The following is a 72,089-nucleotide window of genomic DNA, read 5'->3' as shown; positions in this document are numbered from 1 at the left end:
GGCAATGCAAACCAAGGTCCTGCTCCGGTCATACAGGGACCGGACCCCATACTCCCGGAGCACCCCCCCACATGAGGCCACGAGGGACACGGTCGAATGCCTTTTCCAAATCCACAAAACACATGTGGATTGGTTGGGCAAATTCCCATGAGCCCTCCAGCACCCCGGTGAGGGTATAAAGCTGGTCCAGTGTTCCAAGACCGGGACGAAAACCGCATTGTTCCTCCTGAATCCAAGGTTCAACTATCGGCCGAATTCTCCTCTCCAGTACTCTGGCATAGACTTTCCCAGGAAGGCTGAGAAGTGTGATCCCCTGTAGTTGGAACACACCCTCCGGAGTTGGAATTGCCCCATTTTATAGAAACAACCTTTGTGCACAGAAGCATTAGGCTACTTGTTCAGGAGCAGTCCTCGTCCACCGTAAAATGCGCTGCACACATCTGAATATTTGGGTTGAACTGTTCTGAAAGAGTGTTGTAAATACAACTTAACCACTGATTTCTAGTTGTGTCCTCTTTTGGAAGGACAATCAAAGTACTTTCACTTTCACAATGAAAAACACAGCATCTCCACAACATTTCGGCATGTGGGCGGCATTATGCAAATCTTTCCACATTGACATAGATGTGGGGGTGTGTTAAAATGAGCCATTTTAGGAGGGAGTGGTTGACTCTTAACTTTTATAAAGAATATCTCTTTGGATTTGAGACTTTAGTCTTTGCAACTTTACAGATCATATAGCAATGATCTGCTCTAGAAAACCTGAAATATATGCAGAATGTGGACTGTTTTTACTGTGCCTTTCAATTGCTTGACGAGTTTTTTTAATGATGAAGAATTTTATGATGATGAAAAATACAGTAAACTTTAATATGTGAAATATGTAAAGTTATAATTTAGAATAGCAGTTTTCTATGCAAATATATAGGCCTAGTAAAAAAGAATTTATTTTGGTGATGCAAAGCTGAATTTTCAGCATAATGGACCATTTGCACAACTTCTTCCGCGTTCTTCTTCTCATTATGGCTCAGTCATTTCTGGTTAAGCAATGGCTACCTTCTACACTTGCTGTCTGCAGGATCTCCTGAAGATCAGCGTCAAAGATGTGCATCATATTTGCAGGAAATCAATCAGAGCCCCATCGAGCAAGCTGAAGAAAGGTTTTAAATTATACGGAGCCTCGTATTTACACAGCTATGAAGGTAAGAAAATACTTAATGTTACACAACTTACAATGCTAATACTGTTAGCTAACTGCTAACAAACAGAAATACATTAATTTTTCAGCTAATGTTATGTGTTTTTGTTATCCAGTATCAAATAAAGACCAGTTGACAGGGGAAGTCAGTGTTAGAGCCTTGTGTTACAGATCAATGAAGAAAAATGAGCCACCATAGTCTAGCAGTATGCTAGAGAGTTAGGGTCAGGTCTCGAATTAAGGGGGGATGTGGGGGGATGACAAAAAAAATGACAAAAAGCATACCCTCTGTGAAACCACCATCCCCCCAACCATCCCCTTTAGATTAATAATGTTGTGTATGATTTAAAACTTTCTGTGAAAATTAAATGTTAAAATTCTCTACTTATGATCATTCAAGAACTATATAACGGTGATTGGCCAGTCAGAACTCGGTACTGTAATGAGCTGCACACAAGCTGAAGTAATTTTCCATCATTTTTCTCACAAAATGGTTTAAGTGCAACTTTCAAAGTTCTTAAAAAGAAGACAACAGAAGGTATGATTTTTCCTTGATTAGAATTTAAAGACATTCCCCTGACATAATATCATTGTGCTGTATGTGTATGAGGGACTGAGAGACGATATCGAGTATGTCACCGACTTTGCAAAAAAAAAAAAAAACAGACAAAAACATGTCTTGAGACTCCAAAAGCATTCACTGTGAGATGAAGCCCATTAGAATGCATTTTGAATGACCTTTTAATTCAAGCAATGAGAGAAAAAAAAAACATGTATGAGTTATCTTTTTATATATCAGCACATGTGCGTGAGCATAAATGTGCTAATAATTTAACAGTGCAGAGCAACACGGTGTTTCGTTCCTTGAATGAATCTGTTTTTGAACAAACTGAGTGAGCCAGTTATTCAATGGTCCATTCAGATGGACTCACTTGTTTAGTTTCTAATTTAATCAGCCAATTTGAACGATTCGTTTAAATCATATCGTATGAATTGAATGATTTAATAAATCATTTATTGAAACAGGGACTTGCTGCCACCTACCGGTGGTTTTATTGTCATCTTCATTTATCCATGACGGACCTAAACCAGTCAAGGTTGAACACATTCAGCAAAATATTGTTTAATTAGCAGTATTGACCAAGATTCTTTCATTTCAGGCCCCAGAAGGGGAAAAAAGCTTATAAATAATAGGTTGTTTAATAGGGATAATTTTTCATTAAATAAAAACCTTTTTAGACAAATTTTGTAATAGGCTAATTGTGTAAAATTAGCTACAGGACAGCCCCCCCTCCCCCAAAGAAATTGACCACACCCTGAAATTTATTTACAATTCGACCACTGGTTAGGGTTAACTGTTCTCCGAACAAAGTTCAGGTGTGTTTCCTGTTGTGAAATTATTAAATATGACAAGGAGGTTTTGCAGAAGAATCTGAATGTTGTCAATCTGAATCTGAAATCTGTAATTCTTAATATCCATATGATTTGAGTATAAACTTTATTACATAAACCCAAGTGGTTACAGTGTAATCTGCTCCTGCAAAGCCATCTTGTTTATTGTTCTACTAACATTAACATGCTACTACCTTTGACTTTATTGTCAGGAAGAATCAGTTTTGTTGGTTAATGATTGTATTTGAATTTTTTTAAGGTTGGACTTCACTAAGGATGCTTCACCATTATATAACTGACAGACTCCAACGGTTTGAGTTAAAAATCTTTGTATGTGTTCTACTGAAGAAACAAAGTCACCTATATCTCGGATGCCCTGGGGGTGAGCAGATAAACATCACATTTTCATTTTTGTGTGAACTATCCCTTCAAAGGAGTCATTCTCTGGGAAAGGATCTAATTGTGTTTTACCCTTAGTCCAACCTGTCAAACTCACCAGGTTTAGACCTGTCCTATACCCAAACTCATTTCTATACATCCAGTCTTTAGGAGTCTCATTTGGGTGTGGTCTATAATTTTATTTTGACCCATCCTTGACTTAATATTTAAAAGCAGCTCATTTTAGCAACTTTACACTGAAAGGGCTGCAAAAGGGCTACATCTGCTACTGGCTGATACTTAAGCAGAGCCTACTGCAGAGGTCAGGACAGGGGCCTTGTGCAGTCAGAAGTAGAATCTGTCAGCATGGTGTCTTCTCTGCCTGTGTCCATGGAAGGACTACAGTTATTAAAAAAATAATTAAAAAAAGAGATACTACCGGGTTGACTTGATGGCAAGGAACACCTGTCCACACAACAACAGAAAGAGAACTTGAAACCCCATGAAGAACTAACTCATCCGTAGCAAAAAACAGACCGGAACTGACCGGTTGAAACAAAATTGGAACAGCCAGAGCCAATCATGAACCACACTTCCTATTCATATAGTGGTAGGCCTGTTAGGATACCTACATGCCTAAAAGATTTTTGAATGTTCAATAAGAGTATCAGAAAGAAAGCAGGAAGTGGTCTTCACTTATTTTACAGAAGTGAAAGAAAATTCAGAGCTGCTGTTAAAAACAACAGTTCAGAGGAAGAAACAGAATATTGTTTGAGGTGAGTGTTTGATCTTTTTTTAGTTATTTTCATGTATGAGTGTTGTCTCATGATGTGTCACTTTTTGTGTTTCTGAGACTTTAATGCTGTGCTGAAGTCATTTTGATTATTTTATTTAAAGCTCTTCATGTTGTGATCAAACAGATGATCAAGTGTGTCTTTGTCAGTGAATAGGAATGTCTTCCTTCTCTGCAAACGTCTTCACTGCTAAAACATCATACTACCACGACAAAATTAACAACTGTTGTGGCACTCGGACACTCTTCAAAACCTTCTCTTCTCTTCTTAATCCGCCTCCACCTCCTCCTCCATCGACTCTTACAGCTGACGACTTTGCAGTTTTCTTCACAAATAAGACAAGAACCATCCGTGACCAATTCTCCACACCGCAGACTGAGGATAACTTCACAACGACTAATGCACACTCTCTCTCCTCCTTCTCTCCACTCTCAGAGACGGACGTTTCCAAACTTAACCTGTCCAGTCATCCTACTACTTGCCCACTTGATCTGATCCCCACTCACCTCCTTCAAGCGATTTCTTCTTCAGTCATACCTTCACTTACTCACATTATCAACTCCTCTCTTCACTCGGGAACATTTCCCTCAGCATTTAAGCAGGCTCGGGTAAGCCCACTGCTGAAGAAACCATCTCTAAATCCAGCACTTCTAGAAAACTACAGACCGGTATCCCTTCTTCCATTCATTGCAAAGACACTTGAACGAGCTGTGTTCAACCAGCTCTCTATGTTTCTTGTACAGAACAACCTCCTGGACAGCAACCAATCTGGCTTCAAAAGCGGCCACTCAACTGAGACTGTCCTGCTCTCTGTTACTGAAGCCCTGCGACTGGCAAGAGCAGCTTCAAAATCATCAGTATTCATTTTGCTGGACCTGTCTGCTTCTTTTGACACCGTTAATCACCAGATTCTCCTGTCCACCCTCAGAAAGATGAGCATCTCTGGAACCGCACTCCAGTGGCTTAACTCCTACCTTTCCGATAGATCCTTCATGGTGTCTTGGAGGGGTGAAGTTTCTAAGTCACAACAACTTGCTACTGGGGTTCCTCTAGGCTCAGTACTTGGACCACTTCTCTTCTCCATCTACATGACGTCATTAGGATCTGTCATTCAGAAGCATGGCTTTTCCTATCACTGCTACGCTGATGACACTCAACTCTACTTCTCATTCCAACCAGATGACCCGATGGTAGTTACTCGCATTTCAGCCTGTCTGAGTGACATTTCTAGCTGGATGAATGACCATCACCTTCAGCTCAACCTTACTAAGACTGAACTGCTGGTGGTTCCAGCTAACCCATCGTTTTATCACAACTTCTCTGTACAGCTGGGTTCGTCAACCATAACTCCTTCCAGGACAGCCAGAAACCTAGGAGTTGTGATGGATCATCAGTTAAGCTTCACAGACCATATTGCTACAACGACCCGGTCCTGCAGATTTGCCTTATACAACATTAGGAAGATTAGACCCTTCCTGTCAGAGCAAGCCACCCAACTTCTTGTCCAAGCTCTTTTTCTCTTCAGACTGGACTATTGTAATGCTCTCCTGGAGGGCCTTCCTGCATGTACTATCAAGCTTCTACAACTGATCCAGAATGCAGCAGCGAGGGTTGCCTTCAATGAGCCAAAAACAGCTCATGTTACTCCTCTCCTCATCAGGTTACACTGGCTACCAGTAGCCGCTCGCATCAAATTCAAGGTACTGATGCTTGCCTACAAGACGACCACTGGCATGGCGCCAACATACCTAAGCTCATTACTTCAATCTTATGCGCCCTCCAGAAGTTTGCGCTCTGCAAGTGAATGATGCCTTGTGGTGCCATCCCAAAGAGGTTCAAAATCACTCTCACAGACTTTTTCCTGGACTGCGCCCAGCTGGTGGAATGACCTCCCGATCTCAATTCAAACAGCTGAGTCTTTACTCATTTTCAAAAAACATCTAAAGACTCATCTTTTTCACCTGCACTTAACCAACTAATACTAGTACTTACCTTTTCTTTTTCTTGTCTATCATATTCTTAAAAAAAAAAACCCTGGCTACGTGTTCTGTACTAGACTAACTGAGACTTGTCATAGCACTTGTATACCGTTGTTGTTCTCTTGTTGATCTGATTGTTTCTACTGTTCTCATTTGTAAGTCGCTTTGGATAAAAGCGTCTGCTAAATAATTAAATGTAAATGTGAATAACACCGTGCTTGCCAAGATGAGGAAAGGAGTCTGGGTGAGTTCATTGATCTTGCCATCCAAATTGACAATCTGATCCGCTCTCGACACTCAACTCGAACCATGCCTCATTTCACAACTGAAACCACCTGCGGAGCCAAACCCATACAGTTGGGACTCACTCCCGGAGAACGGGAATGTCGCATGCAGAATCAGCTGTGTCTCTATTGTGGTCAGGCAACACACCTGAAGATTTCCTGCCCAGTCCGTCCATCATCCAGTACCAGACCAGTGAGTGTAAATACTCACATTGCAACCTGCGCATCAAGCATAAAATTACCAGTCAAAGTGCTTGTCAATAATGTTCCCATTACCACCACCACTCTCTTAAACTCTGGAGCAGTGGGTAACTTTGTCTCATATGAATTCGCTCAGCACCATAAACTAAAACTGACCCCTTGTAATTCTCCCCTGGCAGTGGAGGCGCTGGACGGACGCCCCCTTGGAGAAAAGAAAATTCAGTATCACAGAAGAAGTCAAGCTACATGTTGGAACCCTGCACTCTGAATTCATTCAGTTCTATGTCATCCACTCACCCAATCATACTATCATTCTTGGGCTAGCATGGTTACACACAAACAAATCTCTTGGAGGGAAGGACAAATTATTCAATGGGACGTCACGTCAAGATCATTGTCTGTCAAAGGTTACCCAAATCCCCAGTGATGTCACTTTCTCCCCTGCTCCAGACTGCTCTCTCAAGTACATGGTACGCCCAGCTCAGGTCATCCTGGAATCACTGCCACAGTACATCTGCTCAGAAATCAATTCTGGTGGCCCACTATGCTAACTGACACCACTAAATTCATCCAGGACTGTATCAAATGACATACCAAGACACCCAGACAGCTCCCAGCCGGCCTGCTAAACCCACTACCTATGCCACAATGACCTTGGTCTTACATTGACATTAACTTCATCACGACTTACCCAATTCCCAAGGAAACACCACCATACTCACGATCATAAAACGATTCTCCAAAGCAAGCTGTCTTATTCCTTTGCCCAAGCTCCCCACAACCTTTGAAACCACAGAGTTAATCTGTAACCCAAGCATTAACATCAGTCTTACATCAGGTTACCACCCTCAATCTAATGGATAAACAGAATCTCTGAATCAGGAAGTGATTCGATTCCTCAGGTCATACTGTCAGCAACATCAATCAGATTGGAGCAAATATCTATTATGGGCAGAATACGCACAAAACTCACTTGTGAAACCAGCCACCGGCATGACTCCATGCATTCTGGGTTTTCAACCACCATTGTTCCCCTGGTCTGGCGAACCCACCGACCTACCCTCAGTCACAGACTGGTTGCAACACAGCGAGGAGGTCTGGGATCAAGCTCACACTCATTTACTTCATGCTATCAGATGACAAGAGCAACAAGTTAATCAACTTAGATGTCCCAGTCCAGAGTACACCCCAGGCCAATGGGTGTGGCTTTTAACCAAAGATCGTCTCCTCCGACTAACATGTAAAAAGCTCAGTCCCAGGTATGTTGGCCCCTTCAAAATTTCTATACAAATAACTCCAGTATCATTCTGTTTAGAACTACGCTCTTATTAATCGCATCTCTCCCACTTTCCATGTATCACTGTTGAAACCCGCTGGTGGTCCGAGAGGAGAGACGGAGGAGGGAGCCAGGCTGCAGACCCCCCTGCCCTTCCTAGTTGACGGAGAGGAGGCGTATCAAGTGCACGAGTTGGTGAACTCCAGACGCCGGGGCGGCACCCTCCAGTTTCTTGTCGGCGAAGTCTTGATTTGCCCTGGCTGTCTTTTTTGAGCGTTACACCCGTGTTTTGTTTCTAGTGTTACTGACCTTGGACTGTTTCTTGATTCTCTGATTGTTCTCTGCCTGCCCCTACTTGGATTGCTTCTCCTGGACTCTGCTTGTTAGCTGCCTGCCCTGATCTCTCGCCTGGTTACAATTCTGTCTCAGCCTGGTCTTCACTGTCCTGCCTTGCTGGTATTTGACCCTCTATTGTCTGACTATTCTCAATAAATCTGCAAATGGATCGAACTCCTGATGTGTCGCAACATAATCAGTGCAGCGGAGAGAGCAAAACAAAACACTGGTAATGAATTAGAAGTACAAAAATGAAGATTCGTAAAGAAAGTCTTTTAGTCTAGTCTTTGTGTGATGCTGTCATTTTAAATTTTATTAGTTTTAGTCACGTTCATACTCTTTTTTTTTTTTTAGTCTAGTCTAGTTTTAGTCGATGAAAACAGTATTTTAGTCTCTTTTTAGTAATGCAATTCTATTTAGCCCAGTCAATATAGTACAAGTACCCAGAAGTATAGATGAAACCAAAATTTTATTTTAGCCAAACCCATTTCAAACATGGTTATCTTATTATATTATTGTTACCTTATAGACTTAAGAATACATCCATTCCAGACACAGAAGATGCTCTGATTTGAATTTACAACATTTATTTTACCAACCAAACATGTAAGAAGTACACACACATACATTTATAAAAAATAAATAAAAACAATAAATAAAATTTTAAAAAATCAGCAAATTTTTCTCCCAAAGACGAACCCCGGCTGGCCATTGGTCCCTTTCTCTGTGTCAAGACTGATTTATACTCGCCGCGTCCGCAATTTCGCTTGGGTGAGCGCGAAAAATATGATGTCATCGCGGTGTTTCTAGAAGTCCACTTTGAGTGTGCGCAAACTAATCTCACGAAGCGTTCACAGCATCTTTTGTAACTTTACGCATAGCTCCGCATCCGAACATGCACGTCTGTGCCAGCATTTGTGTCGGCTTTTGTGTGAAACAAAAGCAGTTTAATGTGAAGTTCAAACTCCATCAGGTGCTTTGGAAATAAAATGTTTGCATAGTTTGTCCAAGGCTTCTTATTTGAAGTATGTTTTATTTTTATTGTATAAAATTGAATTAGAATTAATTTAGATATTAATTATACACTATGTGCTTAAAGTGGTCTTGTGTTTGTTGTGAAATTCAGCCAATAGTTTAAGATTGTTTTACATTTGTACATAAAGAAATTATTAATTCATCAACTCATTCATTACAAGACTTGTACTGGCAAATGACAACTTCTCACCGGTGATTCCCGACTTTTGCTGTAGCTTCTATGACAAGTTTACTTTTAACACATTATACAGGTTTTGGTTTGAAGAAGAGCCAAAGAGTGTAGGCAGAAATCAGAACTGTATTGAACTGATGACCTCAAATATCATCCTGAACTGGAATGATCTCCCATGCTCTGATAAGAGAAAAGGGATTTGTGAGAAACAGTATCCATCCAATCTTCTTGTGTTTTTAATGGCATTATTTTAAGGAATCATTTGCGATTTTGATTGACTATTTTCTGATTGTTTCTTACAGTCTGCTACTTTAATTTTATAATTAATTTTTTTACATACAAGTGTAAAGTGTCCCAGATTGCCCTAATTCACCTTATTATGCTGATGCTGGTGTCTGAATAAAATGGTCAATAACCCATTAGTAAACCTACAGCATTTCCTTGGCCCAGAGAACAGATTTAGGTTACGTCATTCAGTTTCTGGAGGGCTGCAGCCTTGCAGAGTTTAGTTCTAAAACACATGCCATGTACTTTTCAAATAAGCCTGAAGGACATGATTAGTTGGATCAGGTACGTTTTATCAGATCTAAAGTGTTGGCTGATGTGTTTTTCTGAAGTCCTTTGATTCTTTAGAAATGGAATTAGCTAAATTATTGTCACTGTAATTTGTTTGTACTGTTTTTAGAGAACTGTGTGATCAATTACAAACTCTAATACAAGCACTATTAGAGAGAGAGAGAAGTGCTGGAGTTTTTAATATTTTTCTAAGAACATTTCAGAGTTTCTACTTTCTTATGAAGTGTACTGGCATGTGTAACCCCTCTGGTTCTATTCCCCTCATTTCTGCTATTTCACTTCTGCTTTAGCTTCTGATTAACTTACCTTTGCAGTGCTGACAATATTGCATTATACATTTAATTATAGTCATTGTCACATGACCAGCATTTACGTTGTGTCTCGTCTCATTTTCGTCACATGATAAAGGTTCATTGACTACAATATTTAGTCATAATTTTCGTTGACGAAAGCAACACTACTCGCAAGACTTACATATTCTCACTGGACCTTACGAGTTTCCAGGAAATAATGGGATCTGATAAACTTCTGCCATTCAGATCTCAACTTCAAGTTATTTATTTATACCATCTTAGTTAAAAGGGCAGAACAGTGACACCTTCTGAGAAAATGTGACGTTGTCACTCACTGGTATTTAATAGCTGTAAACAGGAAGTCATCATCCCACAATCTCTATTTTCTACCATCATCCTCTCTGTCTCTTAATGCCACAGTGGTGCAGATTAAAATATTAATTTTCATATTTATTCCAGTTCCAGTCACTTTTCATCAATACAAAGACCCAGTTAGGCTTGTTTCAGAGTGTTTGAGTCCACTTTGATGGTCACAGATTTCTCTTGTTGGATATTGTAGCTGCTAACATGATCAAAGGACAAACTACATATTCTTTGACAACGTAAGGTTGAATATGCAATATATATTCTGTCATACAGTGATATGAGTCTACAGAGAGTTTTAGAATGAGAATGAAAGTCTAGATTTTTCTGAGTCTAATCTAATGAAACCACTTCCTGTGTAGGGTTTGCACTATTTAAAAACACAGTACACATTATAAAGATCACATCTCATCTGTGCACACATACTGTACTCTACTGTAAGTAAGAGGAAATAATGGAATCGTGGACCTTTTATGTATGCAGAAATATTAATAACAGATCTGGACCTCGAACACAGAGCCGCTGCAAGGATGAAGGAAAAGCTCGAAAGCAAAGTAAGCAGAAATTTTAGTTTGAAGTAAAGGCGGTGTCTCAGATGTTATCGCTAATGTTTGAGGGGATGAGAAATGTTTAAAAAAAATCAATCATTGTTGTCTTAGAAACCATTATTTTCTGTTCACGTTTTCAGTATATATTCTTGTTTGCATATTTATTTTACAATATACAGTATGTTTTATGTTTACGATAATTCTAAATGTGTCATTCAACCAAGGTAATATACTTACAGGTTGATTTGAGATGTTATATCTAGTAATATTCAGTACATTTTCAATAATTAATATTTGTGTGTTTTGGTTGTGTTTCTTAGGAGGAAGTAGAAGTTTGGAGTTGATCACAGTGGGTCTCGGGCTCATTTGTGTTCTTCTGCTGGTCTTCATCATACTGCTGCATATCACCATCACTGCAAAGAAAAGCCAGTTACAGAGCAACTTCTCTGAGTTACGAACTTAAGAAAGAAGAATCTAAACAGAGTCCATACAAATTTGGTTTTTTGGTGTTTCTATACTTTTTGTTGTCTTTATGCATAAAGTTTATTGTTATTATTATCATTACTGTTGTTGAGTTTTGATTAGGAAATCTGTGTGGTCCAGTTTGTTTTTTCTTATCTAATTATGAGAAGAGCTGGTCTGACAGCAGACAGTACTGCATGGATCATGGTGCTGATCTGGTCATTATCAACACTGAAGAGAAGCAGATGAGTTTATGTGAGTGTCTTTTAATGAATGACAGCAATCACCTTGATTTCTGTTTTTATTCACACAGAGGTTCATATTTTCATTAGTCAGTGAGAGAGTGTGGATTGGTTTGTCTGACAGAGAGCAGGAGGACAACATGAAGTAGGTGGATAATTCACCACTGAAACAAGGGTAAGTGCACTACTGTACTTTGTACAACTTTTTGACTTTTTAGTTTTGTTGTTGATTAATAGAAAATCTGATACATGTTGTTCAGGTTTTGGCTCAGTGGTGAGCCGAATAACCAAGGCGGAAATGAGGACTGTATTTAACTGATGCCTTCAAATCCCGTCCTGAACAACTGGAATGATCTTCCATGCTCAGAGAAGAAAACAGGGTTTTGTGAGTAATAAGGTTTGTCCCACCTTTTTGTGGTTTTGCTTCAAAATAGTGGATATTCATAGGAAAGGAAAATGAAAAAATGAAAAAAATTTATTAAAACACAGTAGGAAACTACTGTGGATATATTTGAATGTTTTTCCTCATTTTCTCATTTTAAAAAAAGAGACCATCACAAGCTGAAGACACAACTCTTCCACACACACCACAATCAAAATAAAACTTTACTTTTCTGCACCTTCACTTTTGCTGTAGCTTCTATGACAAGTTTACTTTTAACACGTTATACAGGTTTTGGTTTGAAGAAGAGCCAAAGAGTGTAGGCAGAAATCAGAACTGATGACCTCAAATATCATCCTGAACTGGAATGATCTCCCATGCCCATACAGCATTTCCTCGGCCCAGAGAACAGATTTAGGTTACGTCATTCAGTTTCTGGAGGGCTGCAGCCTTGCAGAGTTTAGTTCTAAAACACATGCCATGTACTTTTCAAATAAGCCTGAAGGACATGATTAGTTGGATCAGGTACGTTTTATCAGATCTAAAGTGTTGGCTGATGTGTTTTTCTGAAGTCCTTTGACAATAATTTAGCTAATTCCATTTCTAAAGAATCACTGTAATTTGTTTGTACTGTTTTTAGAGAACTGTGTGATCGATTCCAAACTCTAATACAAGCACTATTGGAGAGAGAGAGAAGTGCTGGAGTTTTGAATATTATTCTAAGAACATTTCAGAGTTTCTACTTTCTTATGAAGTGTACTGGCATGTGTAACCCCTCCGGTTCTATTCCCCTCATTTCTGCTATTTCACTTCTGCTTTAGCTTCTGATTAACTTATATTTGCAGTGCTGACTGGGGCATTTTTCCTCTGAGAACTCAGGGGCTAAATCAGTGCTTCCTTAGAAATGGATGAGGAAAAAAACAGTACTGATATAAAACAATGCAAATATTACAAATGTTACAAATCATGATTAAACATCATGTCTGATGTGTACACATATATAACCACGTACCATCGCGTCACATATGCAAATATAGTCTCAAATACAGCAACTTTGTTGGCTGCTGTACGTGTTGTTGCATTAAGGTGGAAAACGTTGGGTATTGACAGTCGAATTTCACGCATTCCGTTTAAAGGCTTTTGGCCCTATCCGCCCTCCATACAAGTCAAACACCTAATATCTCCATCATGCTATGCTTGACCTATACCGTAAATCCCATCTCTCATTTGAGTGTGCATCTTGAATCCGCACATTGGTCTGAATGAATTTTATAGTAGTGAATTTAATTAGTGCCAATGACTAAGTAGCTCACCCAATTAGATATAAACGCTTTGTCGCGTCACACTAAAATGACTTGTAAACTTGATCTGCTGAAAAAATAATAGAAACCATCACAGAAATTCTAGTGGTTTCCACTACAAATAGCATTACAAACATTACAAACCATCACTTATTAACCATTAAAACCAGTGTTTCGGAACACATTCCATTAGGATTTATTGATTTTAACAAGCCACCAATAGAATGTGACCAATTACCGGTAGAGACCAACAGGAGACCATTACAGTTTCCATTAAATCCAATACAATTTCCATTATAACCAGTAACACCATTACAAATCTGTGATGGTTTCTATTGTTTGTTTGTTTGTTTTTTCAGCAAAAATGAAATGAAAGCTACATCTCCGTGTCAGTGACCATCATGATTCCTTGCGCTGTTTATAGAGCTTTGATGACTGATGATTTGAAAATAAGTTGACGCGTTAAAAAAAAAAAAGCCGAACATCAGAAATGAAATACACCTTATATTTGTTACTGCGTTCTTTGATAATTATTTTGAAATAAATGCAAAAGTGCTTAAAAAGCAAAAAACTGTTGAGCATACAAAAAAGTATTGAGCATTTGGGGTTTTGAATCATTTAAAATCTGGCACATTTTATTCTGGTTGTGAGTCTTCAGCAAGACACACATAGAATCAGATAACACCATAGTCAAGTTCTTCTGAAGAAAAAAAACTATTAAAATATTCTCAACAGCCAAAGAGCAACTGGTGCATAGATGTTTTTGTGATAAACTAAACATAAACTAAAGAAAAGATCTGTCACTTTTTCCGTTTCATTGCAACATTTTCTTACCATACCTATCATCATCCTCTGTCCCTAGCCATGTAAATTATTACTATCCCTATTATTATAATTATTATTATTATTATTATCAGAGTTTGGGTCTGAGGAGAGTTTTAAACTGGAAGTGTACATCCCCTTTAAAGGCCAGCGTCAAATGAAATCACTTCCTGTATAAATGTAGCACTATTATTAAAAAGGTAGTCATCATTCTAAAGACGACAACTCATCGGTGAAAATGTTCAGCAAGACACAGGAGCAAAACATGGAATTAGAGGCCATTTATGAAAGTGATGAAGACACCACTGGACCTCAAACACTGAGTCACAGCCAGGCTAAAGGAAAAGCTCGAGAGTGCAGTGAGTAGAGTTTAATTTGAAACAGTGTCAGTTATGTTTGAGGAAACGAGAACTGTTATATGTACAATTTCAATCACTGTTTTCCCAACAATATGTTGAAGTTTCTACTTTTGTAGAAATAAAATTAATTTTTTATTTTCTATTCAAATTTTTTCAACTGCATTAATATAATTATGCTGATATATCAAAATATCTCAATCATTGTGATTATAAAAGAACATAAAAAAGAACACAAAAAGCCGCGTCTATTGTCTAAAGCCCAAGGTAGATTACCTAAAAAGCTTGAATTTAAACTTAATTTCTAATGATGCAAAGTGTATTAATTGATATTCATGTGATTTGGTCGTGTTTGTCAGGAGGAAGTAGAAGTTTGGAGTTTATCACAGTGGGTCTCGGGCTCATTTGTGTTCTTCTGCTGGTCTTCATTATACTGCAGCACACCACCATCACAGCAGAGAGAGACCTGATAAAGAGTTACAAGAACACAGTTGAACAGTTCAATCAAACCATCAACAGCTTACAGGACAATCACACTGATTTAACACAGAACAACCTGGTACTGGAGACCAAAGTCAAAGATCTCACTGCTGAGAAAAAACAGTTACAGAGAGATTTTAATTCTTTGGGTCAGAAGAATCTGGAGTTAGGAAGCAAAGTCAGGTCTCTGAGTACTGAACTGAAGAGAAACGTTTGTAAAGGAGGTTAGTATGTGTCTGTTTCTGTATAAGTATTTTTTCCCCCATAGTTTTCATTATCTTTTTATAAGTAGAGTTTTTTTTTTTTTTTTTTAATGTTTGTTTCTATTAGGAAATCGGTCTAGTGTAGATGGCTTGTTCATTTCCAAAAAGGCGATGAGCTGGTCTGACAGCAGACAGTACTGCAGGGATCGTGCTGCTGATTTGGTCATAATCAACACTGAAGAGAAGCAGGTGAGTTGTGAGAGTGGTTTTATGTCTGTTAATGAATGAGAGAATCACACTTACTCTATCCCTGTTTTTATTCACACACAGATACTCATATCATCATTAGTCAATGAGAGACTGTGGATTGGTTTGTCTGACACAGAGAATGAGGGCAATTTGACATGGGTGGACAATTCACCACTGAATCAAGGGTAAGAGCTAAAACACACAGAAAACCACTGAAGATTTATTGTAGTCTTTTGTATTCTCATTATAAAAATGAGACAATCACAACATTCAGAAAACAGCTCAAGACATCTTTTCTAAACACATAATAATGGCAACAGCCACAATTAAATTAATGTCCTATATATAATTTATTTTTTGGAAAACTTATCTTCACTGTTTTAATTTTCTGCATTTTTCCGTCTGTACTACTTCAGCTTACTTGTGAAACTTGCCACTGTGGTACTATGAATATTGTTGACTCTTGTATAATAAATTCTTTGTGACTTTCCCATTTGTTAGTTACAAATAAAACAATCTGCTTATTTCCTGGTTCCTAAACAAGAAAACTCTGGGGCTGTAATTATAGAAAATTTGGGATTCTTAATAATTTAATATTTGATCCATGTTCAGGTTTTGGGACGAAGGTGAGCCGAATGATGAACATGGAATTGAGGACTGTGTTGAAATTAGGGCTGATGTTCCGTTCATCCTGAACAACTGGAATGATCTCCCATGTTCAGAGAAGAGAAAAGGGATTTGTGAGAAATAGGTTTCATCCTGTCTTGTCTCGGTTATACTTGTATTATATTATGTTATTATTCTTGTTGTGATTGCAAAATTTTCTGTAATATACAAAATCACCAGCTGATATTGAGTTGATCACTATTTTCTTAGCTATAATAAATAAAATATCCTGTTTCTCATGATTTCTTATGAATTATGGTGATGGGACACCAAACCTCTAATGTGTGCTTTGTTCAATCACAAGCAGCTCTGTATTAATATGATCTTATTCTACTGTTATAATGCACCTCGTTTGTCGGTCTGAAGTGTTGAGGAGACAGTCACAGTAAACTACAGAAATCTAAAGTGTCCAAATTGCTATAATTCACCACATTATTTTGATATTGAATGACTATGAAACTGTTTTTGAGCTAAAGGATTAGTTCACTTTCAAAAACCTTAATTTCTTTTAGACTGAAGAAAGAAATACATAAATAATAATAATAATAATAATGCATTTTATTTAATGGCGCCTTTCAGAACAGCCAAGGTCACCTTACAAGCAATATACAGGTCACTGCATAAGACAAAACACACAACAAACAAACAGCATATACATATAAAATGCATTTAAGTCTCAATAAAACATTTTATAAAAAGCCTGTATAAAAAGCTATGTCTTAAAATGCATTTTAAAAGTCAACAAGCACTCGCTATTGTGAACATCGAGGGGAAGAGAGTTCCATAGGCGGGGGGCAGCATAACTAAAAGATCTGGCACCCATGGTAGTAAGTCGAATCTGAGTTACAAGAGAAATTGAAGATAAAGATCTAAGTGCACGTGAAGGAGTGTGAACATGGAGAAGTTGAGTAAGGTATTGTGGTGCAAGATTATGTAGTGCCTTATAAGTGAGTAGCAAGATTTTGAATTCAACTCTATATTTTACTGGAAGCCAGTGCAATTGCTGGAGAACCGGAGAAATGTGATCAGTATGAGGTGTTCTCGAGAGAAAACAAGCTGCAGAAATCTGAACCAACTGAAGCTTATGCAGAAATTTGGAGGGAATACCTGTGAGAAGAGCATTGCAGTAGTCTATATGTGAAGTGACTAGTGCGTGAATGAGAACTGCAGTATTATTATTTGAAAGAAAGGGACAGAGACGGTTAATATTGCGCAAATGGAAGTACGGATCCGCGTGATATTATTCATTTGAGCTTTAAAGGATAGTGCGCTATCCATGATGACACCCAAACTTTTAACCTGAGAGGTAGGACAGATTGCAGTATTGTCAATGAAAATAAATTGTCAATAAACATCTTGTATGAAACGGGGGTGAGTAAATTATCAGGAAATTTTAATTTGAAAGTGAACTAATCCTTTAATTTGCCTTCTTTTTGAATAAAATTGTCAATTACCATAGTAAATGGCATTGTTATTTGTATTGCTCTGAGAGATTTCCTACAAGACTACAAACCTACAAGGTATTTTGCCTCAAATCAGCCATGTGGTTCAAAATCAAATAAAACAAAACATGACAAAAGCAATTTTATTAATCAGCTGAGACTGAAGAAAGAGACCAACGAGTTGTTTTGTGAAGTCAGTGAACTGGAGTTCTTCCCCTAAACAAAATGCTTATCAAATTAAATTTTAGTCCCCTTTGGTATATTTCCAGGTTTATGGCTGTTGTAAATTTCAGAAGACAGCAGATTATGCTGCTATTGATATGCTGAGGTTTTGAATCTTTTACCGGTAAAACCAGGAGAAACTTCAGAGCATCAGTGATCACGAGGCAGCATTTCTCCGTGCATTGAAGACATGAGAAAATTAAGTAAGGAAACAAAATGAGAAGCAGCTCAAATGTCAGTGTCAGATTAAAAACTAGCTTTCTGCTCACTGTTAGAAAGGTTCATACCACTTAAGGGGACTAAAAACATTTCTCACACTGGGATTAATACAGTTCAATAGAGAATTTGTACACTTGTAGGAAGTGATTACAGCATAAACTGTTTATAAACCTGCTTCACATCCTTCAATCAGTCATGATTTCTCATTGGAATGCCCATGATTCTCCACCAGAGGGCACTCCATCCATGACTTTTACTATTTACCCAGGACCCCAGCTAAGAATGTTATTGTTCTAAGAATGTTCCGAGAACATTATATGTTCTGGGAAAGTTTTCAGTGGCAAGTTTTATTTTAGTTTCCAGAATGTTCTCCCTAAAAGGTAGGATAACATTCTCTGAAAACATTCTAAAAATGTTTATTAGTAACTTTATTAGAACATTATCCCCATAACATTCAAATTAAGATTTAAGCAGGAATCTTTCCACTGGACATTGGATGTGGACTCAAATGTTGCTCAGATGTCAAATTTTGGTTGAAAGTAAAAACCCAAATTTTACAACTTCATTAAATAACTCCAAAAACAGTATTTACAACTTCACTTATTATAAACCTGGTTGACTTTATTTCTGTCTTACATTTACAAAAGTTCTTATTGAGATTTACAGAGGTTTAGATGTTGATGTCTGTTTAAAAGTAATAGTTTGGTTTGATGTCACCATAATGGCGATCAGTGTTAGCTTTAGTTGGGTAAATTGACACTTGATTTGTCAATGTCTTTGTCTAGCTATGTTTGTTATGGCAAAAACTGCAAGAGAACACATGGTCAGATGATGCTGGTTGTTTGCTGATGATTAAGACGTCTATTATAGTTTTTTATTTGTTTTGTGTGTATGAGGGTGCTACAGAGTTTAGGAGAAGGATCTGCCACCCGCAGCTGATTTTGACATTCTAGGTTTTGATCGTACAGATAAGAGCAATACATCAATCGAATCTGTAAAGGGTCTACTTTTTTTTGTATACAGACATAATAACAACAAAACTTTGTACACTTATAAAATAAAGATAACACACAAGGAGTGCTGTCTGCAGCCTTTGTCTGCGCTGATCTTCAGATACAAACGCGTCATTAAAATGAACTGTAACTCAGTGAATACTCAACACAGAGACATGAGAGAGATATCTATAGAAAGCCTGACATGTCTACTTTTAAACTAAACGAGTGCTGCCGAAAACAAATATTCTGTGATAAAGTAATCCATATGAAAACAACGCGATGTCTGTTTTTCACGTCTCCCTTCATTATCTTCTAATGCGGCCACGCCCCCGCGCCGAGCGCGCTATTGAGATTCAAATGTTTCACTGAAGCGCGCGGCTTTTGAATACGCCCACCCAACAGAAGACAACGCAGCGAGATTGTTCTTCAAGTTTTTTTTATTTTACTGTTTGCTTCGCAATGAGAGGAATAAGACATAATTCACCCCAAAAAGATGTGATATGGTTGAGGATTTGAGATTTGGATTTCCTCAGAAAAAAAGAATGAACCACTTTATTCAGCAGAGATTATAAACATGAGTAAGTCTCTTTTTATTTATATACTTGTACTAGTTTTCACATAACGTGTAAACATTTTACTGGTTAGACTTTTTCCAAAGACTTTTTCCAAACTATAATTCCTGACTAAATGTATAATCAAGTGAAATATTATGAAGTTTCAATAACAATATACATTACTATACCATTCAAAAGCTTGATAAATGTACCAATAAATTTAACTGTAACAAATGTAATAAACATTGCTGTTCTTTCAATTTATCCCCCCTAAAAAACCTGAAAAAAAAATATTCTCAGCTCTTTTCAACATTAATAATAATAATAATAATAATAACAATAAATGTTTTTTTTGTATAAAATAAGATTGTTAAAAGGATTTCTGAAGGATCGTGTGACTGGAGTAATGATGCAAAAAATTCAGTTTGAAAGTCAGCTTTGATTGTTCCTAATAAACTGTGTTTAACTGCACTCACAAGTGAATATTAAATTATGTTGTGGGATAATTAAATATATTCTAAATAAACTACAAACATAAAATTATATACATTTATTTTGTCCTCACATTCTTTCTTGTAACTCATCCGTCTCAGTGACACAGCTGACTGAATGGCTCATTATGCGGCTCATTATGCAGGCCTTTGTCTTCTCAGGTGTGAATTTATGATAGTTGACGCCTACTCGCATATGACTTTTACCAACAAAAAGTGTCTTAGAAAATTTAAATCAATATATTGTTTTCTGTTAAGTGAGTAAACAAGATGATTTTCACATAATTTAGAAAGAAAAATTCTAGACTACAAGCTCCAGTTCTCAAAAGTCCCGGGAACCAATGTTCTGTATGTGTTTTCTTGCCTTATTCAAGTGATTTAACATTTTTAGTTTTTCACTAACCACGCATAACATTTTTTTCTCAAAAACACAATCATGTACATACATGCTGCTCACATATTATTATAGCCCAGTTTGTGCTGATTACAGTGAGATTAGACTTTAGCCATTTAGATATTTATAAGAAACTGAAAAAATGACAAATGTCAGGGCATGACAAAACATCTCCAGGCCCCAAAAATACCCTTAGACTCCAGAGGGTTAAATTAAGACATTTATCCAAGCAACTAAATGGTTCATCAGACTGAGACCCAGACTTTTAATCAGATAATTTCAAGGATTAAAAGAAATAACCCTTCTTTGTCACACTAACATCAAGGTTCAGTGTGTGAATCTCAACAATGGTGACATGCTTCATGCTGCAGTGTATTCTGGGTGCATCATACAAAACTCATCCATGGCTCCCAGAACGCAGTGCGGCATGAAGCATGTAACAGTTGTTGAGATTCATTCCCTGATTCTTGATGTCTGTGTGTGTCTAAGCATTCAGTAGTTCAAAGTGATTCATGAACAATGTAATTTAAAAAAATGCAGTCAGAAATACAGATTACCTGACTAAAACTGCAGGATCTTATGCTGTTGAAACGCATTTACTATAGTGACTAATAAATCACTCTGGATCCCTCACATCCAAGTTACCCCATCTTTGAACTTTTGCCATCTGGCCGGCACTTCAGAGCCGCAAATACCAGGACAGTCAGGCACAAGAACAGTTTCTTCCCCCAGGCAATCTACCTCATGAACAGTTAAATGTTCCCCACTTAGGCAATAAAAATGTGCAATATCCTTATATTTATTTGTTACCCCTCCATCCAAGTACATCCCTGCATCTTACTCAATTCTATTCCATTATCATCTATAGCACAACTGTTTATACAAATTATTTATTTTCAAATATATATATATATATATTTTGTCTGTGTGTTGTTGTCTCTGTGTACTGGAAGCTTATGTCACTGAAACAAATTCCTTGTATGCGCAAGCATACTTGGCAATAAATCTCTTTCTGATTCTGATTTTGGAAGGCCAAATAAAGTATTTTCACTTTCACAATGAAGCACACAGCGACTCCACAACATGGCAGCGGCGGCAACAGAGAGAATAAAAGTTACGTTTTCTTTCTTTGTGTGAACATTTGGGCGGCGTTATGCAAATGTTCCCACATAGTGACGTAGAGATGGAGGGGCGTGTTAGAACAAGCCTTTTTAGGGGGGTGTGGTCAGGGGCGTAGTTTATGGGGGGGATGGGGGGGAGTTTAGCTAGCTAATCCATTGCAATGTATTTAGCTATAACTATCAGTATAACAAGTTACCAAAGCAGCTGTCTGTTTGCTAGTTTATTTTTCAATAGTGTCTGTAATTATCAATGACAAAAGTATTCACATTGGTGTTTGTTTTCTTCCTAAATTAATCTGACTTTTGAACGAATTGGATGAATGAATGATTTAAGTGGTTAACTCATTAAAACAGTGAAACACTGCCGCCTACTGGCGGTTTCAATACTTAATTTCTTTCTTTAAATAATCTCTACTATGTTAGAATTTTATGAATAATGATTATACACAAATTTCATAACGTTATGAGGTGTATAATCTCTTAAGATGTTTTTTATAACAGATTCGAGGTAAATATAGCAGCAGGGTAGAAAAGTCAGCAGAGGGAGAGGAGGAGCAGGTGATCAGGTAAAGAAAATGCCAGGAAACAGTATAGACAGTTGTTCAAGAGCCGATGTGTTTCCCTTTAAAAAAAATTAAAATGCATTAAGGTGGACTGTAAAAATCTTAAAATGAATGTCTAAATGTTGTCTCTTTCATATTTGTATATGTTGAATTTGTAATCAGTTAAAGCATGTAGATAGATAGATAGATAGATAGGAAGAAATAAATTATCCAATAACAATACACAAAAAAAAAAAAATTTGAAAAAAATAACAGGCACCATACAATGTTCAACCCCCCCAATGTTCAAACCAAATCTACGCCCTTTGGTGTGGTAGACTTTTATAAAGAATATCTCTTTGGATTTGAGACTTTAGACTTTGCAACTTTACAGATCTTCTTTATGCGCCAAGAGCTTGTAACACTCCAAAGAGAAAGGAAAAATTGAAATTGCATTATATGACCCATTTAAAGATTCTATGCCGTGAACTTTGAATTTTAGTTCTGCAGGTTTATGTTGGAATGTGTTTATTATTTTGCGTTAACCTAGTCTTTATTCACTTTCAGTAGTGTTACTTTTTACATTTAATTATGAGTTGTAAACATTTGTTGATTCATTTGCGTTCTCATTGCCTCCCTTATTTGTCGCGGTTCTGAGCCGGCAGTGACAAATATGGGGGCTCGTCCGGCCTCTGTTATTAAGAACACTGGTTTATCCTTTGTCATTATGTCTGACTCCGCTAATGCTCAGCGTGTGCTGTTTAGTTTATTTGGGAGGTTTCGAATAGCAATTGTTTGGGAAAAAGTATACGTTTCGTTTGAAAGTTGGATTTTGGAAGCGCTTGAGTTACCGCTGCATGCTGTTTGAAATGTCGAATGTGGTAAGTTACACGAACTGAATACTGATTGAATGTGTATAATATATAATGTAGACATTTATCAGTGTCTATTTTTGAAGTTAGAATTTTGTTTGTTTGGTAATTTGTTTGAGGCAGCAGAAATGCAAACCATGACTTCCAATATTGAAGAGTTCATTCATAATCCGTTGGAAGATCTTTTAAATGAATATGTGAAAGATCAATTATTAGCGCTTGCGAATCATTATAATGTTGGTCTTTCTGTTGCTAATAAACGGTTAAAAGAGAGTTTGAAATCGATTTTGGTATCTGCTTTGGTCGAGCAAAATGTACTTCAAGCTGAGCAGACAGTGTCGACCATTCAGGCTAGCAGAATATCTTTGTCTTATGAGCAACAGAAAGATTCACTTTTGATAGAAACAAAATCTAAGGAAAAAATTGAACAGCAAAAAATAGAAGCAATTAATGAAATTAAAAAGAGAAAATTAGAGCTTGAGTGTTATAAATTGGATTTGATTAATGCAGGGAAATTTTCTAAGGAAGCCAGAAGATTGTCTGCTGAGGGTAATGAGGATGATTGGCATGATTTTGATGTGGTCACAAATTTACGACTTGTGCCTAAATTTGATGAAAAGGCTATTTATACCTTTTCTCTTTGTTTGAGCAGGTAGTTGATACTAGAAGGTGGTCAGATTCAGGGTGTACTTTATTATTGCAATGCGTCTTCACGGGAAGAGTTTAGGAAGTTTTTCTTCAAGTACTCAGGATTCAAAAAACTATCATTGCGTGAAATCAGCTGTTTTGAAAGCTTATGAATTGGTACCCGAAGCATATAGACAACAATTTAAAGGTTGGCAAAAATCTGAAATACAAACTTATGTGGAATTTGTGAGAGAAATTCAAACTAATTTTAATCGCTGGTGTACTGCTTCTGGTGTCAAGACTTTGAGTGATTTAAGGGAGCTGGTAGTGTTGGAGCAGTTTAAAAATTCAGTGCCACCTCGTATTGCTACTTATGTAACTGAGACTAAAACTTGTTCAGCTTATGATGCCGCAGTTCTTGCTGATCAATTTGCTTTAATGCACAAAAATCAGTTTGGACAAAAAATGTTCAGAGATGGTAGACGTGAACCTTATGGGTTTGCATATGATAAGAGTAGGGAAAATTCTGATCTCTCTAGGGCAAAACCGTTTCATTACCCTGTGAAAAGTGATTTAGTAAATGTTTGCAATTACTGTCAGGCTAAAGGCCATTGGAAAAATAGAACGTCCAATGCTTAAAGCTAAAGCTCAATATTCAGCAGAAAACAAGAAAATAAAAAATGCTGCTTTAGGAGTGAAGTCTGTCGAATTGGTAACGTCTGTTCAGTCGTCCCTCGAACTATTGAAAATCACTGTGCAAATCAGAAATCTAGTTGTTGACATTATTCTCGGAAACAATTTAGCTGGAAGTAGAGTTTGGTCAGTTGGTTCACCAGTGTTGGTGGTGTCTCCCTCTTTATCTGTTTTAGATGTGTTTGATGAAAATGCCCAGAGTTTGTTTCTTCAGTGGTGACTCGTGCTGGGAGTAAGTCTTTATCTGCGACTCAGATTTTAAGAAAGAAGGTAAGATAATGACTGAAATACCATCAGTTCTGACTATCTTACATAATGACCTGGTGAAAAAACAACAAGCGGATGCATCGCTTGTTGACCTGTTTGACAGAATTCTTTCTCCAAAAGTGCTCCCAGATACACCTTCGGGGTATTATCTAGATGGAGAAGTTTTAGTCAAAAAGTGGGTGCCTCATTGTAAAGATTTTGTAGGTGACTCAATTGTTCAAATTGTGGTTCCAAACATTTTTTGTGATCTTGTTTTGAAAATAGCTCATGATTCTTTAGGCCATTTAGGGGTGAAAAAAATGTATCAGTTGATTCTGAGAAGTTTCTTTTGGCCTAAGCTAAAACGAGATATGTCTGTATTTATTAAGACCTGTCATACTTGTCCATGTAACCAGAACCACTTTTTCCAATTCCAGTAGTAAACCAATCATTTAAATATTTGATTGTGGATTGTGTCTAGAGCAGGTAGTAAGTATTTGCTTACGATAATGTGTCAGGCAACTAGATTTCCAGCTGCCTATCGGTTACGTTCAATCACTACTAAGACGGTGTTAAAAGCCTTAACGCAATTCATTGCTCTGTTTGGAATTCCTAAAGTCATACAAACAGCCAGCCGTGACACTGAGAAGCCTTTCACCTGCCCTCAGTGTGGAAAGAGTTTCACCCTTAAAAGAAACCTACAGGCTCACATAAGAAGTCACACTGGGGAGAATCCATTCACATGTGATCAGTGTGGAAGGAGTTTTAGATAAAAAGGAAACCGTAATTATCACATCAATATTCATTCAAGAGAGAACAGATTTAAATGTCATCAGTGCAAAAGGAGTTTCATGGACACGAATCACCTTCAGGATCATGTTAAAATACATACTGGAGAAAAGCCTTTCAACTCACACTGGAGAGAAACCTTTCACCTGTGAACAGTGTAGAAAAAGTTTCAAGGCTAAAGGAAGCTTCAAGACTCACATGAGGATTCACACTGGAGAGACACTACAAGTGTCTTCAGTGTGAGAAGAGTTTCAGAAGTCAAAGCTGCATGAAAAGTAATTTTATTTGCAAACTCATTCTGAGAAGAAACTGCAGTTTTCCGCAGCGTGACAAGAGGTTTTGAAAAAGGAGAGATTTCTACAATCATTTGTACATCCTTTATGGAAAAAAATTTAAGTAAGGGATAATGTACATCCAGCCGGTTGTTATTGAAGAATAATCCCCGATAGGGTGATCAGGACTTGTATCACCCTGAAGGGAGTTATTCTGTGATAACAACTGGCTGTATGTATAGTATCCCGCTTATTACAGGGGCTACTTGCCAAATAAGTAAATAATTAGACAAAATATTGCTTTGCTGAAATATGTAAATGCAAAGCTTCCGTGAACACATCAGTTGCGAGCAAGCGGCAACTTCAAACTAGACAGACAATTAAGGGAAATGGTGCAGTCAAACAACATTTCATTAATTTTTTGAATTGAGTTTTAATATTTTATTAGCTAAACAAATGTAAAGCTTCCCCCAAGAAAAACTGTTCCTAGCAAGAGTACAGCACTGACTTCAGTTACCCGGATGAGCCTGTGTTATCAGCTTTTACCGGTTGTTATCGAGGGATATTATACCTCGAAATGTCACGACTGACCAATCATAATCAAGTATTCCACATAGCCTTGTAATAATTGTGGTTAATGTAATGGTTACAGTCTGAGGTAAAATTATATAGATCTGCTTAGTTGTTTAAATATTATTTTCTAAACTTTAAAGGCAGTGAAGTGTTCGTTCAAGACTTTGTTGCTTGTGGAAATCTCACACAAGCCTGAAAGGTACTTAAAAGTTTTATATGGACTCTTGCAACCTGCAATGAAAGAAGCCCAGGAATGAAGCCCAGCAATTATATATATAAAATTATTTGACGTGGGTTAGTTAAGGGCGTGATTAGCTGATGTATTATTGTGGGAGCATGTGATTAGTTGATGAATTGTGTGCATGGTTAATGATGGCTCTTAAATATTTAAATGTGTTGAGTGCCTACTAAGACTATTTGTGCATAATGTTCTGACCCTGGATGCTTACAGAAGGATAATCTTTTATTTATTTGCAAGAGACATCATGAACATTCATAATTTTTGTTGGTTCATGCTGAACTGGTGTTGATAAATGTACTCTTTATATTTAAGTCAATTTAATTGATATTGTCTGGAAACTTTTTTTCTGTTTGATTTATTAAGATGGTGCAAATTATAGTCTATATAAAATTTAAACATTTACACAAATGTAGATTTAATTTATTTACATATGTCAGCGCCCAAGTGCACAATTACATTAGATTTTAATATTAATAACAATAAATTGTTTGTAAAATATCTTCTTTGTAGCCGACTACGCCACCTAGAGTTCAAACTAAAAACTCCAGGAAAAAGTATAGAACTCAGGTTCACACAGGTTCCTTTCTTTTACAGGAATGGAACAGTGGAAAACATCACTCAAACAAAAGATCAGAAAAAAACTATTAAAATCAATTAAATAAAAAAAAGGAAAAAAAGTCCAAGTCCAAGGTCGCTAGACAGTCCAAGTTCAATTCAATCTCTCTTGGGCATTTCTGTCACCGCAGGCGACCATTAAACTCTCAGTTCCCCCAGAGAAGTGATGACGCTGGAAGAACATACTGCCAGCATACACAGTTTAAATGCACAATCCAATCTTCACATAGGTGATAAATTTAAGTAAAAACTACATATCTCTAAAATAAATTGGCCAATCCAAAAAGTCACTCATTTAAATAAAAATCATCCCCTGCAAATTCATCTCTTTCCTTAAGACAATTGGCTGAATTTCATAGGCACACCATTAGGTCAAGTTTATTCGTACTCACAGCATGAACTGGATAGCACTCCGCTATACAGACCCATATAGTCACTGGCCAAAGCACCCCCATGGCGTTCATTCTCGATCGTCACAACAGCACTTGAGCAGATGTCCATGAACAAGTCAGCACCCGTCTCACAGACTGCTATTCCACAGGATTCCATGAACTATAGAGTTATCCAACTTTATTCGTCTGCAGGACGCTGTCTCACCACATGCAATACACTCACTGCCCAGACGCCGGTGCAGGTACAAACGTGACTCTCTCTTGCACGTCCTTTCGTTAGGCCAGTTCCAGATCCGACCACACGGTGTTGCCCCCTGTCGTATCCCAGTCACAGCTGTCCTTTTATAGGGGAACATATTTCCGCACTCACCCAATGTCCATCACTCATTAGTTCATTTGATATAATTAAAAAATGGCTTTGAAAATACTGCTTGTAAAAGAGAAAAAAAAGAAACAGCAATCCACACAAAAGAAAACAACAATCCAATGTGAACACATGCATAGAGTTGAGTAAACGGGAATATATTCTGTGAAAACATATTTAACTTTCTTTACTTATATGTGAAGTGCAGTAAAAAGGAGCATTGATTGAATATTTTAATGTTTTAAAATATTTTTACATTATATAATTCTAATATTTTTACAAATACGTCAATGTAATGTGTTAACAAATATCAGAAATTAATATATGGACATACATGTAAATATTTTAAAAATATATATTTACATATGTTTACAGTTTTTCTTAGTCGCTTTGGTACATTTCTCGAATCATCTTTGACATTTGCAAAACAGTAAGTGCATTTCTCAAAACAACTCGTACAAATAGCAAAACACCATGGATTACCTGCAAAAGCCAGTCTCTTGCTCAAAATCCTTAGTTCATCTCTCAAAAATAAATATCTGTGTCAATGAACATGTCCGTGCCATCAGAATGACAAGTCCTTGTGTCATTGTGTACAGATAAGATAGTCAAATTGCTTAGTCATGTTGTCATATATAACTGTACTCTGGAGGAATGATCTCATGTAAACTATGGCAACATTTTGGATGACAGTTACTGTATTGAACAGTATGCCATATGCTTATGTATGCCATATATCTATTTCAAAAGTACAAATTTACACATTACTGTATGTGGGATATTGATTGAAAGAGACTGGATAGAATTCCTAGTTACACTTTTACTAGTGGTCTGACCAAAAAAAAAAAACCTTTACAGTGTCATTGTGCTATAGAAAAGGAAAAAGAAATATGGGCACAAAGATGAAAATAAGAAAATAAGTCCACTGTCAGAATTTGTAACTCTTGTGTTGTCTTTTGTCTATACAGTATATGCTTTCTAACTGAAGATTCATGAGATGAACCTCTGAGCTATTTCAGAGAAATGCTTTATCATTGGTTTATCTACATTCTCTTCATTAGTCAAGATTCACTTGCACAATGCATGCCAAATTTACAAAAAGTCTAATAATAATGTGTAAAAAAAATAAATAAATAAATAAATAAATTTTGCTTGGCAGTTTATGACAACTAGATGAACCATTTTGCATTCAATGACTTATACAATGAACTAACGACTAGATGTTTTGAGGGGTAAGACTACTGCACAGAAAACTATATAATACATTTTGAGCAACATGACATTAGCAGCAGATAAATGTACATGATCAATTGCATGAATGTACAAAAGCAATCGCAACTTGCTCAAAAGAATGAGAAACTGGTTTTATGATGTGTATAAATGACTAGATGATGTGGAGGTTGTACAAGTAGTTTTGAGAATTTCATTTCTGATTTGAGAAATGCACCAAAGTGAGTGAGAAAAACTGTAATTAGAGAAAGTCAAGATTCACCTGCACAACTCATGGCAAATATACAAAAATCTAATAGAAATATGAAGAAAATATGCTTGACAGTTTATGACAACTAGATCAACCACTCTGCTTTTGTTGACTGATACGATGAACTAATGACTAGATGTTTTGAGGGTAAGACTACTGCACAGAGAACTATAAAATACATTTTGAGCAACATGACATTAGCAACTGACAACATAGGAAACCGTAGACAGCTGGACATTATCAATTGCATGAATATACCAAAGCAATCGCAAGTTGTTCAAAAGAATGAGAAACTGCTTTTATGATGTGCGCAAGTGACTAGATGATTTGGAGGTTGAACAAGTAGTTTTTTGGGGAACCACAAGCAACATCAACATCAACATCAACTTCTTATTGGTTTTTGTAGTATTGTTTTGAATGTATCTAATCAGTGTGTAAGACTGTGTTGTAGTGTGTGTGTTTTTGAGGGTTTGTGCGTCATGTCTGAGAGCAAAGTTTGGTTTTCCAGCAAGATGGAATTGTTTTGAGCTGAATATAGTAAGTTTGGGGGATTGAGTTATGGATTTGTGTTTTGAGTTTTGCAAAAAAACAACAACAACAAAAAAAAGAGGCATCATTTCAAGAAATGTGTTTAAGCAATCAAGAAGACCTATAAGAAAAAACGTGACAGACCACACCGGTTGTGATCTTTGACCCAAGAGGGTTGAAATCGTTAATCATCCACATTCAGTGATTGTAACAGTACAGTATCCTTGTGTAATGTTACTAAAGCATTATCTATACAAGCCTGAGGTGGAACATAGACAGTATGTCATGTACCGTCACATTCAGTAAACATAAACTCGTTAGTCAGCTAGAAAAAATAAACTCTAGAGAGGAGCATTTTGCTTTATGCACCATATAACACTTACTGTTCTTCAATATTTAATTATAAAAAAAATAATTGGAGTAGAAATATAATTACATAAAGTTAGAAACATATATTGTTTATTATAAATACTTAATTGAATGTAATTTTCAGTGATTGTATACAAATCAGTCATTTTTAACCTTCAATATTATAGTAATGAAGTACCAACTGACTCGTGTATATTTTACAGCATTAGTTGAGAGATTTTTTTTCTTGCGAAAAATTGCCACTGTACATGATATATATCCAGAATTTGTTAGTTAACTGTATTCTTTAGTTATTTTTTAACCTAATCAAAATAACCCAACTGCAGTTTGATTGAGATTAATTGGAATGCACAATGAAAATTGTAATTTCTGGAATTTCTCTTTTTACGGTTGTGGATCTCTTACATTGCTTAGAACGCCTATCCAGTCCCGATTAGGGTGTCCAGTCTTGATCCTGGAGGGCCACCGTCCTGCAGAGTTTGTTTCCAACTTCACTCAAATATCTGAACCAGCACTTTCATGCAAGTATGATCAAAAACGAGCATCCCTGCTAATCCCTGTATTTTATTTTGTAACGTACTGAATAATGTTCAGAATATTTAAATGAGAACATGAGATCACCATATCTTAAACAGTTTCCAAAACTGTCGGACAAGCTGCTCACTTTTTGCTAGCAAGTTTATTATACTTTTAGATAACTGACATGTAATTTTTTTGTTACGTTATACTTTATGAATTACACAATGCGTTTGCATAATGAAACCATTATTTTACATGAAAGATTAATTTTCCTCACAATGATGACCACATTTTCTTATATTTATTTTTGATATATTAATGATTACCCAGTAAACATAGTTAACTGAATCCTTGATGTTACAGTCTGCATGAGAAATTTGATCTGAATGTGAAAATCATGGCATGACTGCACTCATGTGCATATCCAAGCACCTCATGAGAGGGATTGGGAGGGATTACATCAACCGAAAGGGGAGGCTCAACATCCAACTTGTGGGCGATGCTGACCTCATCATCACAAACTGTGTCGTGAAGTGGCCTGGGTCTGTTCATGATGCACGTATCCTGAGAGAGAGTGCTTTATACAGAGAGCTCCAAATCAACCGAACGGATGGCATAATATTAGGAGACAGTGCCTATCCGCTCCTGACTCCTTTTCTTGCAGCAACCACACCTGCGCAGGCACACTTCAACACTGCTCACTGCAAAACAAGATGTGCAATTGAGGGTTTAAATGGAGTTCTGAAGAGACGCTTTGCATGCCTTAACTACTTGTGAGTTGGAACCACAGGGAGCATGCAACATAATACTAGCGTGTATCGTAGTGCACAACATCGCTACCGGGCGCAATGTCCCTCTCTGTGATGATGTGTATGATGCACCGGAGCCTGTTGAAGAACCAGACCAACCTCTGGCATTCTGTCAGAATGAGGGACTGACTGGACGTATAGTAAGGGATGCAATTGTTAGACATTATTTTTGACAGGCTTATCTCTGATGATTGTTTCTTTGAAATTAATATACGGTGATGAATGACAGAAAAATGGAATATATTATTTTTGTTTGTTATTGAAATCTGTTTGGGGGATTATTTCATTATATTTACTTTACTATACTGAATAGCTTAATTGGTAGCCTTTGTCTACTATATCTACTTTATCACTGTTACAACGGTTATACAAGTCAAGAGCAAAATATAAATAAAAGTATATACACTAAATGATACAAATGTATTATTTGACCAATTTTAACGTTTTACTACATTTTCCTCCTGGAATCCACCTTGAAATCCTACCCCCTGTTGGGATCAGGATAATCCTGTTTTTTTGGATCAAAGTTATCCAAATCCTACTGACAAGTTTTGAACAACACAAACTGAAGGTTTGATCCAGATTAAAACTAGGATTGGATTCCGTGATCTAGTCTTATTTCAGATTCCTTCTTTCCCTTTTGAACAACCCATTTTCAAGATTTGATCCAATCCGATAACCAAAATCCGATCAGCTTAACTTTGAACAACTGGCCCCTTAACTTTAACTGTGTTTGTAGCCAGCACCAGACTGATAAACAAACACAGACCGGAGTTAATTTAGGGCCAGGCACATGCGCCCGATGAAACCATTGATAGTCAATGGTTAAATATTAGGGGTGGGTAAAAAACAATTTCAGAGACATCAGTTGTATTACCATCAGTGATAATGGCCTTCAGTCATAAAAAAAGATGCCATTAAACGAATAATAAAAATATACTGTCTTCATGTTGTTTGTGCATTACTTGGAAGATTGAATGTGAATTAAGTATACTTAAAAATGTTAATGTTAGGTGGAATTAATCGTGATTATTCCATGGTATGTCTGAATACTGGATTCTGATTGGCTGGCAGTAAAACTGTTTAATGCACAGGTAGTTCCAAGTCAGTTTAATCACCATTTTATATTAATGCGCTGCTTTAATTGATGTACACTAACCAACACACATCACTTGCACACACACACAGTGAGAGAGAGAGATTGCTGATTGCGCTGCACACACACACAAACTGTTGTCAATGCTTCCCTGTTATTTCTTTATTAATAAAATAGCGTAGATAGATTGCTACACTATATTCCTCAGCAACAAGGTGGTAAAATTGCTGTTTTTGAATTAATTGTTTGTAGAGAGATACTCACAGAGGCAGCACACATATACACACAACTGTCATCTCTCTCTGTCTCTCTCTCTCTCTCTCACAAAAGATTGATCGATAATTAATTGAAATACATGCTATAATTCATTTGAATAAATGTGGTCTTTACTGCACTATTTCATCTTTGTGTATGATTTGAAGCGGGCAGCATGCTAGTGCTAACGTGCTGTAACTGACGAAAATAATTGTCATTTTTACTCATTATTATTGTTATTATACTCATTATCAAATATTGCACTACAAAGAGCAATAGTATTTTTAACTTGTCTATAACTTGGCAAATGACCATGGAATAAGCGGGATAATCAATGGCTATCCTACATTCTATGCGATTCTTTGCCTCCACGTCGTGCATTTAAAATCCTTTAATGCACAGCTAGCTTTTGATTATCGCTTACTTAATTTCAGAAAAAATGTGCTATTAATTAGTTAATTTTTTTTAATCGAGTGACATTAATAGAATATTTTTTATAAAACAGGAAGAATGAAATAAAAGTGATACATTGGCTGTTTCTCAATATGCATTCTTCAGCGATCTTGCGTCCTTGTGTTCTCGCTCTACGTCATCATTAACCATCGAAGTTCAGTTCCAATTCTCGAGAACACAAGTACAGAGGAGTCATGAAGATACCCGGATGTGTTCTTGATATCGAGGATGCATTGAGTGCAGACTTGCGTGCTGAAATGGCTTTAAGTCCCAGAAGTTATTGCAGCAAAATGGTGGAGGAAGGAAGTGCTACGCACAACTGTAATTTTTTAACGCCGTCTTAACGACAACAACACAAATATGCTTGTAAATATATATATACATATAAATTTAGATAAGGAAATATGAGGTTGTTGACTAGTCGTATTTATTCCTCAGGACTTAAGCATTTTGGTTAAACCAGCTTCTATCCTAAGGTAATCGTAAACTTGTTAACTTGTCTTTTAGTTAATGGGATGTTTGGAGTTGCAAACAGAGCTTACTGCATTAAAACATGCTTAATTAGCTTTTGGTTAGTCAGTTATTTAACAGTAAAATCTTTTTCTTGTTTTACTTGGGGTCCAACGAACAGACGAGAGTACTTATCCGGTGGAGAGGGGCGAACAAAGCCCTCTTCACTGGAAAAAGGAACTCCTCCAAGTCTGGTTGGGAGTAAGTAACAACATTTTTATTTTTTATATATTTTATTTCATGCTGTGTCTAATTTTACATTATAATTTCCTGTTTCTGATTAAATGTTTGCTCCATTTAGGGTTTTTGTGAAAAACACTGTCATTCCAGTTAAGGCTAAACAGGCCAAAAAACAAGTGGAACAATATAAAAGAGACATATAAGGTAAGACCACTTTTTTTTAATTGATGTGTGTGTGTGTGTGTGTGTTTAATTATTATATGCATTGAAGGGATAAATGATTTCTTGCAGTATTATTATTATTAGGAGTTGAGGGACCCACCAACATGGAAAGGAGTAGAGGCAGGAGGAGTCACAGCGGTATGCAGAAATGAATGCTGTGCTCCAGGGGCAGCATTCTATTAATCCACCCCTTGTAGTTGCAGCAAATGTGTCTGCCACTGGTGGTGGCATAGTTGCTTCTTCCTCCTCTGCCCCTGACCCTGGCAGTGCAGCACAGAAGCCATGCAGGAAGAGGCAGGGCACCTCAGAACTCGTTGACCTTCTGAGGAAGCAAGAGATGAGGAGAGGGAAAGGCAGGCAGCTGCTGAGGAGAAAGAGAGAGAGGGCTGAGCATTACCATGCACTTTTTGAGAAACTTGTTGAGAAGCTTTAATAAAATTTGGTTCAGATGACTATGATGACTTGAATCATTTATTGTTCATTCAGGATTATTTTGAATTATTTACAGTTTATCTGCTATAGCACAAATTAATATCTGCCACTCTCCCAGTTAACCTACACTACATAATACAACATGAGTAACTGCCAACCCACCCACTAATTTATTAGAGGATTTAAAATATTTGTGTGAACATGCCTGAGACTACAGTTGTGGCCAAAAGTTTTGAGAATTACATAAATATTGGAAATTGGTAAAGTTGCTGCTTAAGTTTTTATAATAGCAATTTGCATATATTCAAGAATGTTGATGAATTGCATAGTCCTTCTTTGCCATGAAAATTAACTTAATCCCAAAAAAACCTTTCCACTGCATTTCATTGCTGTCATTAAAGGCCCTGCTGAGATCATTTCAGTAATCATCTTGTTAACTCAGGTGAGACTGTTGACGAGCACAAGGCTGGAGATCATTATGTCAGGCTGATTGGGTTAGAATGGCAGACTTGACATGTTAAAAGGAGGGTGATGCTTGAAATCATTGTTCTTCCATTGTTAACCATGGTGACCTGCAAAGAAACGCGTGCAGCCATCATTGCGTTCCATAAAAATGGCTTCACAGGCAAGGATATTGTGGCTACTAAGATTGCACCTAAATCAACAATTTATAGGTTCATCAAGAACTTCAAGGAAAGAGGTTCAATTCTTGTAAAGAAGGCTTCAGGGCATCCAAGAAAGTCCAGCAAGTGCCCAGGATCATCTCCTAAAGAGGATTCAGCTGCGGGATCGGAGTGCCACCAGTGCAGAGCTTGCTCAGGAATGGCAGCAGGCAGTTGTGAGCGCATCTGCACGCACAGTGAGGCGAAGACTTTTGGAAGATGGCCTGGTGTCAAGAAGGGCAGCAAAGAAGCCACTTCTCTCCAAAAAAAACATCAGGGACAGATTGATCTTCTGCAGAAAGTATAGTGAATGGACTGCTGAGGACTGGGGCAAAGTCATATTCTCCGAGTGAAGCCCCTTTCCGATTGTTTGGGGCATCTGGAAAAAGGCTTGTCCCGGAGAAGAAAAGGTGAGCGCTACCATCAGTCCTGTGTCATGCCAACAGTAAAGCATCCTGACACCATTCATGTGTGGGGTTGCTTCTCATCCAAGGGAGTGGGCTCACTCACAATTCTGCCCAAAAACACAGCCATGAATAAAGAATGCTACCAAAACACCCTCCAACAGCAACTTCTTCCAACAACAGTTTGGTGAAGAACAATGCATTTTCCAGCAGGATGGAGCACCGTGCCATAAGGCAAAAGTGATAACTAAGTGGCTCGGGGACCAGAATGTTGAAATTTTGGGTCCATGGCCTGGAAACTCCCCAGATCTTAATCCCATTGAGAACTTGTGGTCAATCCTCAAGAGGCGGGTGGACAAACAAAAACCCACTAATTCTGACAAACTCCAAGAAGTTATTATGAAAGAATGGGTTGCTTTCAGTCAGGATTTGGCCCAGAAGTTGATTGAGAGCATGCCCAGTCGAATTGCAGAGGTCCTGAAAAAGAAGGGCCAACACTGCAAATACTGACTCTTTGCATAAATGTCATGTAATTGTCGATAAAAGCCTTTGAAACGTATGAAGTGCTTGTAATTATATTTCAGTACATCACAGAAACAACTGAATCAAAGATCTAAAAGCAGTTTAGCAGCAAACTTTTTGAAAACTAATATTTATGTAATTCTCAAAACTTTTGGCCACGACTGTAGATGCTGCACAGTGTGACAGTGAAGGGAGGGCATTCTTCCTCTTTTATAGCCTCGTCTCTCAGAATGTTTTCTCTCTGCGCCAGTGATGGTATTTCAATGGTGGTGACCAGTTCTAGAATCACGCAACTGCATTCTTAGACTTGTTCATTACTTCCTATCCTTGGATGAAGGCCCTCCTGTCACACACCAACACACTTTTATTCTCATAATTTGCTTACTGAAAATGTATTTAAGAATTAACAGTATTGAAGAGCTCCATTACAACATAAAATATACACTTATTTATATCATCAACATATGAATTCATAGATACCAAACATGGTATAGGTAAAGTTACATTAACTACAAATTCTATCATAACATGCATAAAACTGTATATATCAAGTAAGTTCAGAGCAATCAGTGTGAAGCTCATCAAGTTTGAAATGACATCAATTCAGCTGTAAGTAGTTCTACAAAAGACAGCAATGCAGTTAATCAATTAGAATCCGTTCAGTGTTTATTGAATTCAGTTAGGTAACATGCCAATGTTTCAAGATGTGATTCAGATGTAAAGCAGCTCTACGAAAGATGGTATGCATCATCATGTGAAACTCAAGATTTGCTGTTTCTGGAAGTCTTTCCACAGTGATGGCACTTAACAAGCTTCTCTCCAGTGTCCCTGCATGATACCTAGGTTTATCTTGTCTGTAAAACTCATTACACACTGATGACATTTAAACAGGTCAATCTGGAGTAGATCCTCATGTGGTACCTAAGGTTACCTTTTTGGTTGAAACTTCTCTCCAGTGTGACTTCTCATATGAACTTCAAGGTATCGTTTTTGGCTGAAACTCTTTCCACACTGAGGACATGTGTAAGGCTTTTCTCCAGTGTGACTTCCTTTATGAGTAAAACTCTTTCCACACTGTTGGCAGGTAAAAAGGCTCTCCATAGTGTGAATTTGCTTGTGGACATCAAGGTTTAGTAAAGCAATAAGCCACAAGAACCTGTGGTTTGCAGTGAATTTAGAACAACACACAGACAACAAAGAGGTGTATGTTTGTAGATTAAATTTACAACAGCTAAGAATGTGGCTCAGCCAATCAGAATGAAGGACCGGAATTATCCATTTTATAAATTTTCATTGAAACTCTTTTCACACTAAGGGGATCTTTTAGGCTTCTCTTTATTGTGAACATTCATGTGCCTGGTAAGGTTTCTATGTTGAGTGAAACTCATTCCACACTGTTTGCATGTGAAAGGTTTCTCTCCAGTGTGAGTTCTCATGTGCGTTTTAAGGCTTCCTTTATGAGAGAAACTCATTCCACACTGTTTCACGTGAAAGGTTTCTCCAGTGTGAGTTCTCATGTGGATTTTAAGGTTTCCTTTTAGTGAAACTCTTTCCACACTTGCATGTGAAAGGCTTCTCTCCAGTGTGAATTCTCATGTGGCTTTCAAAGCTTCCTTTAGAGGCAAAATTCTTCCCACACTGTTGGCAGGAAAAACGGCTCTCTGTAGTGTGAATTATATTGTTTTCTCCACTTTGATTCAAACTCTTTTTACACTGAGGGGATCTGTTAGGCTTCTCTTTATTATGAACATTCATGTGGCTGGTAAGATTTCTATGTTGAGTGAAACTCATTCCACACTGTTTGCATGTGAAAGATTTCTCTCCAGTGTGAGTTCTCATGTGCATTTTAAGGCTTACTTTATGAGCAAAACTCATTCCACACTGTTTGCATGTGAAAGGTTTCTCTCCAGTGTGAGTTCTCATGTGGATTTTAAGGTTTCCTTTATGAGTGAAACTCTTTCCACACTGTTTGCATGTGAAAGGCTTCTCTCCAGTGTGAGTTCTCATGTGGATTTTAAGGTTTCCTTTATAAGCGAAATTTTTCCCACACTGTTGGCAGGAAAAACGCCTCTCTGTAGTGTCAATTATCTTGTTTTCTCCACTTTGATTCAAACTATTTCCACACTGAGGGGATCTGTTAGGCTTCTCTTTATAGTGAACTTTCATGTGTCTTTTAAGGTTTCCATTTAGACTGAAACTCTTTCCACACTGTTTACACGTGTAAGGCTTTTCTCCAGTGTGAACTTTCATGTGCGTTTTAAATCTTCCTTTATGAGTGAAACACTTTCCACACGATTGGCAAGTAAAAAGTCTCTCTGTAGTAATTCTGCTGTCTTTTCCACACTGAGGGGATCTATTAGGCTTCTCTCCAGTGTGAATTTTCATGTGGCGTTTAAGGGTTCCAGAGTGACTGAAACTCTTTCCACAATAATAGCATGTGAAAGGCTTCTCTCCAGTGTGAACTCTCATGTGAATGGTAAGGTTTCCTTTATAAGTGAAACTCTTTCCACACTGAGGGCACGTGTAAGGCTTCTCTCCAGTGTGAACTCTGATGTGCATGTTAAGGAATACTTTATAAGGGAAACGCTTTCCACACTTGACAGGTAAAAGGGCTCTTCAAAGTATGAATTTGCTTGTGCACATAAAGGTATTGCTTTTGCTCAAACCTTTTCCCACACAGATGGCAAGTGAAGGGTTTGTTTCCAGTGTGAACTCTCATGTGGTATTTAAGTTTAAAATTTGTGCTGAAACTTCTTCCACACTGTTTGCAGACGAAAGGGTTCTCTCCATTGTGAGTTCTCATGTGGCTTTTAAGGATTCCTTGTTGACTAAAACTCTTTCCACACTGAAGGCAAGTGAAATAACTCTTAATTCCTGTCTTTTGATCTTTTTTTCGTGTGGAAGTCTTTTCAAACTGTAAGGAACACAAAGATTTTTCTCCAGTTATTGAATCATGAAGATTCTCATACTGATCTTTCTCTTCAGTTTCATTCAGTCCTCCTCTCTCCTCTTTCAGCACTGTTAAGTTTAAGGTGGAAAAACAGACAATTAAAAGTTAACCCCAGTTTAATGGCATAAAGCAATTAACATCAAATCACGTAGATGTGTAATCCATGTATGATGGATCCTATACCAGTGTGTCCAAACCTGATCCTGGTCGACCGGTGTCCTACAGAGTTTAAGCTGATCGTTATACAATTCATTTTTACAAAGTCTAATAGCAAATTTTAGGAAATCTAGATATAGACTGATCTCTATTATGTGCCTTTTTTATTTCTCCTCGGGGATAAAAATGCAACAAATTTAGAGAGAGGGGGGGAAAAAAAGAAAAGTGGATTAACTCCCAACTCAACAGCCAGATGAAAAATTAATCACACAATAATTCCTTGTGAGGTTTTATTAAGCGGCAATGATGTTAGACAATCACTAAAGTCGGCTGTTACACTGACCTTTTAAATGGAAAACACCCCAAAACTGTTTGAGTCAGAGGATGAGAAACAATAAATAATCATAAATCATAATTTTTTTTAATAAATCACTCAATTTTAAATGTTTTTGTGCAAGTATTTCTGACAGCTGTACCTTCTATATTTAACATTACAACATTACAATCTAAAATGAGGCTTTACAAGCACTAAATTAAAAATGAACTAAATAACAGAAAACAGCCTACATTTTAACTGGAAAGAGGAACACATTCACTTATTTGAGCTAGTAATTAGGACTGTATTAGCTAGCTTACATTTAATTTACAATTACTGCTATGATAAAAATACATTTATATTAAGGATTGTAATTCTACATGTCACAATGTCCAACAACAAATATTTAGCAAAATGTATATTGTACTCAGAATTATTGCACTCTTTTTCTAGTGCACTCCGTCTGATTAGTGCACAGCAGCACTCGTTCACTCGTGTAACCCTCGCTCACTCCTGACAGCAAAATGGATATGTTTGCATGACTTTCTAACATTTGTTCATGGCGATACGGTTCGGTACAGTACAGTCCGCAATTATTTCCGTTTCCACTGTGAGAAGTTGTGAATGGTACCAAAATAGCGAACCGTACTGTACCACTTTTTTGGAACCCTTCCATTGGGGTATCAAAAGGTTGGAGCTAAACACAACGCAGAATGTTGATTGGTTGACTACAATCATTACTGCGTGATACAAAGGGATAAAGCGTCCTTCACTCATTCCGCTCTGCTGTCCATGAGTGTTGGCCTCATTTACATCAGAGTGCGCAAACAAATTATAAACGTGTATTTTATAATTTTATATTTTCACACAGACAATAGCCATTTCTCAATATGCGTTCTTGTGGACTTGTGTAACGTCATTGCCCAAAAACCACGTCATTTTCCCTAAATATTACTGTTCTTGTGTCATGAAAAGGAGTTTTTCAGGCGAGAATGTAATTGTTTAAAACTGAAATCTGTGGTTGATTTATAAAGAAAGTGCCTATTTGAAAATTCGCTATGCCGATTTTGGAGCTTCAGGCGATCGGTGCTCATGTATCTGCCGAGAGTAGCCTTAGCTCGGCTAGTCCTTCGGATATTTGCTGCTGGCTCTGATGTCTTTGTAGTGATTAAACATGATAGTTAGTTTTGGGTTGGCTATATTTAACAGGCATTTGTGGTCTCATGAATCTATTATTCATTCCTGGTCATATCGTTTTGGCTGAGCACATAGTTATGTTTGACTTGATATATTTAATTTGAACTTTACCATAGCACAGCGCTGACTTTGTAGCATAGTTTGACTGAACTGTTTGCTTATTTTCTTTTATATAAGCCTCTTATACTTTGTACTTATACTTATATAATGGGTATTATTGTTTAAACTGACATTTAACAACAGAGTTGAGCTTATTGTCACGCTTTTTTTGTCAACTGCTACTTTCTGGCATACACCACGCCTATCAAGAAGAGTACTATTGGCAGTGGAAATGCAAGCTGGATCAGGGTTACCCGCAACGAATTGTATTGCACTGAACTGTACTGTACCGTACCGCTGGAAACAAGCCATTACAGATGAAGAATATGCACTGAGAAAAACACAAACATCTCAAATGTACTAAACGGCACAAACATATTCGCTTTTTGTCATGGTGGATCGATCTGATCCATGATCAACATTAAGGGCTGCTTAAGAATCATGAACATCACAGTATCTTGACACACTGAACCTGGATCAAATTAGTGAGAATGTATTAACTTAAATTGTTATTTATACTACCGCTTTAACCCCGATTGATTTGTTAGGTTACTTCAAGTCAGGTTTTGGACTTTAAGTCTTCTTTTAAACAGCCCCCAGGGACAACTAAACCAATCTCATCCATCTGTCCAAGTAAAAAGTTAGATTTAAGAATTTTTTTTTCCCATTTGTTGTTAAAAAGTAATCTATTCACAAGCAATATTCTCATTAGTTTTATCAGCTCTAACCTAAGCATATCTGTGGTATTTGCCACATTGCAATTTAAATTCTGTTGTTTTAAAAAATAAGTATGATTAAGAAAACTAAAGTACTCACATAACTTGGGAATATATACATTAAATCATGATTTCAGCTTTAAAAAAATAAGTAAACATTAAAGGTTTAGTTCACCCAAAAATTATTCTGTGATGTACTCACCCTCAAAGCATCCTAGGGTGGTCAAAATGACTGAAAAACTAAACTTGAATTTTCTACTTAAATATTATAAATATTCAAATTATGTTCAAATTTAAAAGGCATAATTTCTAGGGGTGCACAATATATGTTGGCCGATAATTAATGTGCATCTGACAATGAACGTGGATTTGCGCAGCTTGTCAGTTAACAACGGCTCTATATAGTAACAGCTGTTCTATGTGAAATCACGCACCTGATGGAATTTACCGCTGATTAGATAACCAGCTTTACTGACGAGATGCGAATTAATTATCGGGCGATATTTATCGTGCACCCCTTATAATATCAGTTAGGGGGATAAAGTTTTGACTTCTCTCCTGAGGCCACGTGAAAGCGTAATAAAATAACATGACTATCTTTGAAAAAAATAGTGCATAATGTTTAAAATAATGTGTATAAATCATATATAAATTAAAAAGGTTGCTTAAACAATTAGAAAGATAAACAGCACCATGCATGTATGTATAGTTAAATTCAAAAGAACTAAAAACCAATCACAAAGAATAGGCTAGTTTCTTCTTTTAAAAACACGAGATAGAGTAGGATGGGCAAAAACCGTAAAGTCTTGAGATGTTTTTTAAAAGTTTAACTTACATTCATTTTACATGGCTTTCTAAAACATGCCACTCTCTTGTGCGAGACGCAAGTTAGATAGATGTCAATCTTGAAAATGTGATAAATATGCGATCTGTGTGAACTGCTTGGTTTCAGTTTTGACAAACAACATCATCTCCACACTGATGCTCTCGTTTTCCGCAATATATTGAATGAACTACATAGCAGCACCGCATCTAGTGGGTTCAACTGGATAGGTTAACAAAAGCATTAAAATGCAATGACACTTACATAGTCGTCGCATTTCGTCCGCCACTGATAAGGCTGCCTGACAGCTGACACGGATCTAAAATTCAAATGCAACGGTTTTGCAATGTGATTTTTTTTTTTTTTCCGACAAATATTCGAAATTCTAACTTTTTTTTTTGACAGCCCTAATGTATGAATTTCTTCTTTTAGATAACTTAAATCTGAGTTATTTAAAAAAAAAATCCTGGCCCCAAGCCTTACAATGGGGTAAGCGGATGCTTTTTGTTAAGTCAAGAAGATGCGAAATAAATTGTGCGCATTCATAATAAATGTTCCTCATACGTCCCCTGGGGGTGAATAAAAGCCTCCTGTAGCAAATCCATGCATTTTTGTAAGATAAATATCCATATTTCAAATGTAATAAACACTTTTTTCTCACTTCCGCTGACTGTCGTATGGGAAGCCGTTCCTGCGGATGACGTAGGATATAGGCATTGTGCGCGCCTCTGAGAAATGCAGGAGCAAAGCTTACTTTAGCAAAGGAAAACCAGTCTCCTCTTTTTTTTCTTTACAAATCCTTGTTTTGTGCTTCTAATTCATGACCGGCGTTTTGTTTTCTCTCCACATTCGTCACTAATTGCACAACGCCGACATTCTACGTCTTCCGCCGGGACTGCTTCGGTGTACTACAGTCAACGGAAGTGAGAAAAAAAAGTGTTTATTATGTTTGAAATGTGGATATTTATCTTGCAAAAAGGCACTGATTCGCTACAGAAGGCTTTTATTCACCCCCTGGAACCGTGTGAGGGACGTTTTATTATGGATGCGCGTACTTTATTTCACGTCTTCTGGACTGTTGGGTAGGTCGAACCTGATTGGTCAACCGTTAAACTGAACAACCAATAGACAAAACCAAAGAATTCAGAGCAAAAACAGCAAGAGAGGGGAAAAAAAAATCAGGGAGCAAACAAAAAATACAAAATATATGAAGAACGTAACAGGTCTGAACAAAAATATGGCAGAGAGCCTGAATGAATCCACAGTTTGACAGCAGGTGGCGCTTATGAACAGCAGAACAAAGCTGTTTCCACGGTAAACTCTGTAAATGCATGCTCGATCCGAGACCGGTAGGCTGGTTTCTCCAGTAACAGCTGTACACAAAGCAGCGCTCCGCTCACAAACACTGCTTTATCAGGCAATCAAAGTCAAAGCCTTTTGGAAAATATATTTGTGGCAGTCAGTTTTGAAATCGTGTCCGTACCACCTCAAACTCAACATCCAACCCTCTCCCCCTTTTCTATTTTCCCCCTCCCCTCTGCTTTATAATCTATTTAGTTATATTGATATTATTTGAAAAACTTTTTCCATTTCCTCTCTTTAGCTGCTTTTCCACTGTTTTTTTTCCCCCCCACAAATTTCGGACTTCGCAAGTTCGACTCAGGAGTGTGAATTCTGCAAATGAAACAGCAGCACACTTGAAAATGTCAGTCAGCTCGCCTACTGCAATTTTCCTCACTGTATTTACAATAAGACTAAATATATCAAACAAATGCCTCTTTTCATTTTCATTTAAACATTAATAGCCACAGAAATGTAGTTCAGGTAACGTGAATACATTACAATGAAGCTAAATGTTATACCAAACAGCATTGCCTCTTTTCATTTTTTATGAGCCAGCGGCAAATGTCAGAAGGACTAGCCGAGTTGAGGCTGCTCTCGTTGGGAAACATGAGCACTAAGCGCCTGCTCATCGCGTGGAGCCGATAGTCTCCGAAATCAGTGAAGAACATTTTCAAATAGGCGCTGTATAAATAAACCACAGATTTGAGTTTAAAACAACTACATTCTCACCTGAAATACTTTTTAAAAACTACATTTCATGACACAATAACAGTAATATTTTGAAAATTATGTGAATAAATGGAGGTTGAAGTACCTACTTTTAGAAAAATCTACTTGTGTATATATATATAAATATAAATATAAAGATACAGAGATGTACAACTCGTACACATTACAATCTAACACTTCACGTAATTTAACTTCAATGTCTGTGCTTTTGTTTTGCCGTATTTTTTATTGTTGGACATGCTTTATATTTACAGCACTATTTTCTCCTATTTTGTTTTTCTGTATGTCCTACATTGTCTTGTTTTAAAAGCGAAAAATAAGTATTTCGGTGAATGAAATTTTTACCAGAAGAACTGCATGAAAACGTATGTCTGTTCGTCTGAATCGTCTCAGGTTTCACGCATGCGCGGTTTAACATTTTAAGGGTTTTTTTTAAACGAATTTAACGTTTTCTGACGTTTGAGTGTGAATGAGAAACTTTTGGAAAATGCTTGGAAGTGCTAATGTGGATAGAGAATTTTTCTTAAACAAAGACGCCATTTTCATGTGTATCTGGATTAATTTTGATGTAAACTTAGTGTCCACTGGCTGTTTTATGTGCTCACCAAATACCTTTTGTAATCACTCACATATCAAGGTTTGCTTTGTGCAAAATAAGCTAATTATGCAAAAGTTTAAGAAAATAATTTAAGTTCTAAATATAACGGTTTTAATATTAGAAGCAGATATTGGGTGTAGTGTTACAGAACTTTTTTTTTTTTCATTTGTTTAGGCTAATTCCATATTATTGTTATAACTTAAATGCATGATGTCATAATAACAAATGTCCAGTGTGAAAGCAGGATCTTCTCAGCTGCACTCATTTGTCATGTGATCTCAACATTTCTGTCTAATGTCATTTAACACTTTTACACTCGTGGGAGACATTCTTCATATATATTAAAATGCCCAGCTCTACAGAAATGAATTATAAGGTTCAAATGAAAACCAACCTGTTTGCTCCTCAGTATCTTCATGCTTCAGACTGAATTTTTCTAAAATCTTCATGTCTTCACTCTCCTCTTTAATAAACTCCATCTTCGTTTGTTCCTCAGTATCTTCATGCTTCAGACTGAATATTTCTTGAATCTTGATCTCTTCACTCTCCTCTTTAATAATCTCCATCTTTATAATCGTGTGTCACGTGGATCCCAGTTTTTCTTTGTGTTTGGATACTTTGCCCTGTTTAAGATCAGAATAATTAACAAAGAAAATAAATGTAAACTAAATCTCAATCAGTGCCCTATGTAGTCTGCACACTGGTAAGGAAGTCAATCTTGGCTGTGGTTTCCTAAAGGTATTTTGAGCTTAAATACATTGTAGACCCATTGAAACCAATGGAGTTATGATCAACTTAGGCTTACCATACTTTTGGGAAATGCAGCCCAGAGTTTGATAATGGACTTAAATTAGCTGATTAAAATATATTTATACACTACACAGAATTGTTTGTGATTTATCTGGTATTCAGTTGTTTGTAGATGACCCTTTCATGAAAACACTTGCAGTTGGTTTGTAAAAGGTTTGTGTTTGTTGTTCTTGTTAATGATGAGAAGAATTTTATTTGCAATGTGCTTTTCTTAAACACAAAGCGCTACAATAAAACAGAAACACAAAAAGAACAATTCAAATTACAAACTAATAATAATAATAAAAAAAAACTTAAATAGTTGTTTCTTTTACACCATTTTAAGCAGAAAATGTCGTTAGCACGCGGCGATTCAAAACAGTCACTTTGGGATTGGTTCAGTTCACTCGGAGTTCAAAATGCCCCGTTTCTCCATAAAGCATAGTTTTGAACAATTTTCGAAACGAGCTTAGTTGATTGAAAGCACACACCTTTCTTCTTCAGCAGAATTTGCGGCAGTCTAAATGCATTACACTCTTCTGCCGACTCTCAGACGCGGGAGCGCGCAGCCTCATGACGTCACACCGCCAGACCAAAATAAAAGTCTTTTTCCCGCTAAAATCACGTAGGCGGCGAAATGTCATGTGCCTCGTCTAAACAATAAATGTTTGTTTCCTTTTCTAAATGACTAGTGGGGGCCTTTAACGAGGAGGGAAAGAGGGAAGGGGTTCTAACTGTGCAGCAGCACTATAATAATATGGTCTTTTGATGCATTGTTGTAGATTAAACTGGTTTAAAGGTTAAAGGTTACCCATGCCTCCTTATATTTTACTTTTCAAGACTAAAATACATGTATTTTAATGTTTCTATTGAAATAAGAATGCTGTGTAAAAAATTATAAGTTGCAACATTGTACAAGAGAATCCTTTTATTTCCACGCCAAAAAAATAACATAAAATACAAAATGTAAAGAAAAGTACTCAGCCTCATTTCAAATAAATTAAATTACAAAAATAAATGCATAGAACTGATTTCATTTTTAACTTACAAATATAAACTGTACAGAAATTAGGCTATTTCATTGGCAAACTGACTTAAAATAAGACCCATTTTCCACTGTTTTCTTGAGAGAGTGGTTAATACATTTATTTGTTAACCATTTGCTCAAGAAGACCAAACAGTCGGTCCGTTCTCTCTCTGCTCTCTTGGGCTCTTCTCTCCTCCATCTCCCTCTGGAACGTGAAGTCTTCTCAGAGTAGCCACCAGCTCATCCTCACGGCCCCGTTTTTTCTTGCCTTGTGTTGGTGCTGGCTCCTCCACATCTTCGTCCTCCACATCACCCACTGCTGAACTTGGCCCTGCCGTTTCCTCAGGGATGGAGGCAATTAGGACAGGGGGGTTGTTTCCATCATATACTGTACAACACCCAGGGGCGTAGTTTATGGGGGGGATGGGGGGGAGGTAACCCCCCCAATATTAGGTAACCCCCCCAATATTAAAATCCATCAGTTACAACCCCCCCAATATTTCAACATGAAAATCACAGCAGATCAAATGAAAAATATGTAGAATTTATTTATTTTGTAACAATAATTTTGTTCCTAATCAAATATGAGTTTGTCATAATAAATCAGACAAAAAATACTCCCCCACCATTGAACCGATTGGTAACGCCCAACCAATGAGTCGCACTTACACCAAAACAACGCGAGTGGTGTTTGAATGGGAGAGCACACGGGTAACGTTAGCGCCAAAAGTGAAGAGAAGCGCTGCACAGCAGACTATATTTAACTGCTGGTCAGAGAAGGATGCAAAAAATAAAAATAAATAAAGCATGTACTGAGAATGAGGTATGAGAATATTGTGTAATAGCTAAGTACACACCACATATATTTTAGCTAGCTAATCCATTGCAATGTATTTAGCTATAACTATCAGTATAACAAGTTACCAAAGCAGCTGTCTGTTTTGCTAGTTTATTTTTCAATAGTGTCTGTAATTATCAATGACAAAAGTATTCACATTGGTGTTTGTTTTCTTCCTAAATTAATCTGACTTTTGAACGAATTGGATGAATGAATGATTTAAGTGGTTAACTCATTAAAACAGTGAAACGCTGCCGTCTACTGGCGGTTTCAATACTTAATTTCTTTCTTTTGATAATCTCTACTATGTAAGAATTTTATGAATGATGATTATACACAAATTTCATAACGTTATGAGGTGTATAATCACTAAACATGTTTTTATAACAGATTCGAGGTAAATATAGCAGCAGGGTAGAAAAGTCAGCAGAGGGAGAGGAGGAGCAGGTGATCAGGTAAAGATGCCATTCAATCAAAAAATAAAATAGGAAACAGTATAGAAAAACAGTTTTTATTGTTTTGGATGTGCGCACTGTACCTTTGAACTCTAGGCTATACATTAATGCTCCAGTAAACAGCTTTATACTAAATCAAGTTCCTAAGGCTGTCAAGAAACTGTTTCACATTCCGGCTTTTCTCTATCACAGTGAGGAACAGGGAGAAGACAACAGACAGGCAGCTCTTTCAGATAAACGGGTAAGAAAACAGGGAGGGGTACAGAAATGTTCAATCAGATTATTATACATCTTTAAAAGTATGCTGTGATTTTTATGAGTTTTATTTAATGAGGATTACTTGGTCAATTAAAAATAGTCAAATGTATTTTTTTTTTAAATAGATATTAAGAATAGATTGTATACAGTGTGGTTTAATAATTTGTTAGTTTTTGGTGTTTTAGTTGTATGTCTTAGTGGTTTTGTTCTTATATCAGATGGTTCAGATCCAATGTGAAAGTAGCAGCTGATTAAACCAATCAAAAGAAGGTCAGGAAGAACATCTGATCAGGTAATGACATACAAACACTAATGAAAAGTTCATTCAGTCAATAAAACTGGCTAAAACTGTAATATGTGTACATCACAGTGAGGGACAGGGTGAGGACAATAGTCAAACAGCAATTTCAGATGAGCAGGTAAGAAGAAAACATTTCTGATAGGGAAGAATTTTTGATATGACAAACTAAATGTACAATTTTCTATACTGTACACAATATACTAGGGAGCTATTTGGTGTGTAACAGTGTTGTAATGTCAGTTTCAGAATGAACCTAATGTTAGAGACCAGCTGAGCACAGACAACAGGGACAGATAAGATTCAGAAATCGTCACTTGCTTAAAGCCTGCACATCCTGATCCCAAGTTTATAGAAGTACAGACTAGAGCAAACTATGTGCTACACTTTCAGCAAAAATGGTTTCAGATGTTCCCATGGCTGCATTACAGTACCACATTAAAAGGGGTTTTATGCTTTTATTGTGCAAAAGTCCTCTCAAATAAGACAATGCTTGCCTCTAAGATGGATCCTGCCTTTGTGAGTACTGGTTTTAGAAACTGGAAAAAGGCAGTTGAAAAGTTTACAGCCCATGCTAAAAGCCAATCCCACTGCCATGCGACAACTGTGTATGCTCAGGAAACAAACAGCATAGCATCACAGCTTTCCTCAGTTGTTTCTAGACAACAGGAGGAAGGTATTGCATTGAGAGGCCATGCTGAAGAGAGGGGGAATTTTCCCCAACTTCTAAAATGTATGGGAGCAGATGATCCAGCCCTTGACAAGTGGCTAGCACAAAAGCATAATTACACAAATCCTCAAATTCAGAATGAACTACTTGGCATAATGAGCAATGACATCATCAGAGGAATAGCTAATAACATTCAGTCCCTTAATGTTACTCAGTTTGCCTTAATTGTTGATGGAACACAAGATGTCTCAGGTACAGAGCAAGAGTCTATTTGTCTTCGTTATGTTGACCATGACTTGATTCCTCATGAGGAATTCATTGGTTTTTATGCAGTGACAGAAACTACAGGATAGAGTCTTGCAAAAATGGCAATGGATGTACTCTCTCGATTACATTTGCCATTATCTGGATTGCGTGGCCAGACATATGATGGTGCAGCCAATATGTCTGGCAAATACTCAGGAGCACAGGCTGTAATTAAAAAGAAACAGCCTTTATCTTTATATGTGCACTGTGGAGCACGTTGTGTAAACCTAGTTACCCAAAAGGCATGCACAGCTTCAAAACTGCTGTGAAATTCTCTTGACTGGGTGCATCAGCTAGGAAATCTGTATAGCCTGTCTGGTAAATTCAAAGAAAAGTTTAACCAGATTGCTAGGGCAGATTATGGTATCGCAAGCCCTCTAAATCCTCTCTGTCAAACACGATGGACAGTACGACACCAAGCTGTAACATCTGTTCTCAAGCAGTATGATTCTGTGCTCACTTCCTTGGAGGAAATGTCAAACAGTAATGCTCCTAGTGCAGCCACCGCCAATGGCTTGCACCAACAATTTCTCAAAGGCCAGACCTTACTGGGTCTTGTGTTGGCAGTAGCTGTGATTGGAGAATTGGTGTGTTTTGAATGCTTCTCTCCAAAGAAAGACACAGACTATCTCTGGCATGAAAGCTGCCATTTCTTGTGTTCAGTCTGTCTTGAAAGACAAAAGAAATGAAGATGCCTTTCAAAGTCTTTTTGAGCAAGCAAATGTGATTGTGGATTCTCTAAATCTAGAGCCTTTCTAAGTTCCAGAACCAAGGCGACTTCCTAAGCGTTTTAGTACAGATGCAAGCACATACAAGCCAAAAACTGCAACAGAGTATTACAGAGTTGAGTTTTATCAGGTGCTTGATGTTGTTGAGTCAGAGCTCAATGAACGTTTTCATCAGGAAGATCTGCTGACCTTGCAGAAACTAGAGGACACTCTGCTCACTGGACAAATTGATTCAGTGTATTGTGAGTATTCTGAGATCAACAGCCAGTTGCTTGCAGTTCAGTTACCAATGTTTAGGCATAACTACCAATTTGGATCCAGTATGGAGGCAGCAAGCATCCTTAGCGCCCTTAGAAGGTTAAAAACTTGGCTACGCTCAAGTATGTCACAAAAGAGACAGAATCATGTGGCAGTTTGTCATGTCCACCAAGACAAGTTGGACCTTTTAGACAACAAGTTGGTGTGCCAAGAATTTGTTGTTGGTTGTGAGAGGCGCAAGCAGATATTTGGAGCTTTCATTTAAACTGTGTAATCATAATCACTGTTCTGTGCCTTTGAGTAAGTGGTGTATCTAAATTTCATGTTTACATTTGTTCAAGAGCCGATGTGTTTCCCTTTAAAAAAAAATGTAAATGCATTAACGTGGAATGTAAAAATCTTAAAATAAATGTCTAAATGATGTCTCTTTCATATTTGTATATGTTGAATTTGTAATCAAAGGATATAGATAGATAGATAGATAGATAGATAGATGGATAGATAGATAGATTAGATAGGAAGAAATAAATTATCCAATAACAATACACATAAAAAATTGTTTTTGAAAAAAATAATAGGCAGCATACAACGTTCAACCCCCCAATGTTCAAACCAAATCTACGCCCTTGACAACACCACACACATACATGCCTGTATATTAGATGCGAGCAGGTCTTAAGGGACAGTAGGCCTATTAAACATGCGACTGTCATTAAAGGGATAGTTCACCCTAAAATTTTATTTCTGTCATTATTTACTCACTGTCACGTTGTCCCAAACCTGTTTTAATTTCTTTCTTGTTCTGAACACAAAAGATATTTTGCAACTTTACAGATCTTCTTTATGCACCAAGAGCTTGTAACACTCCAAAGAGAAAGGAAAAATTGAAATTGCATCATATGAACCCTTTAAGGGACTTTCATTTCGATCTACAGGCTAATTAAAGTTTTTGAACGAAAAATCCTGACCTTGGCCGTTGGTCCTATATACAAGGCTGCACGTTTGTGACTTTATTCGCTTTGCAATTTTCTCTGACTCACCATGAAAAACAAAACAAAAAAAACAACCTTGAACAAAATGAGTTGTGAGAAATCAAGAATAATAGGCTAAAACTGTGGCATGAAAAACTAGAAATCTTACAAAAAGTAAGATATTAACTTCAAATGTTTAGATTAAATTTAAGAAGGTGTGCATTATGCCATAAAAAATAAAATGATAGTTACATTAATGTCACAAATTATGAAAGGCTTGAAACTTATATTTAATAATTCGCTTATTTCAGCAGGTCACACATAGGCCTATTTATTTTTTATCTGGCCTTTTTTAACACATTTTATTCCCATATACAGAGCCCATGACATGCGGAAAATTTTGTCCATGAATTAAGAAATTTATCACTTTTTATCATTCCTTTGTATTAATTAAAACATGTTTAAATAATAAATAAGTAATACTGATAATAATACGGTTTAGTATAAAGAGTTTGGCCGTGCCGGAGATTGGGGGAATCCATAAAATGTCTAAAAAAATTAAAATAAAATTAATTAGACAACACAATACAACTCAAGAATTTTGTCATTTAATTAGAAAACAACCCCTGATTCACAACATTAGTTTCCAAACAAAAAAAAATCAGGTAGAGCCCTGCACGGGTTACACATGCAAAGTTATATTTCTTATTGTTTCATTATTAATTAATTTAGAAAAATATTTGGATTTTTTTTTTTTAATTTAAGTTTGTTTGTTTGTTTTTTGAGTGACAACCAAGCAGGTAGCGGCAGACAGCTGAGTTGATCACGTTTGATCAATATAGCTTTCTTAAATCATCACAACTTGCTTAAAATAAAATCTGTAGATATTGAACACTTAAAGCATATTGCAATGTTAGTTTAAACGTTAAAAAGTGCACTGTTAGGCGTATATCTAAGTGTTTGCGGTTCAGTTCATTATGAATGTGTATATATATATATATATATATATATATATATATAAAAAGAGTTTGGTTCCAAAACGCAATAAACGCCATTTTAAAAAAAATATCAGCCAAGTTATTCTGTCATCTTTTCTTCCTTTTTTCCAAACTGCAACAAACGCCAGTCTCCTTTCTCTGCAGGACGGGATACATCCGCTCAACCAATCACAACGCAACATTCCACACACTCTAGACAGTAATGGCAGCGCTCTGAATACACCCGGCGTCCTAGTTTTCCTCATCTATTTTGTACTTTGTGGTCAACAAACAAACTTAGGGCTGCACGATGAATCGCATGTGATTATCATGTGCATCTCGTCAGTAAAGCTGGTTCTGTGATAAATCTCCATCGCATGCTTTCAGATGGAGCGGCATTTAATACACAGAGCCGTACATCACTGACAAGTTATGCAATGCGATATTGCGTAGCTTGCCAGTGTAAAGGCCTGGTATACTTAAAATGAAATTGAAGAACGAACTGATATGACGTCATTTCGAACAAAATCAGGCCAAAACAATGTTCGTTTTGAGTTTGTTTTGGCAGTTCGAAACGGCTCACCAAAGTGAACTTTCTGGGGGAGTTCGCTTTGGCTCCTAAACACCTTTTAGCTTACATTGGTCCGTGAAGGTTACGCAATCGGTGGGTGTGTTCTGAAACTCCTTCTTTGACGCACAATTTTTTTTTCTCGGTTCGTTCCTCATTCTGTGGAGGTCATTCAGGAGAGCAACATCTCCTGAATACACTGGAGTATCGAATAGCTGAGCTGCACAAATATATCCGCACCTGTACGATCGTTCTATTATTGAATTCGGAAATAATCATTTCAGTACATTCGGCAGGCGATTATACAATATTGATATTAAAATAGTGGGGCAAATCAGCTTCCAGGCCACCGGGAATTGTCCCGCTTCTCCCAATGTCCAGTCTGTGCCTGATTTCCACAGACACACAATTCATATATTGTTTTTCGACGCTTAATATTTACAGACACTAGTCCATATCGTGTTTTGATTCAAGTGTACTCACCTACCTTTGATTTATTCATCCAAAATGTGACATATTCCGTCCGCATTAGGCTAGGAATTCCGTTTTTATGACTGCATTCTATAAACCACGCTGTTTGCGCATCGCAGAAATTATAGGGCGGTGTGTCTCAGAATAGTCAGTGAAATTTGGGAAAGAAATCAATTAAATCTGTTTGTGGATGTGTGTAAATATTCAAATGTAATCCCCTTTGTAATCGTTGACATTTTCATAAGTAACTAATTTAATTACTCATTTTTTCTTAGTAACTGTAACTGATTACAGTTACATTTATTTTGTAATTAAATTAGGTAACGCTGTTACATGTAACTGGTTACTCCCCAACACTGACTAGGCCTTAGTTAAATTAAGATATTTAAGCAACTTTTACAAAAATGCCTTTGCAGAAAATGTTACAGGTGTGCATCTTGACACAGAACAAAGGCACTGACATATTTTAAGATATGTCAGAGCAAGATATTTTCAATTGAGACGGCTCAAACATGAATTTTAGTCTGTGAAACCGTGAGTATTAATTTACGGTACATTTAGAAAGAAAAATGTGTAATTAAATTGGGATTATTCATGAGTTAACTCATGATAATCATGCGATAAATCACGATTTTATATTTCAATTGATTGACAGCCCTGAGTAAAATTGACTAAAATTAAAATTAGTCTCATGCTGGTAACTCATCAGTGGACTTTCCTCGTCAGTATAGGCTATATTTTTTCACACTTTTCTCATTCTCACTTATTCAAGGTTTTATATGAATGAACCTCTGAAGGGAACTGATTGTCTTCAGAAAAGTTTCGATCACATTTTCATTTTACCTGATTAAGTGTCATTTATGAGCTGAGCCTCAAGGTTGATCTAGGTACATGTGTGCAGATGTACAGGGCCCCTTTCTTACATTTGCCTGGAGCCCCCAATTCACTAAATCCGGCCCTGTGTGGAGGTACTCTAGTTACAAATAGACACGCTGTAAATTCTGTTTAATTATGCGGTACATTGCGGGCTGTAATCAATAGCCTTACCTTTTATGCTTGTATTAAAAAAAAAATCCCTTGAAGATGTCAAATGAGCATATAACAGTAGTAACATTGTTAATTAATTATAAGTAAAAATACATAAAATGTAATAGGCAAATTTATTTTTCGAAGTAGTTTTTACTGTCAAAACCTTATTATGTAACTAGTCAGCATCCAGCCGATAACAAAAAAAAAAAAAATGTCCAGCAGCGGCTGGTACATGTTTATGAACTTTTTTTCGGTCTAGGTTTACAGTAGGCTACAAAAATTACCACAAAATGTGTAACTAGTCAGCGGCAGGTGATAGAAAGACAGCGGTGGGCATTACTGTGGTCTCACAGCTTCTCCTTGCCAACTCTGAGCAGAATAAATCAATACATTTGAAATTAAATAAATGTAGAATGAATAAATAAATAAGAAAAACATAAATATTCACTTGTTTTATTTCTTTGTTTATTTACTTTTGTATACTCGGTGGTTATTTCAGCACACAGACGTAATGTATTTCCCTCTGAATATCTCTGACATGTTTGTAGGTTATGTGTCTTCTTGTAAAAGCCCGAGCCCTGGTTTGGAATTGTAGAACTTTCAGAACCTTTATTTTGTTCCGCTGGTGTGACGTCACAGAGCGGCGGCGCGCTTCCGCGTCTGTCTGTCGGCTGAAGGAAGGTTTGTGGTTGTGTTTTCATCGATACAACGCGGCGAGTCTACTTTAAAGTTCATACAAGCGCTCGTTGAAGTGGAACGGCATGGCCGTGTGGGACGAGGCCGCTGAAGATGTACTGATCAGCTTGGTTCAGGAGAGGCCAGCTCTGTACAACACCAGCAAGTATCGCTATGACAACCGAGTGGCGAAAGATAAGTTTTGGCGCGAGCTCGAAGCCAGGCTTGTTGTATCAGGTAAGCTTTCTTTTGAGCTATTGTGTCTTTAGCAGACGTGTATTAACTTTGCTTTGTTCGCTTGTGCGTAATATATAGCATTTTGTGTATGTGTGTGCTTGCCCAAAAAACACGACAGGCTTATTTTGGTTTAATATAAGAGCTAAAATAACTTTTGTTGCTACAGCAAATGTGAACTCAACACAGTAAAATTATACTTTATCTTTCAGAGAAAGAGCTCAGGAAAAGGTGGGTTTCTCTTCGATCCCAGTATGTGCATTACAGAAGATTAGTAACTTCAGGAAGCAGAGGAACACAGATGACCTACAGACAGCAATGGATCCTGGACCGCCTGCAGTTTTTGGAGCCACACATAGTAACAAAGGAGAGCACATCCAATCCAAATATCAGTGTAAGATTACAGAATACTTCATTTACTTTTGAGTCAAAACTTTATTGTTTCTTTTGTTTACTTAAGCCTCTTTCACACTGCATGTTGGACCCGGAAAACTGCCGGAACATTGCCGGGTCGCCTTCTGTGTGAACGCAAACACGTCCCGGGATTCATCCCTTTCTAATTGCAATTCCGGAAAATACACGGGTAATGTGTCCCGACAATTGTTCCCGGGTCGCTAGATTTTGCACTTTCACACTGCCAGTGATTACCTGGAATATGTGCGTGTTCACACACAACCCATAAAGGTCCCGTAAAGACACGTGATATCAGGGTGTGACGTGTAATGTACGAGTCGAAAACGCTAGGCACGTTAACTTTCACTGAAGCTGGTGAACGATCTCAGCTTCAGCGCGGAAAGTGAGGAACTAACTGATCTCTGCTTCGTTACAGTTTGCACATACTTTGTTTTGTCGTGAACGTTGATCTTCCTTCTAAACACCTGCTAAAAGAGTCGCGCGATAACGTGCGTCATCACTACGAGACACCCTTTACGGCATTAGTTCTGGCTTTTGTTCAGACAGAGCTCGTTCCGGGACTGAACCTGGCAATGTTACTAGGTCCCCGACCCGGGATCAATCCCGGGATGTGTTTGCGTTCACACAGAACGTGACCCGGCAATGTTCCAACATGCAGTGTGAAAGGGGCTTGAGACTCGTTATAGCACTTGTATATAGGACTGCATGATTAATCGTATTTTAATCTCGATAACGATATCCACCTTTCTCGATTAATTAAAAATAATCGTCACGATATTGGCCGGCTCAAAATGTGTTTTTAATTTGGTATTTGCGTTATTTTGCATTGCTAACAAGTCTTCACTAGCGTTCATGCTTGTGGTTGCCAGATGTGAAGAGCTTTTAGCCCCCAAGCAGAGCTTTTCTCCTTTAAGGATACACTTTCTGCGTGGTGTTTTATTTAATTTGTGCAATCTGGCAACCCTGTGCACGCTCACTGATGGCGGAACAAGCGCTGATGATGATATGAAAACATACGAGTTTAGCGGTCTCTCCACAGCGATGTTCTGCTTACATGAAAGTGTCATATAGACAATGTGTGTTTTTTCACAAGCCATTTGTACTGTTTGTGTTACATTTTGTGTTATTGTTTGTGTCACTTAGAAAATCTAATGTGAACACAGATGACAAAACACTAACCAAAACCATGAGTTTTGTATTATCATAGGTTGGTTAAAGGACACATGAAATGTTATTGCATTTCCCTGCTGAATTAAAAAAAAAAAAAAAAACCTAAAAGCTGGTTGGCTGATTTTAGTTGGTCATCCAGCCTGGTCTTTGCTGGTTTTAGAGGGGTTTTGACCTCTTCCTTAGCTGGTCAGGCTGGGAGACCATCTTAAACCAGCTTAGGTTAGGCTGGTTTTAGCAGTTTTTTTTTTCAGCAGGATAGAATAATCGTTATTAATATTTGTGATTTATAATTTTTATCAAAATAATCGTGATTATCAGTTTAACCATTATCGTCCAGCCCTACTTGTATATCATTGCTCTTTTGTTGATTTTGGTTGCTTCCATTGTCCTCATTTGTAAGTCGCTTTGGATAAAAGCGTCTGCTAAATGACTAAATGTAAATATACAAAAAAATATGAACCTGTTTTTTATTTATTCATAATCAGGTGATTTAAGTCCATTAACTCCCTTATTAGTGTGTTGACTACTGAACTACTGATTGAGATGCAGCCAGAGATTTAGTTTCAATTTATTTTTCTTTCTGTTCTCATCTTAATCAGGATAGAATGTCCAAACAAGAGGAGAAAAAGGAGAATGAAGACTTGAAGATTGAAAAAACATTCAGAGTCAAACATGAAGATACTGAGAAACAAACAGGTTGGTTTTCATTTTTAAATCTGAACTCACTCACTTGATCCTTATTAAAATGTCACGAGTGTCCTAATTAAATTAGGATTCCGTTTTTTCTCTGTTATAATGTTCCTGGACTCCTGCAGTGCATTGTATTGTCAACGCAAGGAACTGTCTATAAAGAAAAAAAGTGCATTATGTCTAAAAGTAAATTGCATAAACAATGAACATAACAGCATCGTGTATTTATGCATTGCTTAATACAAAGAGCCAAATCGCAGATCACACAGATTGCCTTTAAAAACATAGGAGACGCTGTGAAAAAGAATAAACGTCCACAAATTCGTGACGTGGTTTCTTAGTTTAAATTGTTTTAACTTTGCATGGCTTTCTGTAGGCTATACCTCTTTTGTGCGTGCAGGAGTCATATTTGTCCATCTAAAAACTGCACTGAATTTGCATTCTGTGTGAATGGCTTGGTTTTGGTTTTAACCTAATCAAGATCTTCTCCACATTAAGCTACTATATATATATATATATATATCTAATATCTTACATCATCATCACCGCATCTCTTACGCCACTGATGACGCTCCCTGATGCACAACTAACATTGGATTGTACTATTCATTTTTTTCTGTCGTTATCGAAGAAGGTATACCGTTGATAAATATCGATATCGTTTTATCGCCCAGGCCTATAATAACATAATATTGCAAGTATTTCAATTAAACTAAGTTTTAATTGTTAAAACATTTAGACTTAGGAAACATGCTTTAGTTGGGAGTCCGTTACCTTGTTTATCTTTTTTTTTTTTTGTCCCATTATGTGGTGACATCCTGTGGAAACAGATTATTATTATCTTAAATGTATATATGCATGATTTAACATACTCCACTAATAACACAATTGAACAAATGCAATCACAGGACCTGAAATTTTGCGTAAGTCCTGAAAAGGTTTTTTTTTTTTGTCTTATTGCTTTTGAATTAAAAAGACATTTGGTAAAGCTTAGTGACGATGCAACATTGGCCAGATTGGGCAAGTGACATTTGTCAACTGTCCCGAAACACGATTAAAGGTCCCATATTGTCAAAACTGAAATTTCCTGGTGTTTTTCGTGATAACTTGAGGTCTAGGGGCTATGTAACTACCATGTTTCAAAAGTCAATCCACAGTAAAGTGCACACAGCCTGCTTAAAGTAGCTGTTCCTTTTCACGAGCCCTTGTGACTTCTGCAAAAATGTGACGTCCGAACTACTGTCACCACCTTCAGTGACCATCCCGAGCACTGTCCATCGTCCTTTTGCCAAACCCCCAGACAGCATCGCGTCCATGTCATTGCTGAGCAACAGCAACACAGACACATGACGAAAAGGTTTACTTTAACGGACGAAAACAGATAGGCTGACCGGTAACGTTACACTCTCATTCAAAAGATAAATGATCTGACAGGATCGTTACTTTGAGGTGGATCACATCTAACGTGTATAATAAAGACAAATTCACCGTGTCTATCAATATCTTTAAATTTTCAGCAGACAACTATGTTTACAGCTACATTATTATTCCAGCTGCAGTTAATTACAACAATGTATGTACAATTACAAAAGATTATATATAAATCGTCTGTTTGTTTTACACACATGCACACAAACGTATTTCATACACGATATAGTCGTGAGATGCTAGAAATTTTCAGACTCTCCTAGGGATACAACGATACCATTTTTTCAGAACCGATCCGATACCAAAAATTCTGAGTATCTGCCAGCACAGTCTATACTTCTCTGTGCTGTCCTGATCATCATTCTTTTGTGTTAATCACAATCTACTACATATACACCACTTCATTTTAATGAAAAATAACAAATGAAAAAATATATAATCATAAACGATTACAAAAATATTATTATAAACTAGGTTGGTAGATAATTCAGCAAGCAAAAGATACTCTAGATTCCAGAAAAATCACGGGAGCACAATAATTTGATCAAATCTATTGAAATATTTTATTTACAAATAAAAGTGAATAAGTCTCAAATCTAGTAAAATGTACACACTGCTCTTTGTATTGTTGTAAAATACATTATTGATAGTCTTTGATTTCGCAGAAAATATTATAATACTGAAGGCGCCAATATAGAGCACTTATGTGCATCCTGTGCGCAGAATGATGAGCTTGAAACAACACGGAGTCACAGTGTGCAGGCTGAACACTTTTAAACCTCAGTTACTGTGTGCTCTTGAAGAGAATTTCATCTTTTTGGATGTAACCGAACGCAACACACAGTTTGAACACTGAATGGAGGATGACAGACAGCCGCAGCGGAGAGAAGAGTTTATGTGAACTTGAATTTAATGACCTCACACTGAACTATGGAACAGCTTCAGAACACTTGAAATATGTTCTTGAAAATGTTTTGGTGCTTTATAATGTTTTTGTGCCTTTCGTGGAGCTCATCAATAACACAGAATAGTATACGCACAATATCGGATCTGGATCGGTCTCGTCTATCCGATACCTGATCCGCAGAAAATACCAGGATCGGAGCCGATACCGATCCTGAGTATCGGATCGATGCATCCTTAGACTCTCCCATAACAACAAAAGACCATGCTTTATTGAACCTTTTCTGATAAGAGGTGTGTGCTGCAAACGTGAGCATTTTTGCTGATCGTTTCTGTCTATTGAGTATAACCTCCACTTTTGTTTGGCAGTGGCAGCAGGTATGTGATCAAATTTCTAGTTTGAGGCTGTATTATGTTGATTCTTGCACCCAACATCACAACAAGATGATATTTTAAGCTCCTTATGTAACTTAGCCGAATCTGTGCTGGTTTGAATGGGCTGCCTCCAGTTCTCCCTTTGTTATGCCTTCAGCTAGTGCTGTGATGTAATTGTGATGTCGGCCCTACATGACCCTAGTTACCTGGTGGTTTGAAAGTGTGAAGCTAGATAGATTTATGTACGCGTTCAACCTTCATGATTTAGTGGAAACCTGCGGGAAAGAGTATAATTATATGCATTGCCCACAATCTTTTGCCAAACTTCAAAACCACACATAACAAACACACATAACAAATAAAACCATGTTCTGGTTTCACAGTTTTTGTTAGTTTTTTTTTTTCTCTCTATTGATTTTATAATCCCTAAATATAATTCTAATACATCTAAATCTGTTGCCATTTTTGTGGTTTTAGTTAAAATTTCACGTTATTTTAATTTCCATGGCATATTTTTCATGTTATCAACATGAATAAAACTGTGAAATGTAGATCTTATAAAAAAGTTTTTTTACATAAAACATTTTGTATAAACATAACAAAAAAAAAAAAAAAAAAATCCCCCAAACACCTCTATGGTGTTTGTGTGAGGTAAATCCACCTCACACAAACACCATACAGGTGTTAAATGCTGGTTTTCAGTCATGTTTAATTGGCTATATAGCCAAGCCATTATGTTGTCTGTGACCTGGGGCTGGGCGATATGTCAAAAATATCTTATTGATAATCGCGTTAAAAAATGTGATATCGTCTACCTAAGCCCCACCTTCACCAGGCCTCGTCCCAGCCGAGACAACATGCAGCATAAACACACACCATGTTCAATTTGGTCTTAATTTATTGCCACATCAAAAGTTTGGTATTACTAAAGTTTGTGCTTAAACTAACAGAAAACATTAGCTTTGCTGTTATGTTGGTGTTGCTAATAATTTCCACTCTGTTCTTATCAAATTTGTGTTTGAAATTAATTTTGTTTTGTGAGGAGAACTGTTGAGGAAAAATAATAGAACCCTTTAATATTGGGGTCATATGATGTTGCTAAAAATAACATTATTCTTTTTATTTGGTATATTGCAATGTATTTATGCGGTTTAAGGTTCAAAAACACATTATTCTCCACTTACTGAACATTATTGTTTCTCCTCTATGCCCCGCCTTCTGAAAAGCATCGATTTTTTTAAGCTCATCGTTCTTAAAAAGCGAGGTGTGCTCTGATTGGCCAGCTATCCCGTGTGTTGTGATTGGCCGAATACCTCAAGCGTGTGACGGAAATGTTACGCCCCTTACCATAATGTGATGCCTTGTCCCGGCACAACGACACAAAAACAATAAAAACCATTACAAACGAGGCATCCAGTGGGGACATAATTACTGATTATAATGACTTACTTGTGTTGTGTATTGCGCCGCTTAAACATAACACCATGTCTGCATTTTTGATCGTATAACTACAGCGAGAAAGTTACACCTTTTTGCGTGAACATTTGGGCGGCATTATGCAAATCTTCCCACACTGTGATGTAGACATGTTGGGGGCGTGTTAGAATGAGCCATTGTAGGGGGACGTGGTTAACTCTTAACCTTTAAAGAAAATCTCTTTGGATTGGAGACTTTAGACTTTGCAACTTTACAGATCTTCTTTATGCACCAAAAGCTTGTAACACTCCAAAGACAAAGGAAAATTTTCTATGACCCCTTTAAGTTAATTGTGGTAAAGTTGGACATTCCGGCAGTGATTGTAAGAATGATAAATGCATGTTGATATCATTTAGTAATGTCCTGGATTAGAGCTGCACGATATATTGCAGGGGCTCTCAAAGTCTACATTCAAAGGTCCAAATCTTAATTTTCAACACTGTCAAAGGTCCGGACTGGAAGAATTGGTTTTTACAGAACTTGTTTTTAATAAACGTACATAACATGCATAACAAATCAACAATTTATTTAAAAAAAAAAAAAAATACTTTTCATTCAAAATACATTAACAAGTGCAAAAGTGGCAAAACAATTCATTTAAGTGTTAGTATAAGAGGTCAATTGATAAGGGTATTTTCTAGCGATCAGTGGCCAATATATGATGCCGATATGTTTGGCCATTTTCTTTTTTTCCCCTCTTCATCTCATAAAAGAGAGTTTGAATAATTGTTTATTGCAGGGCACAAAGTTGGTAGTAGTAGTAGTAGCCTAGTTCATAGTAATAATACATAGCTCAAAACAGCATTTTCTCAAAACAGTTCTGCTTTTTGTTTATGTTTGCTGGCAGACACCAGTGTTTCACACAGAATTGCAAATGCAATTCATTCTCTGCCAGCAGGAGGCGTGTTAGAGCGCAGATATAATAGTTTCCCTGGTAACAGCTGCAATCAAATAAGCACTGCGCTCACAAATGCTACATTATAGGAAAGACTAAATGAAAATGACATCGAGCTTTTCTGAAACCAGTCAGTTCTTTTCAAAGACACATTACACTAATGGGCTCATTCAGCTAACAGTACTTTTCATAGGTTTGATGGATTCAAGCTTAGATATTATAAACCACTGTTATAACATTTGAAATCACAATTAGACAAAAGTTTACCATTTTGTTCATACTGACATATCAGTTTTTACAATTATGCCAGATTATGATTACAGTGAAACCCGAAAATGTGTGTGCATGTATGTCTGTGTATGTGTTTGTGAAAGCATGCTTATTGAGTATTAATATAATAGTTTAATAATTTCATTTTTGTGTACATGTGTCTACATTCTCCGTTTTGGAAGTCTTTTACTGTCAGCCATTCATCTAGATTGTCATAGACCCTAAAAGCATACTGCCTTAATGTGCTGGAACCCCAGTAATCGTTGCTTGCATCTATATTTTAAAATTGTGTTTCAAGTTTTTCCCCAAGTAATAATAGTATTTTGAAAAAGTAAACCAGTTTCACCCAAAAGTTTCTGTAATTTTTCTGCTGCCACTTAAAAACAACTGTAAACTGTTGCTGATCTGTTTAAGGTTTTGCTGATCATTGTGTTTCGTGATCTTACTTAGCCTGCAGCTGTAAAAGTAAAATATAATATACTTAAGTTAAGCAGTGGGCTAAGTCTGGCCAAATGCAACATTAGATCATTGTCAACAGCTAAAATATAACTTCAGTAAATAACAAACCTCTAAAACCTTTTATAATACATTTAGATAAGACTACATTTAAGTCAAGTGTGTATCAAATAGATGGAAACTGTAGTATTAAAATCATTTTACAATAAGATTCCATTTGATAGATAACATGACCTAACAATGAACAACAGTTATGTAGCAATTATTCTTCTTAGGGTGAATTTTCCAACCAAGAATAACAACTAACTACTTAAAAAAGAACTGCTTTTATGTGACTGATATGACACTGTTCAGGGCTCCAAACTGCGACTAAAACAGTCGCATTTGCGACCATAAATATTAATTTGCGAGTGACGTTTTTGCTGAGGTCGCCACTGGCGACTACCCGCCGAAAGCTCCTCAGGATTTAACACTAACTAACAAAGTTTTCTCAGGCGGATGATTTGCTTCATTCTAGCAGCGCCCCGTCTGTGATAAAACGAACTCGAGCCGAAGGTTAATACACACAACTACACCGAGTGTGGACCCGCCGCGTGTACAACAGCTTTCAGCCGAGATCGGCCCATAGAGAAAAAGCCGTCTGTCAGCCAGAAGTGTTTTGTAGAGTCGGCGTGGCTCTGGCCCATTATCTTCTCACCGATGCCGAAACTGAACCGACAGAGACGCATTTCAGCCAGAATCAGCCCGAGTGTTATTGCTATCTGGGTTTATATTTACATGTTATAACTTAAAAATTTGAATGTAATGCCTTTTTTCCTAATTGTTTTGCGATCAAATCTTTTGTTATGTTCACGTATTAAACTGAGACGATGCGCATCAAAGTTTTAGTGGAAAAAGAGAGTTTCAGACAGTCCTCTTCTCTGTCGCACATCAGTGCTGCCGCACACAGTCTGATAAACGCAGCTCCGCTGTGCAGCGAGAGAGAAATGATGGAGACGTAAGAAAGGAAAGTGCAGAAAATACAGCGTCTATTTCATGCACAACTTGAACAAACTAGAACAGGTAAAGCTGTCAGCTGTGTGAATATTGGCAATATAGTTAACAATTCTCGTTTATAATAATTACTAATATGGCTTCTTCTAAACAAGATCTTGGTCTGTGTTCTTTTAATGCATGAACTTCATTATTTGAAGTGCAACTGCCGTCCAGTAATCGCAAAAAGCTCTGTGCTTTGTCACTTTTTAATAAAAAGTACCAGCTTTAAAATTATTCCGAATTCATAACGAAATTCAAACAATACAGTTTTGGCTTTCCTTAATGGGGCAGGCGCGGTCGCTCGCTTTAGCGCCTCAGTTCAAGGGCAAGTGAACCCATTTAATCTTTCTCTTTACTAATATAGTACATAATGAACATGAATTAACATCAAAAGGTTGGCTATTTTATAAGAGATCCTACAGTACAAATTACTGAAATGTCTCATGTAGGAGGAGCCCAAGCTACACTCAGTGGCCAAGTGATGCTTATGCTCCATGATACTGGTACAGATTCTGTGTAATGAACAATTCATTGTGACTGTAGATTTCAAGCTGGAAAAGACATTTAGTTCCCACTTTAAGTGAACCTTAGTTCCCAGGTCATCTACAAGATGGATTAAAATGCTGATAAAGTCAAGAAAAGATGAGACATAAACATGACAGTATGATTGAAATGTTGAAATGTGAATAAATAAATAATAATAATCGTAAAATAAATAAAACACGTTTATTCTGTGGCACCTAAAAAAATTATCTGGCTCCTAAGTTTTTTTCTTATAGGAGCCAATGGCTCCTTACTTGATTTTTTTTGTTTGGAGCCCTGCTGTTAACCATTTGTACATACTCTAACACACATTTTAGATTCACAATTCAATTAAAAGACTCTGGTTAGGGATGAACTGATACCACTTTTTTCAGTACTCGCCAGATACGATACCTTTATTTTTGGTACTTGCCAATAAGGAGTACAGATACCCATATTTTTATTGCATTTGTACGTTTTTTTTAAATATTGGGTACAGAAACCAAAAGAATATTTATAATGTTAGCTAGTTGACTTAAAGGGGTCATGAAATGAGAAACCAAATTTGCCTTGATCTTTTGAAATATAAGAGGTCTTTGTACCATTAAAACGTCCTGCAAGTTTCATAGCTTAAGACGTCCTTCCCATTATAAACGAGCCATTTATTTAATCAAGCTCTAAATACAGCTCGTTCTGGATCCATGGTAAGAAGTGACGTCACGGTGCGAAGTGAGGTTCCAACCATTTGCATATGACCGCCTCCAGCACAAGACAACTACGCTCATTTCGTATCGTTGTCGCGCCGCGCGCCTCATAAGTGTTCAGTCGACGGACAGCGAGTGGGTCTGTGTACAGGAAAATTACAATGCCACGCAGATGTGCTCAAACACATAAGCTTTTATCATTGCAAGAGCCATCGCTTCGAATGCATCACCCGCTACTAAACAGTTACGCTCAATCCACAAATGTTCTGGCTGGGGGCGTTAATAATTGATCCATAGGCACTGTCGTTAGCCAATCATAACAGTGGGCGTTAACACTGAACTCTTAAAGGGGAAACAACCCAAAAACAGACTGTTTGAATCAAAGGATGAGAAACAGGGTGGGAAAATGTCATAATTCACTACATTTTAAAAGTTTAAAAAAAAAAAAATAACTATAGTAATACTATAATTGCACCTAGGGGACCATAATAATAAAATAAAAAAAACCATGTCATGACCCCTTTAATTTATTAAACAGATAGTCAAACCAAAATTTATTCAGACACCTTCAACATTTCACATTATCACAGTTTATTCTCTATAGTTTAGAAGATGATAAAATATGACAAGAAATTAGTTAAACTGTTTCAGAACAAATTAATCTTGATAATTTTAGATAGCTTTGATAGAAAGGTATGTAATGGATTACAATCAACCAAAAATTATTCGGACAGCTGTTAGTATGACAGTATTTACACAACTATCAGTACTTAGACGGGCAACCCTTAGCCTTAATGACAGCCTGTAGTCTCCTGGGCATGCTGTCATCCAGGGTCATGCAAACCTGAACTTCAATTTTTTACCAGACTTGGTCTGAATAATTTTTGGTCCCAAATTTGTATAATTTTTACTGGTAGTCCACTGTTTGAAGATTTTTTGGGGGTATAATTTGTCATAGTTTTTTTACTATCCTCACTTACATAAATGAACTAAAGTGTCCTGCACCCACATATACATATATATATATATATATATATATATATATATATATATATATATATATATATATATATATATATATATAATGATATCTGGTCTCTGAATAATTTTTGGTTTGACTGTATATCCTTCGGTTATTTTCACACTTAACTATGCCCATTAAATTGTATTTTACAAGTTTTTGTTACTTAGTTCATTTTTTTGCTCCGTTTCATCATCTGTAATTTAATAGCATTAGAGCTGCTTCATTGCAGCGACCGAGTACTGTAATGACGCGCTTGGCTGTAATAATGCAGGGAACCACTCATTACAAATCTCCTGGGATTTATATAATATTTTTCACAAATAGAAGTTGCGTTTTATTATTATTTTTTTTTCTGAAATGTGCTGCAATTTTATATTTTTAAAGCCATTCATATAATGCAGAAACACTCAAGCAAGCAAAACGCGCAACGCGTGCATGTATTTGTACTGCTGCAGAACGAGAGGGACCGTAGTAACGCACTGCCTAGCGCATTACACACAGGCTCTTAGATTCACTTTCGCCAGAAAGTCATGTATGCCTAAGCTTGAAAATGTTTATAGTAAATGCCCCTATAAATTGTCTTTTTTTTTATGATTTAGTTTTAATCCAAATGCGTGTGCTAAGTGAGTGAACATCAAAGATCACACAACAGAAGTGCGCAAGCGTGCTCTCTCTTTTTCTCTCTCTCTCCCCCTCCCTACTGTTAAGTAACTTGTGCAGTGTTTTACTTGTTTTTGACACATCCGACCAAACTACAAACTTTCCAGTGATGAACTGTATATTCACTACAAGCTCACGCATCTCTGCCGCCGCATGTGCAATCCACTCAGCGTGCTTTATCAGCTCGCGCACGTCAACTATACAATCATTAATACTGAATGTTTAACATTATATTCATTGCATAGATATCCTACGTAGACAACTTTAATCTCTTATAACTCCATTCTGCTGTCTTTTGTTCTGTGGTCGGTGTTTCTTTGTCTGAATATGGCACTTGCCACATACTGTGTGGTATCGGGGCATTTTAACGAGTGTGAGTACAGGAGCTCAGTATCGGGCCCGATACTGTCAGTATAGGTGCATCCCTAACTCTGGTGTGTAAAAATAGTAAATACCATCATGTTCTCCTGTTTTGTTTTTACCCTAATAAAAGTTATAGAAACATTAAATAGTTAAGAAGCTTCATTCTAATGCTCATTATATTAGCGTTGTTTGTTTGTTTCGCTTTATTGAAACTAGTTTTGCAGAAGTCACAACACATACAAACAATACATAATCCACAGACAACACCTTCACATATAAAACACAACACTCCAATTGGATTAAGAATATCAAACTATTTGCCACTGAAACAAACAAAAAAAAAACAAAAAAAAAGTTCTTTCACCAGGTACTCTAAACCAGTGGTACCCAACCCCCGTGTGTGTGTGTGTGTGTATATATAAATAAACTATTTTAGACATGAATGGCATTTTCTTGGGTCAAGTAATGGGTTTAATTATTGAAATCTTGAACTTGAGTTTTTTTTTCTTTCCAAGAGAAAGCTATCAGTTGTATTCATTATTTAAAACTGAGATAATAGGTAATTGCTCTTTCAGTAGTTTAGTTAGTATAGGATCTTGAAAAATGTTGCTGGCTCTGATGATTTGATGCTTTCAGATTGGTTTGGATGTCTGCTGCTTTGTACCATTAAGCTTTTGTTGATTTGTATTTGTCTTTTTCACTTTAGACATGATCACACTGAGAGAGGGGAGTCAAGAAATGAATGTAGCAGAAGAGAAAGATCGGTGTGAGAAACTTGATTTCATGACTGCAGGACAAGCCACTGAAACGACTTCCTCAGGAAACAGAGCTCAACCGTGTCCTTACATATGTGGTCAGTGTGGAAAGAGTTTTGGAACTAAAGTGAAAATCTATCAGCATTTGAGAATTCACTCAAAAAAGAACAAATGTCAAGAGTGCAAAGAGAGTTTCCCAGACAGGCAACAGCTTAAGGATCATGTCAGAATTCACCTGGGGAAAAAGCGTTTCATGTGCAATCTCTGTGGAAAGAGTTGCTTAAGAAAAGAAGAGCTCAAGTTACACTTGAGAATTCACATCGGAATAAAGCCTTACAGCTGTTCTCAGTGTGGAAAGAGATATACTCAAAAACATCACATTAAAATCCACATGAGAATTCACACTGGAGAGAAGCCTTTCACTTGCACTCAGTGTGGAAAGAGTTTTACATCTAAAGAACTCCTTAAAAGCCACATGAGAGTTCACACTAGAGAAAAGCCTTTCCCCTGCCCTCTCTGTGGAAAACATTTATCTAAGAAAGCCAGCCTTAAAATCCACATGAGACTTCACACTGGAGAAAGACCTTACAAATGTCTTTGGTGTGAGAAGAGTTTCACCTATCCACAAGAACTGAAAGATCATTTGCGAACTCATTCTCGAAAGGAATTCCTGTGATGCTCAGTGTTACAAGATAAGGAGGATTCAGAAATAACCTGCAAGTTATTCACTGTGGAGGAGTACGTCTATTTATTTTTAAAGTCATCAAACTTCAAACAAAAATAAAACATTTACAACAAAGCTACAACACCATCAACAGCATCCCACATCCAGTTCAGCATAGCTGTGTTTTTGAAAGACGCACAGTTCCCCCTCGCCCAACTATGGGGCCATCTGTAGCAACGAGAGATGCATAGTCTTATTAGACAACAACAGTCCATGATGACAATACTGGTGCGCCTGTGACTTTAAGAGGGTGCTGGTACACATCACTTAACTTCTTTATCTGAAGGACACATTTGCATGCAGGCCTGGAGCGTGGCAGTAAGATGCAGTGTCTCATTCTCCTTCTCACGGAAACATGGATACACTCAGTGAGCATTCCCATTCAAAAGAAAACATCTCAGGTTCTGTGTCTGCTGGACAGCACCTTTAACCCCTTAAACTCTTTAGGCTTTTTGTGGATTTCTGCCTGGAAAAAAAACGTATCTAAACCTGAAGGCTGCTCTTACCCACACACATAGATGCAACAGTATTGGTGTCATTTTAAAGGAGACCCTTTTAGAAAATAAAACCAAATGTAAAATGTAATAAATGTTGTATGTGTTCAAAATATCAAAATAAACACAAAAATAGGTGCTTTTGTTTTGAAAGTGTATAAATCAGGCACTGTGCTTCAGCTATTGTAAGTTTTATTTGATCCCACTAGATGGCAGCAAACGCTGGAAAATATATTTTTTCAATTTTGAAAGCGTTATAAATTACTTGTATACATATACAAAGTGTTATAAATGACTTGTATACATATACAAATAATTTGTAACAGGTAAGAAAGGTCTACAAGTGATGTGTAACACATTTACAAGTGATGAATAGTTTACACTTTAGATCAGGGGATGCAGAAAGCTTTGTAAATGATTTATTCATGTGTTAACACATCATCTATAACAGGTGTTAAACACTTTGTAGTGTGTACTAAGTACTGACTGGTGAGGGTATAGACAGCTGTCTTCTCTGACACACATGGAGTCTTTAACTCTGTGCACCTGATGTGAGCTTCAGTTGAAGGTAAAAGCGGTTCAGAGGTTCACTTTATCACTAGATCCCACACACTCCACACAGAACAGAGAAAGGATTTAACACAAGCCACTGGAATCACCTGACTAAGGCATTTATAAATGTTTATCCACTTCAAAACAAATGAATTACTCTTCTTAAAAACAGTGCTTTAACATACCTGCATGTTTGTGCTTTTGAACACAGACCAGCTAACAAATTCACCAATAAGTCATATACTGATCATTTACTAATGGTTTATTCATTATTTGTTCATGATTAACAATTGTTTATTGAGATAATTATACAAAACAATTTTGACAGAAATCCTTCAATGATTTATAAGTGATAAATAATGTATCAACTAATAACTTATAAACCATCTACTAATGATCAGTTTGATTTATTTCATGATTTAAACTTTTTTTTAAGATAACTTACAACACATTTGTAAATCGTTAGCATACCACTCATTAATCATTTATGAAAGTATAGTCATGTTTTGTAAATGATTAGTTCATCATTAACTAATAATTTATAAATAATGTATAACAGAACGTTATTATAAAGTGTTACCATAACTTCTCCTCTTCAATAATTTATCCTTATTATTGTCTGCACATAGAGTAGAATAATTGACCGTCAATGTGTTATCAACATGTTCTGGTGAACTTGCGTCATATGTTATATTTATAAATATGTAGAGCAGTGCTTCCCAAACTTGTCCTGGAGGACCCCCTGCCCTGCACATTTTGTATGTCTCTCTGATCAGACACACCAAATTAAGTTCTTGCAGTCTCTACCAGGGCCGCGGGAAGTAATTTTGAACAGGGGGTGCTGTGAATTATTTTTATTTTTTTTGACAAAAAACCTATGAGCCTATAGGCCTATTTAAAATACATTTTAAAAATAAATACATTGAGATTTACTACTTTATTGTCATATACACTTCAGTGCACAGCCAGCCAGGGTCTGAAACACACAGACATCAGTTCTAAGATATGCGCAATGCGCTATTAATCTGAAGCAGAAGCAGAATCAGAAATAATAGTTTAATAATCGAAAGAAAACGAAATAATTACTTTCATTACAATTTCAGATAGCCTATACATACATGCAACTTATTTAGATACAACAAATAATATTACAACAAAATATAATATTAATCAAACTTCACAATAACGCTAAAACAATGCAATCGATTTGGTCAGCTGGCTTGAGTCACTGCACGTTTATGTCACACGCAACTCTGTTAACTCCAAAATCTTTTTACGCACACCACAAGGAAATAATCTCTGACTATTTAAGCAATTTGTTTATTGAACAGTTCTCCACATCCATTACGCAAAGAACACACGCACAGTATAAAGCTTTCTGTCTCCATCTCCAACCTTTTTACACAAACCACAAGGAAATAATCTCTGACTATTTAAACGTTATTAAATAGTTCTCCACAACCATTACACAAAGAACACACCTACGAAATAATACTCTCCGTCTCCATCCCCACCACCTTACAAAAATACTATAGTGTACTACTTACAATTGCTTGGCTAGTCAAAGCTGATCCCACACTTGTTGCCAAAAAAATTAATGTTACAA

General features: G+C 36.9%; 2 protein-coding genes and 2 pseudogenes across 2 annotated transcripts; 3 read left to right on the top strand and 1 right to left on the bottom strand.

The window, feature by feature from the left end:
* The first annotated feature begins 14,113 nt into the window (after positions 1–14,113).
* On the top strand, positions 14,114–16,262 carry LOC109111528 (C-type lectin domain family 4 member E-like). Its single transcript, XM_042722962.1, has 5 exons — positions 14,114–14,393; positions 14,750–15,094; positions 15,201–15,322; positions 15,404–15,507; positions 15,935–16,262. The coding sequence occupies exons 1-5, from the start codon at positions 14,273–14,275 to the stop codon at positions 16,071–16,073; spliced, it is 831 nt and encodes a 276-aa protein (XP_042578896.1). The 5' UTR covers positions 14,114–14,272; the 3' UTR covers positions 16,074–16,262.
* A 14,696-nt stretch (positions 16,263–30,958) lies between these two features.
* On the top strand, positions 30,959–31,530 carry LOC122137199 (annotated as a pseudogene).
* Positions 31,531–36,736: 5,206 nt separating this feature from the next.
* On the bottom strand, positions 36,737–46,450 carry LOC122137185 (annotated as a pseudogene).
* Positions 46,451–55,277: 8,827 nt separating this feature from the next.
* Positions 55,278–70,110, top strand: LOC109076436 (oocyte zinc finger protein XlCOF20-like). The gene is made up of 4 exons (XM_019092139.2): positions 55,278–55,576; positions 55,786–55,967; positions 57,757–57,853; positions 68,665–70,110. Exons 1-4 carry the CDS (start codon positions 55,426–55,428, stop codon positions 69,387–69,389), a joined length of 1,155 nt encoding a protein of 384 aa, XP_018947684.2. The 5' UTR covers positions 55,278–55,425; the 3' UTR covers positions 69,390–70,110.
* Positions 70,111–72,089: the final 1,979 nt, after the last annotated feature.

This window comes from Cyprinus carpio, chromosome B4, assembly GCF_018340385.1.
Source record: "Cyprinus carpio isolate SPL01 chromosome B4, ASM1834038v1, whole genome shotgun sequence".
Taxonomy (NCBI): Eukaryota; Metazoa; Chordata; class Actinopteri; order Cypriniformes; family Cyprinidae; genus Cyprinus; species Cyprinus carpio.
Note: the sequence above shows the minus strand (reverse complement) of the source record. Positions and strands in the feature narration are given on the sequence as shown.

Coding starts and splice junctions, on each gene's coding strand:
- LOC109111528 (XM_042722962.1), top strand. CDS start 14,273: ATGTTCAGCAAGACACAGGAGCAAAACATGGAATTAGAGGCCATTTAT. Junction 14,394..14,749: donor AGGAAAAGCTCGAGAGTGCA/GTGAGTAGAGTT, acceptor CGTGTTTGTCAG/GAGGAAGTAGAAGTTTGGAG. Junction 15,095..15,200: donor GAGAAACGTTTGTAAAGGAG/GTTAGTATGTGT, acceptor TGTTTCTATTAG/GAAATCGGTCTAGTGTAGAT.
- LOC109076436 (XM_019092139.2), top strand. CDS start 55,426: ATGGCCGTGTGGGACGAGGCCGCTGAAGATGTACTGATCAGCTTGGTT. Junction 55,577..55,785: donor AGCCAGGCTTGTTGTATCAG/GTAAGCTTTCTT, acceptor TTTATCTTTCAG/AGAAAGAGCTCAGGAAAAGG. Junction 55,968..57,756: donor CATCCAATCCAAATATCAGT/GTAAGATTACAG, acceptor CATCTTAATCAG/GATAGAATGTCCAAACAAGA.